We start from the raw sequence: 72,089 nt of genomic DNA, 5'->3' as shown, positions 1-72,089 counted from the left end.
TCACTATTTTATGTAATTGGCTAATCCTTTAACAAAACGTACTTTACTTGTAATTGGGTAGATCTAGGATGTGTTTGATACTTCAAGAAACCTTATTTCAAGTTCAAGTGTTAAAGCCATGCAAGTCTGTCCAAGAATCAAGTGCGAAAAGTTCTGTTCATTAAAACTCGACAGCTAGTATCTATCGAGACTTAGAGTTGTCTAAATCTCATGGCTCGACAGCTGCTCGACAGATAGGGTATCTATCGAGGTTTAAGAAGTTCAGTATTTCAGGACTGTTTTTCATCCAATCTGTGATTATGTGTTTGAGCTTTTTTTTTCCTCACAACTCTAAACATATATAAGGATTATTTTAAGGGCTGTCAAAGGTGACACAATTGACACAAGAGAAAATTTCACAACTGTGAAGAAGAGTGTTATCGAAGACCTAGTTTGCCCTAGTTCTTCAAGAAGCTGTTGTGTTTGTACACCGTAGGATTTTGTGACCAAGTAACTTCATGATCTTCATCGTCTGTATGAACTGAAGAACTTTGCAGCCAACATCCTTCTTAAGTTGGTGATCAAGTCACGTACTGGGATTCGTGCAATTGGTTAGTCACGTACTGGGAGCCGTACATTGAAAATGAGAGATTGTCACTACAGAACAAGTCCAATTGGGTATTAGGGTAAGGGTACTGGGATTCCTTTAATTGTAACCGCTTGTTGTGATAATAGTGGATTCTCAAGAGTGGTGAGCTTAAAATCACCCAGTGGGGTTTTTGCCGTGTAGGTTTTCTCCATTCATAAACAAATCACTGTGCCAATTTATTCTCCACTACATACTTTAGTTAATTGATGATTTGTTTGTGCTACCTCGTGTTTTGTATATTAATTTGATTAATTAATAAACTTGGCTTATTAATCAATTAATTCATCAGAAATTGTCAATACATTTTTGGCCTATCAAAAACATTTCTATTTATGAAGATTTAATTGCCTTTATTTGGTTTCCACATCAAATAAAATTTGAAATAGAAAAATAACACGAAAAAAACTCTAAAATCATCTTTGGCTTTTGTTTTTATTGTCATAGCTCATATTGATATTATACTAAATAACAGTAAAAAACTACAAAGAAACCTAAAAATTATGAGTTCTAAAACATCATAAAAAACAACTAATCTCATCAATGATCAATAAAAATGTTTCTTTTTATTTTTCTTTAGTTCTAAGACAAAATACAACTATGACTTTCCCACGCCAAACACCTAAAGTCATCGTTATCACTCAATAAAAAAAGCAGGTGTTAGGACATATATGGAACTTGTTATGAACATATGTCATATAGAATTAGCTAATCCTTTGACAAAATGCACTTTGTTTGTAATTGGGTAGATCTAGGATGGGTTTAGTACTTCAAAAAACATGTTCAAGCCAAGTATTAAAGCCATGAAGATTGGATGAAGAAACAAGTGAAGAAAAGTTGTTCATTAAAGCTGGACAGATTCCCGACAGATAGCTTAACGGATATATCTATCGAGGTCTCGACAGCTATATCTATCAATAATTACGAAATCAGAATTTTCAGATCTAATTTTCAGTCCATGTTGACATGTATGTGTAGGGTTTCCTTTCTTACAACCCTAGACATATATAAGGCTTATTTTAAAGGCCGTCACATAAGAGAATACAAGGAGAACATATGCAAAAAGTGACTGTGTGCCTTATTCCCTCTAAAAGAAGCTACTGCGTCTTTGCGCCTTAGGGTTTTGTAACCAAGTGCTTCTTGATCTTCATTGTTGATGAAGTGAAGAACTTTGTAGCCAACAACATCTTCATCAAGTTGGTGAGTCGTGCATCTTTGGTTAGTCACGTATTGGGATCTATGCAAAAAGGTGGCGTTTATATATTGAAGAGTTCAAAGGTTCTGAAGCGGTAGAAGATTTCTACTGTAAGTTCATCTACGGGGATTGTAGAGTCTAGGGACAAAGGTTTTGTACTAGATCTGAAACTTCTCTTTATTATAGTGGATTGCTTTTCGGGAAGGTTTCCCCCTAGGTTTTTTTACTGTGAAACTGGTTTATTTCATTGGTTTTCCTGGGTCATCATATTTTATCTTACTTACTATTCCGTTGTGCATGATATTGACATGATATTGATGTTTGTTTGTTTTAACAAAGTTTATTCATAATAAATTTAATTAATAACTTGGGTTTAAAACTTGTTAATTCTATCAATCGGGGTCTAAGTTTCCCAACTGCAGGCTCTCTTCCCTAGTTATAACCAACTCAAACGTGTTAAGATTAGATGGGATGACAAAGTTGGAGCTACGTAGGTGTCATTGAAAGGTTCAAGATATATGACATCATTCTTGGTTGATATGTATTTGAGGTGAGATGGCATGAAGGGTTGTGGGCATATATATATATATATATATATATATTGTTAGGTTGAATTTAATCAACCATCTTGTTGGCTTTATTCCATGCCAAATTTGCTTGTATTTCAGCATTTAGAAATCTTGTATTTAGGTGAGAATCATGTAAAGGTAGTGTATGAGAGAGTATGAATAAAAGCTCAAGATTGTGCACTTAGCAAGGGACTCGTGACTAGATCTCACGACTTGCTCGTGGCTTGCAAGTCGCCAAAGGATGCACACAAGTGAAGCGTGCAGAAGAGCTAAATAGTCACGCCAGCTGGAGCACTACAAGACAAAAAGCCCAGTCTGGCCATTCAGTTAGCTCGCGGCTTGGACTCACGACTCAGTCAAGTCGTGAGGCCAAGTCGCCAGTCCACTCTGTTTGGGAAAAACTGACTCTTTGCATTCCATACACACACTAGTATAAATACCCCCTTATACCCATGAAATGTAGAGAGCTTCTAAAGAGAATTTTGAGAGAGAAACCCTAGAGAAAAACAAGATTGACTCATCCACAATCTTTACATAGTGACTCTTCAAATTCCTCAACTCTCACCCTCTCCATTGTTACATCCTTGAGAGGTACATTAGCCAAAATCTTTTCTCACCATACCCATATCTGTGAGGAGGCTATTTGGTGCTTGGGAAGCAGTTAGGAAGAGAGCAATTGATATTGGCTGATGCTATGGGTTATAGCGGAATCTGATAAGCTAAAGAAGATAAAGGTTCGATGTAACCTCGTTGGAGCAAGAAGCTTGGAGGGCTTAGGTACACTGGGTAGAATAGGCTTGGAGGGTCTTCTGCTAGATTATTAACCGCTTGGAGGGCGGCGGAGGAGAGGTTTTATGCCATAGACTTCGGTTTCCTCTTTGATAACACATCGTTGTATTGTCCTTATGTTTGCATCTCTCTTCCCTTAATCTTTGCCATTTAATTTCTGCTATTGTTGTGATTTTATTCGGTTTAGATTGTTTTATCAATTCTGTTTTAGCTTATGTTCATGTTCCGCACATATATTGTTTGATAATAAGATTGAATTGGTAATTTGTGAATTGGAGGTCTAAACATTCAAGGTGTTTTATTCGCTTTTTGAACTTTCAATTGGTATTAGAGCGGGTGCATTCATTGTGGTTTAAATACCTTAGTTCGATCCTTGACCCCTCTTTGAGATGGATCAGTCTCAATCTTTAAATGCACCACCATATTTTGATGGTAGCAATTATGCCTTTTGGAAAGTCCGAATGAGGGAATTTTTATGTTCAATAGATGAAACTGTTTGGGATGCCATTGATATTGGATGGACTAGGTCGGAGGCTGTCAAATCCACGTGGGATAAGGCATCTCTCGTGGTGTCTAATGCGAATTGTAAAGCACTAAATGCTATTTTTTGTGATGTGTCTCCAGATGAGTTCCACAGGATATCTCACATCACTGTTGCCAAGGAGGCATGGAAGATATTGGAGACCACTTATGAAGGAATGAAGAAAGTGAAAGACACTAAGTTGCAGATGCTGACCACCCAATTTGAGGAGTTAAAAATGAGTGAGGACGAGTCTTTTGACTCCTTCTATAGTAAGCTGAATGAAGTGGTCATTGGCAAGTTTAATTTGGGCAAGAAAACGGAGGATTCCAAGATAGTGAGGAAGATCCTTCGGTCATTGCAAGAAAGCTTCCGTGCCAAGGTTACAGCGATTGAAGAGAGTAAGGACCTTGATGATATCAAAGTCCAAGAGCTGATTGGCTCGCTTCAGACTTATGAGCTATCATTGCCCACACAAAGGAAGAGCAAATCTCTTGCTCTTAAGACTATTAATGAAAAGGTAGAGACTCACGACTCATCGGATGAGGATGTTGTCGAAAAAGATGTCGCTTACCTTGTGAAAAATTTCTGGAAATTCTTGAAATTCAAGAACAATGGAAAATTTGGTGATAAAGGGAAATTCCAAAGTGCCGGAAAGGAGAAAAAGGAATTCAAAAGGAAAGATGGAAAGGAGTCCTAATCTACTCAAGGAGTCACCTGTTTCGAGTGCAATGGACATGGCTACTTCAAGAAGGAATGTCCTAGTTATTTGAGAATGAAGGGCAAGTTTATGCCACCACTCTTAGTGACTCAAACTCTTCCAATTCTGATTCGGAGGAAAGCTGTGACGGAGAAGGGAATTACTCCACTTTTATGACTATAGATCATGTTGAGTCTTCGGAGGACTTGAGTTTGCTTGTAGAAGAGCTTGGGGAGCATAGTGATGAGGAATCAATGGGAGTTGTAGAAGAATCGGATGTTGAAGAAGATGAAAGTATTGCGGGTCTTCAAGAAAACTACAATTCCCTCCTTGAGAAGTCAGGAGAATATGCAAGGGTGGCCAAGGTAGTCATGAAAAAGATGGAAAAGGCAGAGGAGGACTATAGAAGTCTTCTAGTACGTTATAAGGAAGCCAAGTGTGAAATAGAGACGCTGAATGGTGAGCTAATCGAAGCTTACACAAAGGTGAAATTCCTTGAGCTTGAGGTGGTTCAAGTAAATGCCAAAATAGAGAAGGTCCCCACTAAGAAGCTTGATGAAGTTCTTTCTCATCAAAAACCCTTCTCCGACAGAACCGGATTGTGATATACTGGAGAAAGTAGTTCAGCTGTCAATATCACCAAGGAAGTGAAGTTTGTGAAGGCCAAAGAGCCGGTAGTAGCTGCCACTACTCCTGAGAAAGTAAAGCTGGAGAAGAACAAAAATGTGGCTAACCAACGGGTGTTGAATAAGCCTCATAACCAATCAGTGGTCAGGTCTGAAGCCAAAGGGAAATCACTTCCAAAATCACAAAGAGGTCCTAGAACAAAACATTTCTGCCATCATTGTGGACTTCAAGGACACACTAGATCAAATTTTCATAAGCTTAGAGCATTGAAGAATGCAAGTGATCAGAGGTCAAGAGGACCAAGAAATGACAAAAGGAATTGGGCTGTTGAGCAATCAAGAGGCCGAGATGGTGATTCTGGAGTGATAGATGTGATGAAGATGATTGATGCATTCACCACTTGTTTGGCAAGCTTCAACCGAAGGTTTGAAAGCCACAACTCTCGTACCCAATCCTATAAGGATATCACCCCAAACGCACGTGACATGTGGGTGAAGACAGGTACTCATGCATAAGTATTACAACATGTCCATGCATTAATACTTCCTATGCTTTGTGACTTTGATTGGTTGTGTGCTTTATGTTGAGATGCTAGCTTGGTTTGAAATATTGTGTTTGTTTTGTTTGCATTTTTTTTAAAAAAAAAAATTTACATTGATGTTTTTGATCAATCTTTTCTTGCTTTTGTGTCAAAAATCCAAAAACACATAAAAAGTAGAAATTCCAAAAATTTTGATCGACATTGTTGTGTTTTGTCACAAGCATGTTTTGCCTTGTACCTTTGTGCTAATGGCTTTGTGCATCTACGAGCGTAGCTTGTTCTCTATGCACTCATATCATTGTGGGAAAACTCTTGAAATCTATGTGACTGTTGTAAATAGATCTTCAAACTTGTCATGAATGATTAGTTAATGATTTTGTTGATCTTGAGACATGCATAGACTTGTGCCTATATATCTTCCCACTCTTTATTTTAATGTTTTTGCTTAAAGAGCTCAACAAATGTAAATCTCCAAATGAAAAAAGATAATGAGTTGCAAAAGCCGTCACACATTATTTGACTAGGAAAAAGGGAAAGTAACTTGAAATAAAATGTATGATGCCCAAAAAGCCAAAGGCTAACTCATCGAATTGAGATATCAAAAATTTTAGGCATCAATCTCACAATGAGATGTAATGATTCAAAAAGATCAAATGATATGATGTATATGGAGCCAAATGAAAAGCTTCAAATTTATGTTATCAAGTTTATGTGGGAGGTCATATATGCATATTTCTATAATTGAAATGGGTCACTCTATCTAGTGATAATTGTGTATGCCTTGGTTGAATTAATTATTGAAGCTTCACATTAGACTAAGGACTATCTCATTTTTGATACCCACACACATCACACATGTCTATGTTCAATGAATGCTTTATTCATTTGTGTGATTGTACTTGATTAAATGTGTTTCACATACTAAATTTTTGTTGATCAAACACAAAAAGATTTTTGAGTGTTTTTAATTGTTTTTGGAAAGTATTTTTTTTGGTAAAAATATCAAAAATTTCAAAAAATAGTGTTGCCCTGCTCTGGCGAGTCAATGTCCCAGTCACGAAAGATTCTTAGAAAATTTTCAAAATCTAGGTTTTTAGGTTTCTCGCGACTTGATGTGGCGACTTGTTCGCGAGTGGAAGGTACAGTCGCTAGAGTCATACCGAAAGCTTCACGGCTCAATTCACGACTCTCTTGCGGGTGGAACTTCCAGTCGCGAAAAACACTTAGAAAAATTTTTCAAAATTTTTGCCTCTAAGGTGTTTGGCGACTTGTCCGCAACTTAACTCAGTTGCAAAAAATGCGTGTTTTGCGTTTTAAGGTCAGTTTTTTAACTTTTTTAGTATTCCCTCGAACATTTTCAACTATTCATTGTCTTGTCCTTTCAACTCTCTTTCAATCTCACAGTGTCACTTTCAAAAACCTTCATTTTTCTTTAACATCTTGTTGAGGTCTAAAAAGGATCATAGTAAGGGAGGCCCAAAAGAGTGAGTCAGGCCCAAAAGAAAAAGAACAAGCTAAGTCCAAAGAAGCAGGTGCAAGGGGACCACGAAGGAATAAAAAAGGCCCAGGAGGCTTAAAGCCCAGACGAAGAAGCATCTAGAAGAAAAAAGAAAACCACGGCAAGAGAATAAGAAGTCAGGATCCTCAGCAACCATCAAGAGGCGCGGATCCTTCCAGGCACACAGTCAAAAGAAGACTAGGACAGCTCGAAAGAAAAAGATAGAAAAAGAAAATAAGAAACAAAGAACACAACCAAAAAAAAACCCAGCGACCTTTCATGGCACAAGCAGAAAGAATCTCGGGGAACCAGAACAGAGAAACACGAAAAAGAGAATGGTAGCAGGCGGCTTTCAAGTTGGCAGAATAGGATTCCGCCCAGATGGGAAAGAAAAGGGAAAAGTGGAATTGCCAAACGGGGAGGCCGAGAAGGGCATACCTCAGCACATCCCAAAGAAGGTAGCCAACCAAGGACTTTCAAAAGAATCAAAACTGAAAGAAGGAAAGAATGAGAAAAACGAGAAATAAGACTTACCGAGTGATAGGCACGGAACAGGCTCTGTTCACAAGAAGCCAAAACAGGGGAACCAATGGTTCCCCGAGAAGACCAGAACTTCATTATAAAAGGAAAGGGTAGGTTGCGAAGAAAGGGGCAGCGAAAAAGAGAGAAAAAGAAGAGATTTTCTAGAGAAAAGAACTATCAGTAAAATTGTGGTGAAGAGAAAGAAAACACTAAGGGAAAAATGAATATTGCTTCCCGGTATCCTGTAAAAGCCACTATTGAACATACTCGGATTCAAAGAGAATCAAACTTTGCAAGTTTTGAAGGCTGAAATAGCCATTCAAGACTGTAATTTTTGAGCTTGATTGAACCTTGTATCATGTCCTAGTGAGCTTTCTGTAATTTAACAAAGAACATATTAATGAAATATGTCTCAGTAATTCCAGGATCCCTTTAACATTATTTTGTACCTCTTTGTTGCTCCTGTTTTTCTTTTCCAAATTTATCTTGTTGTTTTGGCATGCCTCTCCATACGAATATCCTTGCTTTTCATTTTACTTGTATTGTAGGAAGCATCCCCTGTGCATCACTTGATTCTTAAACAGCTTGTTAGCTGCGGTGAGTCAAGGCCCGGTTCACCAAACCTCTTATTTAGGTCTAGGATCCTTGGGCCTGAGTGTCACAAAAAAGGCACTCTCACACATCTCAACTTCAATCTTCAAGAAAAGGTATGGGTTTTCTTATTTTCTCAAAGTATTTCATGTCTATAACCTTGTTTTGTTGGATTTTTTTGTTGATTGTTGGGTTTTAAGTTATGTGTTGTTTTAGATATAGGTTAGGTCTACTGTATTGAGTTTGATTATATGGGTTTTGTTAGAGTTGTTAATCTGATGCCTGATTTGCTTATTTTCATGGTTGATTCCCATTGTTGGGTTGTGTATCTTGCCTGTGTTGTGTTGTGCATGCCATGTTCATAGTAGATGGTCACGATGACAGTTACTTGTAACTCTATGGTGTTCATAGATTATACTATTCTCTGTTATGCCTGCACATTCATCATATTTTGTCACTAGTTATACACAATGCAATAGTGTTTCTCATGTTTACATGTTGCTAACCTGGTTCATGCTATTTGGTTGAGTGATATATCTCTCTAAATATCAATGTGTCTTCATTTCTTTGACTAACTTGAATCTAATCAAGTTGATGTTTGTGTCTTGTGTCTTTGTTCTTGGTTCTCTATTGTGTTTCTCTTCTTTTGCAGATGTCATGCCATTCCTCTAAAGGAAAAGAGATTATAATTGATGTTCCATCCCCTGTTGCTAAGCGGACTCGATGCTTATCTTAGTTGTCTCAAGACTCAAACAGTGAGTGATTCAGGACTCCTTTTAATTCACAAACTTATTCAAGCATTTTTGTAGATGCCCCTACTATTTTGGAACATGTGGTACAATTTGATACCTTAGGAACAACATTTATCCCTAGGATTTCTGAAGCAAGAGATTGAGCTAATCTGTTTGAGAATTTCGAAGACCTGGTTGATGAATTGGTTAAAGAATTCTACTTTAATGCCAAATACACCAGAGTAGAGTTGAAATGTTGGGTAAGAGGAACAAAATTCTCCATTAATCTAGAATACATTGCAAAGGTTCTTCGCATCACCAGACCAGCAAATGTGGACCTCACTTCGTATGATGATAGACTACTTCAGGTACAAGACATTTTTCAAGTTCTTGGGCCTGATCATTAGGTTAGAAGCGAAGGATCATCTATAGGCACTACACACATACTTTTGGATAGCCTAACTTTTGGCTAGTTTATTTATTTATTTATTTTTATTGTTATTTTTTTTCAATATAGTTATCTGCTTATAGTTTATATATACTCTTGGTCATGGTTACAGTGCTTTTGTGATTATGTTTTAAAAGCTGTTGGCACATTGGTTTATATATATAAGTTTATATTCAGTTTAAATTTACTGTGTTTTGTACCCATGCTTTGTAGCATAGTACTTGTTGATTAATGTTATGCATTTTCTTTAAGTACATCACTCTTGTGCTCTTTGTTGGATTTTATATCCTTAATGCAATTACCTTGAGTTGTTGCATTGGTCAAGTGTTGGACATGCAAATGATACTTTTATTTGAGCTTATTAGCTTGCATGTCCGGATGTTCATTCCTTGTGTGAATGGGCATTGTGGTCACTATTTATAGTGATTGTTCAGTTTTGGTCAAGTCATGGTTTATTCCTTAATTCCATTTTGCTTGATCGCTTTGTGCTTGTTCCATATGCATTACAAGTTTTCTGCATACAATGATCATATTGTATTGTTGTTTTTCAGGAGAGACTTGTTCTTATGGTTCAAGAGCTACACAAGTTCTAGAGTTAGGTGTGAGTGAGTTTTGTTCAACTGTTCCCAACTCACATATTAAGTCTAGAGTTTGGTTTAGGGTTTTGTCACGGAATAGTCAAATGGGGAGATTGTAAGGTTGAATTTAATCAACCATCTTGTTGGCTTTATTCCGTGCCAAATTTGCTTGTATTTTAGCATTTAGAAACCCTATATTTAGGTGGGAATCATGTAAGGGTAGTGTGTGAGAGAATGTGAAGAAAAGCTCAAAATTGTGCACTCAACAAAGGACTCGCAACTGGATCTCGCGGCTTGCAAGTTGCCAAAGGATGCACACGAGTGAAGCATGCAGAGGAGTGGAACAGTCACACCAGCTGGAGCACTACAAGACAAAAAGTCCAGTTTGGCCATTCAATTAGCTTGTGGCTTGGACTCATGACTCAGTCAAGTCGCAAGGCCAAGTTGCCTGTTCGCTCTTTTTGGGAAAAACTGACTCTTAGCATTCCATACACACACTAGTATAAATATCCCTTATACCCATGAAATGTAAAGAGCCTCTGAAGAGAATTTTGAGAGAGAAACCCTAGAGAAAAACAAGATTGACTCATCCACAATCTTTATATAGTGACTCTTCAAATTCCTCAACTCTCACCCTCTCCATTGTTACATCTTTGAGAGGTACATTAGCCAAAACCTTTTCTCACCAGACCCATATCTGTGAGGAGGCTATTTGGTGCTTGGGAAGCAGTTAGGAAGGGAAAAATTGATATTGGTTGATGCTATGGGTTATAGCGGAATCCGGTAAGCTAAAGAAAACAAAGGTTCGGCGTAACCTCGTTGGAGCAAGAAGCTTGAAGGGCTTAGGTACACTGGGTAGATTAGGCTTGGAGGGTCTTTTACTATTCATGTATCCCAACTTCATTCTTTAGTGGATTATTGACTGCTTGGAGGGCGGCAAAGAGGTTTTACGTCGAGGACTTCAGTTTCCTCTTCGATAACACATCGTTGTGTTGTCCTTGTGTTTGCATCTCTCTTCCCTTAATCTTTGCCATTTAATTTCTGCAGTGGTTGTGATTTTATTTGGTTTATATTGTTTCATCAATTCTGTTTTAGCTTATGTTCATGTTCCGCACATATATTGTTTGATAATAAGATTGAATTGGTAATTTTTGAATTGGGGGTCTAAACGTTCAAGGTGTTTTATACGCTTTTTGAACTTTCATATATATATATATAAAGGAGCAGAAGTGCAAGAGCTTTTTAGCTTGAAACATTAAACCAAAGAAAACAAAGAGTCTTACAAAGAATCCTTCTTCTTTAATATAAAAGTCTTGAAGCATTGAACTGAAACAAAAAAAAAAAAAAAAATCTCTATTTTTTTGTTCTTATCTTGTGGCTTTAAAAATTATTTCAATTATCTTTTTAAATAGAGCACCACATGGCAGAATCTCAAACTCTAGAGGTCTCTGTTTATATATATATATATATATATATATATATACACACACACACACACACTAGCCTCTATGCATGTGCTCATGCGCGTACTCAGAGACTTTTCTATTTATTTGGGTAAAAGTTAATAATTTGCATAAATTATAATTTGGGATTAATATATTTTCCAATCACAAAAAAAGGGGGTCTAATGAGTGTTAAGCGTTTGTGGTGAAATAATTTTATGTGATATGAGTAATTGCTCAGAGTCTAGTGTTTTTTATTTTATTTTTTGTAATGTGAGTAGTTTTTTTTTTTTTTTGGTATTTTTTTTTTTTTTAGGAGTCATGGTTGGGGCCTTTCTTTCTTATTTTTTGTTAGAAACATGGGGCAGTAGGTCTAGGAAGTGGGAAGTCTGAAGGTAGTGGGGAAATTTTAGTTGATTTACCATCTTAACCTTATTTCACTTTTTAAGGAATAAGAATAGATTAATTAAATTAGGGGTTTTGATAGCAAAAAAGGCAATAACTAACTTTCTAAATCCTCTTAATATATAGTGTTTTTTTAATTTTATGTGTGCCATGTGGCAATCTCTTTTGCGAGGGCTTTATTTTGCCATCACAAATAAGATTTTTGAGAGGGCTTTCTGGGTCCGTAAAAAATTCTTGGTCGCTAATGGACATTTTTCTTGTAGTGTAAGAATACTAATATCTTGAGTTGGGAAGCAAGGCTTAATATTGCAACGGATGTAGCACAAGGTTAACAATGAGCAATGAGTTAATTTGATTAACTTTTTTTTTTATAATAAATTTTCATTTTTTCTGAGAAAAGTGATGAAAAGTGACTGAGAAAATTTTCATTTGGCTTGTAGGTTCTCCCTTTCATATAGGTTGACTGAGAAAAGTGATGTTTATAGTTTTGGAGTTGTTCTTTTGGAGATAATTACAAGTCGACCTGTGATAGAAAGATCCGATGAAAACATTCACATAAGCCAATGGGTGAGAATCATGCTTGATAAAGGGGATATTCAAAATATAGTTGATCCAAGGATGTGTGGAGATTTCAACATTAACTCTGCTTGGAAAACTATTGAAATAGCAATGGCTTGTGTGTCTTCTACCTCCACCGAAAGGCCATCCATGAGTGAGGTGGTGATGAAACTAAAGGAGTGTTTGAAATCTAAATTAGCTCAAAGGGCAGGCGAATCAAATTATTTAGTTGAAATGGTCAGTATGAATATGATTACGGAACTCATTCCTTTAGCAAGGTAACTTGTCCAAAAATGAGATTGGAATATTGGATCTCAAACTGTTTTTGAATTGGGGTAAAAATTAGATACAGTTCCTGATATTCTCTACATTACATTCCCTAATTAGATTCAAATACATAATTGCATCGATGAATGAAGGATTAATAATGTCATCTTTTTCAATGAAAATTAAATCTAATATTGTTGGCGATGGAAATATGCATATATGCAGTGGAAAATTAACGGATCTACTTCATTCAAAATTGATAACATGTGCTATGTAAGTTTCAGAATATAAGAACAAGAGAGCGTAACTTGGTGTGGTGAAATTCAAAACCAAAGATCGAAAGTTCTTGAGAACACCTTTAATCTTCACTCCAATTCCACTAACGCCCAAGAAGTGTGGTCTCTTAATCAGTTTCTATGAGTTTGTTCAAAAAATCTGTATGTTTCTCCTCTTACAACTGATTATCTAATTGGGCTGGCCTTGTGGGTCTTTCCAATTGGGTTTTAGTATGTGGCTTAGAGTGGGACCAAAAGGGAACAAATAAGACACTAGCTCCAATGAGCCTTGGGTTTTTCTGTCAACTCTTGACAAGTCCAAAGTTACCATTAATTATATTTAATACCACTATATAAATATAATTGCACTTTAGACTTTATTAATAAATTATATCCCAAGACTTTATTGTACATGCAACCCCTTCATAAAATATTCGTAGTAATACAAAGTCATAAATGAAGACTGCCACTTTGTAGTTTACTACATCTTAATTCTTGATCATTTTAAGTTATTCATCATATATTTATTAAATCCAATTCCATAAATATATACTTTAGTAATTTCTTACTAAAGTGGTTAGGCCTAACACTCTGAATAACAATACCCATTAAACTTATCTCTGTTCAGAGACTATGAATTTCATCTTGAGAATATATGTTCCATCAACACTAAATGTGGTTGCCCAACATACTGAGGTTTTGACCGTTACCTTAGATCTCACTCCTGATATATCAAAGCAACCTACACTTCATGATCAAGTCCATTATTCTCTCAAGATTAAGAGTTTATGTAAATAGAAGTCGTGAGATTTATTATTCAATTGACAATCATTAGGAGAATAATGAATCTCATAGCGGTCCAGTTCAATATGTCTTAACTCTTAAAACATATCAACATATCAACTAGAAGTCTCCACTTCCATGATCAAGACAAATCATCTTAGTTGATATGTTATAGTCTTCATAGATGAAATGCCCAATTTCATCACCGACTACGAACTATAATTCTGAGTTTACAAAGAACTTGTGATTTATATCTTCTGTAACTTTTCACATAAATCACATACTACACATCTCATGGACTATATGATAATGTCTAAATATTCATGTTACCATTATTTTAGATAATAACAAAACAAATTTATTAATCACAATATTAAGTTATACATAATGTCATACTTAATATCATACATAGCATCATATAATATGATTTAAGAGCACTAATCCTAATAGTTGGGTGTTTGATATTAATTGGAAAACTTAATGAAATGTACCTAAGTTTTATTATTTGCTTTTATTGTAATCTCCTGTTAATTCATATTGGACTTCAATTGAACACATGATGAGTGTTAAAAGTTGTACCTATGGATTGTCATAAGAGCATTCTTATCAAAGGTGTTAAAAATGCTAAATGCTATTTTTTTAGCACTTTTAGCATCTCAAATGATAAAAGCACACCTACATCAAATATGATAAATCTTAAAATTTTTAGCATTGAGTTACAGTGCAATCTCATCTTTGATATCCTATTGTAGTTGGATTGTAAAAAAAAAAAAAAAAGGTTTTTTATTCACCCCCAACGGCTCTTTCTCATTTCTTTCTCTTTCCTCTCTTACTTCTTTCTTCTCTGTTCTCTCTTTGTGGTTTGGCGATTGTGGTCCACTAATGATTGTGGTCTAGATTATGGGCCATCGTGGGTTGTGGTCCGATGGTCATAGATCGTGGGTCCGATGATTGTGGTTTTGATTTTGGGTTGTGGGTCGTGGTTTGATGGTCCAATGGTCATGGGTGGTGGCGACGATGGTCCAATGGTTGTGGGTGATGGTGGCGGCGATGGTCCAATGACTGTGATTTTGGTTCACTGATCTATTGGGTTCTTGTGGGTTTTGGTCACCGATCTATTGGGTTTTGGTTCGGCGTGATGGGTTCCTGTGGCTTTTGTGGAGGTTTTCTGTGGTGGCTTTGATGTTGTGGGTTGAATTCGGATTGAAGGGTTGTTGTGGTGGGTTGAGCAATAGATCGACGGTGGAGGGTTACCGTGGTGGGTTTGCTGTTGTTGCCAGGGATTTTCATTGTAGGTCAGATTCATGGTGGCAGTGGAGGGTTGCCATGGTGGTAGGGGTGGGTGATTGATGGTGGTGGTTGGTTGGCTATTATGGTTGTGGTTTTGGAGTTTTGTGGGTTTCTTGTGTGTGTGTGTTTTTTTCTTAGTGGTTTGATTGGCAATGGTGGATTGGGATGTGGGTTTGCTCTGTGTGTGTTTTTTGCTTAGTGGGTTTGCTGGTGGCGGCAATGGGTTGAGAAAGAGAGAAATAGGGAGAGAGAGGAAGAATAAAAAATAATAAAGAAAGAATATTTAAATGAAGTGTTAAAAAAAAAAATGGAAGTTTTGATAGAGCAATTTCATTAGCTTGTGGAAAGATTTGCAAAATAGAAAAAGGTACTCCTTTTACACATTTTGGCCCCAAAAAAAACCCACATCAGTGGGTGTAAAATTGTGCATTTATGCATAACCGTGCATATATGGACGATTACTGTAGCACTTGCATAAATATTTTAGTAATTTTTTTCTCTCTCTCTTTGTCTCTGTTGCTCTCACCTCACTCTCCCTCTCGCCTCCCTCTTCATGATCAACATCACACCATTGCTGCACAAAGAACTCGCTTGATCAACATCACACCACTGCCACCGATCAACATCAAACCACACGCCGCTTGATCAAATCGCCGCCGATCACTCTCTCATCACTCTCCGTTTTTCTCATTTGATCAAGATCAAACCATTGCCACCCATCAACTCGCTGATCAAGATCAAACCATTGCCGTCGATCGACATCAAATCATTGCCACACGAAGCCTGATCAAATTGCTGCCAGTCAACTCACTGATTTCTCGTTGTTTGATCAGTGGGTTTCAGGTTGGGTGGGTGATGATTTGGCTTTTGGATTGAGTGGGTTTTGGCCTAAATGGGTTTCTGATCTTGGGTTGGTTTGGTCTTGAATGGTTTTTTGATCTTGGGTTGGTTTGATCTTGAGTGGTTCACTGTTTGGGTAATGATGATGATGGCGGTTGGGTCTGAGAGGGAGAGAGAGGCACTAAAGAAAATAATAAAAAATGGTAAAAAAATTAATATTTTATTTGAATAAAGGTGTATAACAAACAAACTTTTTTTTTTTTGAGCAGAAACGATAGTAGACTTTATTGATGTATATCACTTTGTACAATGGGGAAGAGAAAAGAGGGGCATTCTTCTAACCAAACAATGACCTCCTCTTTCTCTTTTGCAGCATTAGCTAAAGCTAGTGCAGCTCAATTACATCTCAAAGGGATACTAGAAAAAGAAATAAAATTAAAACTATCCTTAATAATGGCAATATCTTCCAAAATCCACGCCACCTCTAGAGAGCATATTCGATCAGAGTTCAGAAAGTCCACCAATTCTGCAAAATTACACTCCACCTGCACATTGGAAAAGCTTGTACTTTGACAGAACAGTAAAGCTTTCCTCACCACACAAGCGGCAGTACACAGTGGGTTCAATTCCTTCACACCTTTATCACAAGCAGCCGCTAACACTTCTCCAATATTATTTCGGATAATGAGCCCAATACCCACTGAAGATGACTGTTTTGATTGGGAAAAAGCCACATTAAGTTTATAAATACCATCTGACTGAGGGGGAATCCACCTTGCTGCCTTCAAACTGCTGTCCTGCATGTTTTTCTGCTGTACTTCTACATACTCCATTCTGTACAGGTTAGCCCGATTCCATAGCCCATGATAACAAGGAGCCTTGTTGTTAAAAACAACTCTATTCCTGCATGTCCAAATCATCCAACAAGCTATACACAATGTATCAAAGACAGCAGCAGATAATTTCTGAATGGCAGCATTCATTGCATCCACGAATTTCATCTTTGGATAGAGCCTATACTCATTCAATAGAGGAGATTGCAGCCAAACGGCTTGAGCAAATGAACACTCCAAAAAAAGATGATCTCAAGTTTCAGCTTCTTCATAACAAAGCACACAAGAGAAAGAATGCAGCACCTTCCTGTCAAATAGCTTCGTACGAGTCGGTAAACTGTCATTACATGCTCTCCAGATGAATGGTTTGATCTTCGGAGGAACCTGAGCAGACCAAATGCCATTCCAGAATGAGTGAAGCCGAGCTGGGTTGGATGATGAAGCTTCATTACCAGAGGACTTTCTTTCAATCTCAATTTGTAAAAAGTATGCACTTCTGACAGAGAACGCCCCAGATCTGTTTCTAGTCCAAACTAGAGAATCCTCGGGTCTTCGCGGGCTAAGAGGAATGGCTTTTATGAGTAGGGCTTCAAAAGGATAAAATATAGTATCAATGAGCATGGTTCTCCATCTAGGTTGGAATGATGAAAATTCCATAAGATCTGCAACTCTTGCTTTAGGTGGTAAAATAGTCCGAGGAGAAAGGACTTTTTGATTGGTATCAGATGGCAGCCACCTGTCAGCCCAGATGTTGATCAACAAACCATTACCAACCCTCCAACGACTTCCTTGTTTGATAAGTTCTCGCCCATGAGTAATGCTTCTCCAAGCATAGGAGGGGTGACTCGGAACAGTATCTTCAAGAAAGGAGATATTAGGAAAATACTTGGCTTTGTAAATCTTGTAGAGCAAAGAATCTTGATTGTGAAGGAGCCGCCAGCATTGTTTAGCTAGTAAAGCTAAATTAAAACATTTAAGATCCTGAAACCCCAAACCTTCATCCTTCTTTGCTAGACACGTGCTTCCAACTCAGCCAGTGTATTTTTGTTTCCTCATTTTTCTGCCCCCACCAAAACTTCCCCATCATGGAATTGATGTCATCACACAGCCCCAGTGGAAGGAGGAAGCAGTTCATAGCATAAATTGGGATGGCTTGTGCCACTGATTTTATAAGAATCTCCCTGCTGGCCTGTGACAATAGTTTACCCTTCCAACCCTCAAGTTTGGATTGAACTTTACTCTTGATGTCATTAAAAGCTTGCTTCTTACCTCTGCCAATTATAGGAGGTAAACCAAGATAATTTTCCAAAGGCACATTGGAACTAGCATTGAAGAAAAGCTTGATCTCTTCCTATAATGAATGAGGAGTATTATCACTGAAGAAAATAGAGCTTTTATCACTGTTTATCTTCTGCCTAGATGCAGTTTCATAAGCCTGAAGAATTTCCATGATAATATGACACTCCGATAAAGAAGCCTGGCAGAAAAGCAAACTGTCGTCTGCAAAGAGGAGATGGGTGATCGAAGGTCCATTCTGAGAACAACTAACTCCATGTAAATCCCCATGATGGGCTGCATACCTTAATAATGCCGAGAATCCTTCAGTCCATAATAGAAACAAGTACGGGGACAAAGGGTCTCCTTGACGAATGCCTTTAGAGGGTTTGATAAATCCAGAAGGTGCCCCATTTACCAACACCGAGTAAGAAACAGATGAAATCCCAGCCATGATCAAATCCACCCATTTTTTATGAAACCCCATCTTCAACATCAATGCTTTTAGATAGTCCCATTCAACACTGTCATACGCTTTGCTCATGTCAAGCTTTAACACCATATGTGTAGTCTTTCCATGGCGTTTAGACTTCATGTAATGCAAAGTCTTCAAGGAGATAAGAATATTATCTGTGATTATTCTATTTGCTACAAAAGCACTTTGACATTCAGATATGATGCTCCCCAGAATCAGCTTAAGCCTATTAGCTAGGACTTTAGAAACAATCTTGAAAATAACATTGCATAGACTGATTGGCCGGAAATGAGACATACTTTCTGGATTTTTTCTCTTTGGAATCAGAGTTTTATGAGAGAAATTGATACTATGCAAGATATTACCAGAATTAATACAATCAAGAACAGCATTAGAAACATCAGTACCTACAATATTCCAATATTTCTGGAAAAATAAAGGATTCATACCGTCAGGCCCCGGTGCTTTTGTAGGATGCATATGGAATAGAGCTCTTTTTACCTCCACATGAGTGAACTCAGCTAATAACATGTCTTTCATATCCGGGGTAACCACTTCACGAACGTGATTAATTACATGCTAGACAGAACTAGTAGAAGCACTAGTGAACATTGACTGGAAGTAGTCAGTTGCCACCCTCTCTAGATCAGACTGTTGGGAAAACCATCTACCATCCGAGTCTTGTAGTTTTTGAATCTCATTCCTCCTTTTTCTTTGGGAAGCCACCGCATGCAAAAATTTTGAATTCTGGTCTCCATCTTTCATCCATGAGATCTTGGATCGTTGATGCCAATAAGTATTTTCCTGAGCCACTAATTCATTAAGCTCCAATCTGATGGCATTTCTTGCATGAGATAATTGCTGATTTGCGGGATCTGAGTGACATTCTAACTCCAGATTGGCAAGTAATTCCTGCTTTGTGGTAATAGAATGTATAAGTCCCCGTGCACTACCACCTCCCCACTAAAGAAGAGCCCCCCTTACTGCCTTAATCTTCTGTATGACCCGAAACATAGGAGTACCCCATTGCAAAGAATCCCAGCTGGATCTGATAATATCTTCACAATTAGGATCACGCATCCAAAATGCTTCAAAGCGAAACATCCTATGTTTTCTGATGGGGGGGGGGGGGGGGGTTTGCAGCAACTGTTTGGAGTTTCACCAACAATGCCATATGGTTAGAGAAACCAAATGGGACATGAGACAACTTAGATTGAGGAAACAGTTGTATCCATTCCAAATTATGTAAACCCCTATCCAATCTTGCATAAACCAGATTCCCCTTAAATCTCCTGTTGCACCAAGTGAATTTCGGACCACTATAGCCCAAATCCATTAATGAACAATCATCTACTACTCTGGTAAATTCTGCTATCTAGTTGAAAGGTCGAGAACCACTACCCCAGTATTCATCACAATGAAGAATTTCATTGAAATCTCCAATCAAGAACCAAGGAAGAGAAAGTGATGCATGTAACTAACGCATTAACTCCCAAGACTCCCCTCTTCTTGAGGTTTCAGGATGTCCATAAAACCCAGTGAAATGCCAAACGACGCCATTCTGTTTATCAAAGCATCAATGTGGTGTGGAGAAGATGATAGAACATCAATATCCACATTATCACGCCACAAAAGAGCTAAACCACCTCCTAATCCAACCCGAGTTACTTCAAAACCTTACTGAAAATCAATTTTCCTTTTTAGTCTCCTAAAACCATCACTGTCTAGTTTAGTTTCAGAGAGGAAAAGAAGTTTGGGATCTTCCGCGCTTATCAAGCAACAGAGCTCCTGTACTGCCTCTGGGATCCCAAGCCCACGACAGTTGAGGCTTAGTATTTTCATGGAGGTTGACATGGGGGGAGAGTATCCTCAACAAGCCTTTCAATTGCTAGTTTTTTGGGTCTCGGGTATTCAATTGAGGAAGAGTTTGAATTAGTCCGTTTAATGTGGGTTGGAAACATAGGCTTCTTACTATCAACAGGGAGTGGGTTGGGATTTGAATTCCTCATTAACTGTTTCCAGGATCGGAGACTGGTTTTGATGTGGCCCAAAGATTCCTCACTACAATCTGGGGATAATTCCATTTCAGTATCCTCAACTAAACACTCCCCATCCAAATTTTCAAGTTCTGTCTCCTTAGAATTCTCTGAGCTGTCATCGGGTACAGGAAGGATTACTACACCGCCTAAATTATGTGGGTTTGGGTTCACTTGAATTGATGGATTTTTGTGTAAATTGTTTTACATGGGATTAGGGATAAGGATTTTTGAATTGGGTGTCGAGATGGATGGGAAACTCTCCAAACTTTTCGATTTTGGTATTTCTATCCTATTAGAGTTTAAAGATGAAGGGGAAGTGGATTTTCCGGGGTTAGGTAAGTGGGTATTGTTTTCAATGGGATTGGGGATAGAATTTTTTGAAATTGTATCCGAGATAGATGGGGGATTCTCTGTTCGGTTGGAGTTTGGGGATGACAGGGAAGTGGGTTTTTCGGGATTTGGTAAATGGGAATGAAATCTATCATTTAATTTCAAATTAGGATTTTGAGATCGTGATGTTACCTGGCAACCCGTATTTTCAGCAGCATCATCTATCGAAATAGCTGGCATGATTTCGCCGGACGTTTTACTGATCGGCGATGGCTTTTGCTGCTGGCCAGGACTATGAGAAAGGTACCCATCCCCTGTTTCCTCATCAGAATCCAGATCCAAGTCAGTATTGACCTCTCCCTGTTTTGTTTTGCTGAAAGAATTCCTTCCCCGGTTGAGTTTAGGACCCACAACACGTAACCAAGGCCCAAATTGAAAATCTCCTTCCTCTACAGTAAAGCAACCCTTCTTGGCTTTTTGACATTCTCTCTCTTGATGTCCCAGAATTCCACACCGATAACAATAAATTGGAAGTCTTTCATATTTAAAATGAACCCACCCTTTCTCCATTCCTTCTATCTGTATCATCTTTCCCCTCATTAATGGCTTTGTAATATCTATATCCACCCTTATACGAAGAAAGGGACCCCATGCTAGGCCACTTTTAGGAGCATCAACTAAAAGAGGAACGCCAACTTCATTGGCAATATAATTACCAACTGTTGCATTCATACTTTTAATTGGGATGTTAAAAACCCGAATCCAAAAAGGAGATTGTTGAAATGTGACATTTTCAGGGCTAACATCATTAGTGAACTGCTTCAACATAACCAACCTCTTATCAAAAGACCACGGACTCCTGTCTAAAATATCATTCATATGATCCTCCGTATCAAAGATTGCCAAAAATAGATTGTCCCCCACTTCTTTGATAGATACACGTTGAGAGCCTCTCCACAACTGTTGGATGGTGGATTTGAAAGCCTCCTTATTAAAATCCCTGTTGGTTTGTAGCTTGAATAAAAGGCTGAACTGAGCTTGTTCTTTTGATTGAGCGACATCCTGAGCATTAACTGACAAAACACCTTGTTCCTCCTCTGAAAGAGTGAACTTCTTCCAAAGTTCCTCCAATGTCGCATCCATATCTTGGTGGTAGATGATTATAAGTGGAAAATATGGAAGAAAAGATGGTGGAAAGAAAGAAAAATCCCTTACTACAATCAAAGATAAATTGATTCGAGGGGTTTGGATCTTACGTATGAAGAACGTAAGTTGGGAGCTTCCACTTTCCAAAGACTATTGAGAGCCTAGGAGAGAGAAGTTGAAATATAACAAAAAAACTGATGTGAGTGTTTTGTGAAAATGAAAGTGTAAAATAGAAAAAGTAGGTTTTAGAGGTGTAAAATGGAAAAAATTTTGCTTCAACTGATGCAATTGCTCTAAGGGATATTGTAAAGTGATGTGTTATATATTATAAAGTTGGTTTCTGAGATGTTAAATGCTAAATTTTTTAGAACCTTTGATGGGAATGCTTTAATAGGCTATATGTTTGTAATATTGTGCTAGATTTATCATATTGGTCGATTCATCTTTTTATTAAGATAAATTACTGTTTTTTTTTTTTTTTTTTGGTAATATTATAATAAACATAACCAATGTTTTAAATGATCTCATTCTCAAAAAAAAAAAAAAAAAAAAAAAAAAAAAAAAAAAACAGTTTCAAATTATCACTACAAATATTCAAAAATTGATCACTTCAATTTTCAGGACAAAGGTGCAAAGCTCACCGCTGCCATGCTTAAAGTTAAACCTTCAAATTGGCTGCACTGATCACTTGTTTGGCTCCATCCATGTTACTGTTAGTGATTCAATCTTTACCAGCCGCTGATAAGTACTGTTATTGGAGCCGCGTTGAAACCTTTCTGTTGGATCTCCGATCCTTTGGCCTTCACGAAGGCTTTGGTAGCAAGATTTATAATTATAACATTATCCACTCAATCAGCAGCGCAGAGGGAGAGTATTCTTAAAAAATATGAAAAAAAAAAAAAAAAGCAAGACGAAACAAAACAAAACAAAGTTTGCCTTTAACTAGTTTGTAGGCAATGACTATAAAGTCTCCTATATAATATTTTTATTAGATGCATATTATGACAATCCACTATTAAATTTCATTTTCTTATTTCATTATTCATGCTTGCAAAATTTTAAGAATATCAAAAATCAATAATTTTTTCATCAATTAAATGTTTAAATTTTTGTAGTCTTAAACTATGCATAAAAATAAGTTTATGCATTGAATAGTATATAATATCCAATTTGAACAAAATTTGACATATATGTTAAGAACATAAAAAACATGCAATCCAATAGTCAAAATTTTAAAATATGTAGATGTTTTAATTTTTTATTGGGAGTTTGTAGTAATAGCCTAAAAACTAGTTTGTAAGCAAACTTTTTCCTCATATCTATGACCAAGTTGACCTTCCATTCATTTGGTTAAAAGTTTGTAGTTAAAATACTTTAACATCTTTTTGAGATAACCAATTGTGATTTATACTGCATTAATTTCACACAGAGTCTCCACTCTCCACTAACATCACTGTTACTATATACAAATCACAAACTACTATTTCAGCAATTATGAATGTAATTTTGTGAAACTGGTTGTAGATTCCCATGCCATTGATTCATTATTGTCTAATAAATAAAAAAAGTAAAAATACAAATTATTCCTTTTGTCATTTTAGTTTTTTAAGTTTCATTTTTGTCATTTTGATCTATTAAGTTTACATATAAACAAAGTTTGCCTACAAACTAATATGAGAAAACAAGTATCAAAATGTGACAGTTTTGCATAGATTGTTGGAGAAGTTTCAAATTAAAATTGGGAAAAATAAATAAAGGATTAATAACTGGGTCATTTAAGACCTAAGATGACTTCACACGAGGGTGGTAGGTGAGAATTAAACTCTCCCCTCTGTTATCAGACCATCTGGTCCACCAATTTCTCTAATCTATTCCTTATTTTCATCTTAAAACATGCTCATTCCTTTGCCTCGACACAATCCCAAATACACAGCAATCAACCTTTAATTATGTAGCTGCAAAAAGAAAGATTAAAAAGAGAAATTTTAGGGGGGACATTTATCACAACAAATTTATAAAGATGTGTTATGTTAACCTTTTTATACTTTTATAAAAACAGAGGTAAGGATGTGTCTTAATACATATGAAATAGCAATCAAATTCCTAATTTTGTGTCTTACTCTTCCTTCAACTTTTGTGAACATTAATATGAGTTCAAAGCTTTGGTTTGCGAGTGCACATAACCATAGCTTGTCGTTGAATCCTAGAGGGTGATCGCTGGAGCCATTTCTACACCAAGGATAAATTGCTTCCAGTGGGGCAAAATCACTTCTTATGACAGTGGATTGAGTTCCAAGCCTCGACTCTCTCTATCATCGATAAGTTTCCTCTAATCTCTTGATTTTACTCTATTGGTTTTGTTAATTAGTCTCATATATTTCCAACAATCACCTCAGGTTGTAAAAATGTTTTAGAAAAAATTGGTAGTAAAAGCTTGAAAATGTGTGAAAACACAGGAGCTGTTTAGACCCCCAAATTAAAAATTACGGCTCGATTGATATTATTCTAACTTAAACGAAGTGCAGAATAGATTAAATGCGAGTGGATAAACAATATAACTACTCTAAGCCATATTCATCAAATCACAGCAGTAAAATGAAAGTTAAAAGAGTAGGGAAGAAGGATGCAAACACAAGATAACACGCCAATGTGTTATCGAAGAGGAAACCGAAGTACTCGGTGAAAAACCTCTCCGCCGCCCTCCAAGTGGTAAATCGATCCACTAGAGAATAATTTGGAGTACACGAATAACAAAAGACCCTCCAAGCCTAGTCTATCCCATGTACTCAAGCCCTCCAAGCTCCTGCTACCAACTGACTTTGCTAAACCTTGTCTTCTCAAACTCTCTGGATCACGCAATTCAGCCTGATTGCATCCACCAAACAAATGGCTTCTTCCAATGCTTCCTAGCAGCACCAAAACCTCAGTTTACACTCAAGATGGGTGTGGTAAGTGTTTAGGATATCAACCTCTCAAGGATTTGGAAATGGAGAGGTAGGAGTTAAGGAAAACCACAATAAATTGTGTAAAGGATTGTGGGTATAATAATCTCTAACTCTCAAGGGTTGTGGCTAAAGTTTTCTCCTTAAAAGCACTCCTCAACATATGTGGGGTAATGTGAGTAATGTGGGTATATATAGTGTGGGTAGGGATAGAGTGTATCAGATATGACAAATTGGCAAAACAGAATGTTTCGCTAGTATCTCCTAGAAAGGCCTTACCAGCGAGACACTCGCGAAAACCAGCTGTCACCATTTGTCATGACTCTTTGCATTCCAGTCATGTGCTGAGCACACGCTTCATTTCGCAGGAAGGCTACTCGCGAGCTACCCATGAAAACTTCTTTGGTCTTCAATTGCCTTAAGTCTTCACACTCTCTCACACACAACCCTTACAATAAAATCTCACATAAAATACAGGGTACAAAAGATTGAACATAAGTGCAATCAAATTTGGCACGAAATTAAAGCCAACACAAAATAGTTGTAAATCACAACTTTACAGGTAGTAACTCTAGTATTTTCCAATTCATTTTTAAAATCATACAGGATATACTTGGCTTTATGTATTGCATCGAAGGATGATAGACTTTTCCAACTGACATCTATTTCTTGCGGGCACTAATTGGATAGAGATCATTTTGATGGAATGAAAGTATTTCCTTTTGTGATAGAAGCTATTGCTCAAAGAGAAGTCACAATCTTAAAACTCTGCAAATTGAATGAATTAAGCCTAATTATTGTCCATAACTAGCAGATCCACTATACAAGTACACTATGTTTGTTTTGAAAATTTTAGTAAGAAATTATTTTTATAGTTTATGACTTTATATATTACCCATTATGTGTATTAATGTTTAAGATTAATTTTGAATTATGTTACGCATCATCAACTATATATTATATTTCACAAAATGAGTTAAAAAAAAATCTAAATTGACATCAAATATTATATATTTTTTTATTCTCCATATTTGCAAAATATTAAGATGATTAGAGATTAATAACTATTTTAATTGAAAATATCTAATCAAATAGTGAATAAGATTAGATTACCACGAAATTGGCATACATGTTCATGACAATGAAAATGTGTGATCCAACAATGCAATTTTGAATATATTAAACTAATAAAAATTTTAATTTTTTGGTAATTGAATAATTGGGGGTGGACGGATTTGAACCATGAATACTTTTGTTAGACACACAAAAAAGTGTCAACCAATTAAGTTATAAGCTATTGGAAATAGTAAAAAATATTGAATGTTATAACATCAACAAAAATTTATACATGCACTTAATCCTGTCCCATACATATATATGCACCACATATAGTAGTCTAAGGTTCTACCAAGTGGCATTGTAAGCGCAAAAAAAAAAAAAAAAAAAAAACTAAAAAACTAAAAATTTAAAAATATATTAATTCCATTTTTATATTAATTAGTGCATAGTTGATAGAAAATTAATACTTAGAAACTAGAATTGAATGCATGTACCTCATTAAAAATCTAAAAATAAATTAATATTTCTTCATTAAAAAGCACTATCATTTTTTCTTGAATAGAAAAGAAATACTATAAATAATTAGAAATATAATTAAATGTTTTGCGTACATATAGAGTATTTTATTTGCTTCATTAGAAATGAAATAAAAATTTGACATAAATACAATGGTTTGATGATGTTGAGGGTTAAATGAAGAGAATTACCAAGGAATTGGCCATTTGGCAAACATTTAACTACTTTCGCCCTTGCATTTCACAGTTTTAGTTATAAACTTTTTAAACATGTAGTTCTATATACTACAACAAAGTTGGTTTTTTTCAAGGGTTTTGACCCTTGAAAAAAGTATTTAAAGCCCTCAAAAATTATTATTTTGTGGGTTTAACTCACCCTTGATGACCTTTGAAACAAATTCCCTCAAAACGGAAATTTCTACAACCTTCGTAACCCTTGAAAATGAAATTTCAACAGCCTACATGACCCTCGAAATAAATGTTTTATCTTTATCAAGGATTGGCAACCTTTGAAAAACTTAAAATGGATAAAAGAACAATAACCTTCTTTTGAGGGTTATTAAAAAATCTATATATTACCAAAACACAAATATCAAAACAAAATTCAATTAGCTTTTCAAGTTACTAAATTCTTCATTCTTGAAGTTTATGTTGACATTTTCATATTAACATAAAGGAACTTGGCATTTTAACTAGATAAAGGAGAAAAAAAAAAAAAAAAAAAGGAAAGAAATGAATCAGTAAAAAAAGGGTTTAGAGAAATGAACTTAGTTTAGAGAAATGCCGACTTGTGTGACAGTAATATACCAGTTGTCTAATTTAGGTCAAGCACTATATTTGACAGCTACAATGACTCAATATTCATTTCTTTAAACATATTAAACTAACCAACAAAATGATCTCCTTTTGGTCCACGAAATAGTTATTATAAAAAATTTAATTATTATAAAAAATTTATTTTTCTGAACTTTACTAACCTTTTTCTTTAATTTGCCACATGTTAAATATCTAATTTGACATATAGGTTTGAAGAGTTTGTCAAAAAAAAAAAAAAAAAATTGAAGAGTTTGTGAAGACAATGATATTTTGCTAGTATCATTAAAACATAAATATAATTGCCTGCGTTATGATGTCTAAATACATATATTTAGGATCTGTTTGGAATCCACTTATTTTGTTGAAATTGAAAACTTTTTGTTGAAAATACTGTAGATAAAGTTAAAAATTAACTGAAATAATACAGTGAGATCTATAAATAGTACCAAAAAGTGCAACATTACCTATAAATAGTAGCAAAAATAAAATGAATAGTAAAATAAATTTGCAAAAATAATCTTTACCCAACGAACACTTAAGATCCGTTTAGATAGAACTTATTTTGCTGAAACTGAAAACTGAAAACTGAAAACACTGTAGCAAAATAATTTTTAAATGTGTGAATAGTACCGTGGGACCCATTTTTAATGAAAAACTTGTTGAAAAGTGAGATTTATGAGTCCCGTGAATAGTGCATGAGACCCACTAATATGCTGAAAAGTCAATTATTACGGCTACTGTTCATGAACAGTAACCGTAACAGTGTTATTTGCTCCTGAAACGCATGCCAAAAAGGAAAAAAAAAATAAAAGGAGTAAAATGCACAAACGTCCAAACATGAACGCAGAAACGTGTATCCAAATGGATACTTAAATATATTCCAACTGTAAGAATTACTTATTCATGTATGTCTTTACAGCTATTGATGTAAGGATCATAATGGTCACTTCAATACTAAATAACCACGATTATTTTTTATTATAAAGGTACTAATGTATTTTGTAGAATCCGTTGTTTCAAAAATTGGACTGATCAACAAGTTCAATTGGTTGAATTGGGAATTGGACATGGAACCGATTCGATAAAATTGGAAAAACCAGCCAAAAAATAAAAATAAAAACCAGTGAAAATTGGTTGAGAATCGGAAAAAAGCTGGAACTGGTCCCTTTTTCTTTCTTTAACCGTTCCTATTTTTTTAAACCATTGTAGAATCCAATTCACTTGTAAAGATAATATTTTTGATATTAACATACTTATGCTAAATTAATCATCTATTTGTATCGCCTTCACAAGTGTTGTTACATAAAATCTAATGATGTACTTGTGTTTCACTATCTGTAGGCATTAATCTTGTTCAATATAATTCTGAAGTGATTATTTTTATTGAATTAATAAGAATTGTTAGGTTCTAAGGAATTAGAAACTAATGTATTAGAACTTCATTATGTATATGTTGGCAAACTATGATCAAAACATTTAGTCTAGATTTAGGCTGCTCAAAGTGTGTTTACGTGTAAAGTTGGAATCGAGTGTACTGTAGGATTTAATGTGTAAATCTGCAAAGCTCAATTGATCAGAAATTAGACTCGATTGATCGAAGCTCATGCAGATTGTTTTTCTACAAAATTTTCCAACTCAAACCCAAGCCCATATGACGTGTAGGGTTTTATGTTTTGCTTCTAGTATAAAAAGAAAAACCCTAACCACGTTTTAAAGGTTGTTGATATGCTGTGTGTATGAATCTCTTGTGAGATCTAGAGGTGTTTGCCTTCATACATACTTAGGGTTATCAAGATCTAGATTGATGTCTAGAGCTTGGTGATCACTTCAATTGCTGCATAAAGAGCTTAAAGAAAACACAAGTGGGAGTGCTTGTGGTTGCTATGAATCCAAGAAAGAAGTAGTCTGTGGACTTGGAGCTGTCACGTGGTCGTGGTAGTAAGTTTTCTACTTGAGGTAGCAATAGGATGTTAGTGGTCTAAGTCGCTATTGTAAAACTTCAATTCTTTCATAGTGGATCTGTTTTACCTTGAGGATAGCTAGGTTAAATCCTCCCCAGGTTTTTTACTGGTTTGGTTTTCCTAGGTTATCATATCGTTGTGTTCTTTATTTTCCGCATTATTTACTAGATATGATTTACTTGTGTTAACCTAGACTTGAATAATTTATCTAAGTAATCACTTGGCTAAATAACTAGGTTAATCAACTTGTGTTTTAAGGGGTCTAAAAACGAACAAGAACTATTTTTTTTTCTTAGAACAATAAGACCTAAAAAAGTGAATATCAATTTTAGAACCAAAAAATAAAAATAAAATAAAACCACACAATTGAAACCAATATCATTAAAGCATTAGATTTAGGAACCTTACATTAGAAATAACAGTTTTAGTACTCACAACAATGGTGTTTCTAACTTCACAGAAAAGAAAATGCATTTTGTAGAGTCCATATTTTTGTAGTTGGTAAATGCGATAAATGTAATCAATTTATAGTGTTTTGAGTGTGTCTTAGGTGGGTTAGAGATGTATTTTATAGTCCAAGACAAAGACCCAAGTTCAGATCAAGAAAGAATCAAGTTTAGAGCAAGAAAACAAAGTTTCCATCAGTTTGACTGCTGGCTCAATTCCTGGCTAGACCAAATAAGATTTTCAATTTCAAACTCAACATCTAGTTCGATCGATCGAGATGGTGATATTATCAAAAATCCAAAACGTGAAAAATACTATAACTTTCTGGTTTCAAGCTCGATTCATGATTAGTTTGTTGTGCAATTTAAAGGACATCATATATAAACTATCTTGTTAGGGTTTTAGACCCAAGTAGAATCAGATTCAATCAGATTTCTAGCCAATTAATTAAAGTGTTTAATTATGAAATTAGATCTGAATTCAACAAACATTAGACAAACACAATCCACATAAACATCAAAAATGATAACCCAAGAAAACTTTTGAAATTGTGGTTTCAAAGTAAACAGTCTGGGGAGGATTTAATGTACAATCCTCAAGGCAACATTTCACTAATATAATGGAAATTTATACAATAGACTTAACCCTAAATCTACTGCTACCTAATGTACTAGTTAGTCACCTAACCACACGCAGCTCCGAATCTACAAACTCTTCTATTGTGAAACTGTTGCACAAAAACACTCCTATTTGTAACTTTGAGACTCCACTTTAAGGTTTAGACCATCAACTGTGGTTGATTTGATTGTAGTAACTTTCCTCTAAAGCCAAATCTATTGTTTACACAAGGTCTCCAACTATAGCTTCAAAAGTGTTTGGAAAACTCTAGATCTGTATACAAAACACTCCCTCTTGAATATATAAAAATAAACACTCCTGTTGTAACTTTGAGACTCCACACAAAGATTTAGATCATCAATTGTGGTTGATTTGATTACAGCAAATTTCCTCTAAAGCCAAATCTTTGTTAACTCAAGGTCTCCAACTGTAGCTTTAAAAGTGTTTGGAAAACTCCAGACCTGTGTACAAAACATTCCCTCTTGAATATATAAAAACGTGCTCTACGGTTTGTATTTAAATATCGTTAAGATCCATCCAAATCCTAGATCTAATGGTTGAGAAATAAAGTGAGAATTCAGATCTGCACGAATCTCGATCGGTCGAGATGTGCATCTCAATCAATCGAGATAAGTGAGATTATTTTTGCACTTATCTTTTCCTACTTTCTTGAGTCTTCGGTTGTGCAGAACGTCATTTGTCTTGTTTTTGAATATTTCTAAACTAAAATCTAGACATAAATTAAGTTATAAAGGCTACAATTCATTCATGGTTGCCAACCTAAAAATATGGACTTTACATATCCCTATAAAGACTTTTCAGAGAGAGAAATCACCGTTTGTGCGGCTAGGGTTTGTATAACCAATTTACTCTTAATCTCACTATACTAGAGACTTTCAAAATTAATCTAAGCCTCTATCTATTCAACCTGTGAGATTTCAAGAGCACATAGAGAAAGATCAACGTGGTGTTATTTCTGCCATATATAGTGCAGATATGAAGCCATAAAGAAATCCAGTCTACAATAGTTGCTGGTCAAAACTTTCAAGTGGATTTCTTGGAGTCACAAATAGAGAAGTTTATGTGAAATTAGTTAACCATAATTGTTGATCTAAAACTTTTGAGTGGAGATCTCAAAGTCACAAACAAGAGACTTTGTGTGCAACAGTCCAAAATAGAAGAGTCTGAGGATCGATTTGGACCTATGTGTGGTCACACCAGCATGTATTACATGAGAGGTAGCAGTAGATTTATAGTCAAGTCTATTGTATAAACTTTGATTCTATTTAATGGAAATATTGCCTTGAGCATTGTTTAGGTCAAATCCTCCTAGGTTTTTTACTTTGAAATTACAATTTCAAATAATTATTGGATCATCATTCTAATCAAGATCAAAATTAATCTAATTAATTATTTTCTTAAAATTTATTAAATCTACAAAAACTGGGGTCTAGAACCCTAACATATTAAATTAAGAAAAGTGTACGTTTTTAGACCCCTTAAAACACAACCAGATTAACTTAGTTAATTAGTCAAGTTATTACTTAGTCAAATTATCAAATCTAGGTTAACAAAAATATCATATTATTGTAAATTGCGGAAAATAAAGAAAACAACAATATGATAACCCAGGAAAACCAAATCAGTAAAAACCTGGGGAGGATTTAACCTAACTATCCTCAAAGTAAAACTGAATCCACTATGAAATAATTGAAGTTTACAAAATAGCGACTTAGACCACTAATATCCTGTTGCTACCTCGAGTAGAAAACTTACTACCACGACTAGGAGACAGCTCTAAGTCCACAGACTACTTCTTTCTTGGATTCCCAGCAAGTACAAGCACTCCCGCTTGTGTATCTTTAAGCTCTTGAAACAGCAACTGAATTGATCACCAATTTCTTGACATAGTCTTGAATCTTGGAAACCCTAAGTGTATGTGAAGGCAACCACCTCTAGATCTCATAGAAGATTCACACACACAGCATAAAGAGCATCCTAAAACGTGGCTAGGGTTTTCCCTTTTATACCTAAGGCAAAACATAAAACCCTACACATCAAACGGGCTTGGGCTGAGTTGGGAATTCTGCAGAAAAAACAATCTGCACGACTTTCGATCGGTCGAGTCTAATTCTCGATCGATCGAGCCAGGTAGATATACACAGTAAATCCTGCAGCAACTCGATTCCAACTTTACATAAAAATCATATACTTTGAGCAAGTCAAAACAAGACTAAAACGTTTTGATCATGGTTTGCCAACATTACAAAATAGAGTTCTAATACATTAATTCCTAATTCCTTAGAACCTAACAAAAAGAATAATAAATATACTTGAAAATTTGATGTCATTTGAAGTAGATTTCCTACTAAATTATAAAGGTTTACTTTAATCATTGGATTACATTTAAAATACCAATCTCCAAGTATTTCACAATTTTTGATGCCCTATTTATTTCTACTTTATGCCCCTGGCAATTGCCATAATATATATACTTGAAAAAGTTGTGAGTTCTAGTTAGGCCAACTAGTAAAGTCTCTTATAATTGAATAAGAGCTCTGGGGTTCAATCTCCACCTATACCAAAAACTAATTGGTGTCTTGATTTGATGAGAAAGAGCTATTATTAGGAGTTGATGCTATAAGTTGAAACTATCTTAAATAAGTGTGTGTGTGTGCGCGTGTGCTCAAAAAAGCCAAAATTCACAAATTATAAGTGATGGGTAATTTATGAAAGTATGATTTGTCTATAAGGGCTGTCCAGGGAATACCACATCCAAGATGGTCATCAAAACAAAAAGAGGAGAACAGCATTCAACGCCAAGAAAGTAAGACGTCTAAAGAAGATCAGTCATCTATACAACAAAAAGATATAGACGACGACCAGCAAACACTTAGTAGATTTTAAGGTATTTTCTGTAAATAAAGAGCAATTGCACGACGACTCACTATTCCAAGATGTGGAGTGAATTATATAATTTTATATATATTTAAAATCACCGTATTATATTAGAATAAGAGTTGAAAGTGATAATCACCCTCATGAACCCTCAAACCAACCCCACCATCCAAAATAGCAAAAGAGTAAAATTTTGCAAAAATATTAATGCACCCACATAACCTCAACATTTTAATGTTAATGCAAAAAAAATTATGCAAACCAACCCCAATTACTTATTTTATATCTATATATTAAGTATAAAGATGCCAGTTTCAACTCACGATTTGCTTCTTGATTGTTTTTCCATCTACCTCCACAGCTTAGAATTTGTTAAACATCCACCTAAAATTTTAAGTACTTCCTTATAAACAATATATAAACACACACATACATGCATAAAACTCCGTCATAATGTTTTAGAAGTCATAATCATTCATTGTTAAATAAGTGGTTTCGAGATACAAGGAATCCATTATCATGAATTCCTAGGTATTTGATTTTCGTCCAACACGCTAGAGATGACACTTGGGAGATGATTTTTATGGTAGCTTGTTGCATGTGGTTCAATAGGAATGCAGTCCGAAATGGGAGTGTTCATCAATCAGCAACAATAGTGGGGCAGAAAGCTCGGACTTTGCTTGCTGAATTTCAGGGAGCAAACCACGTTATTGCTTCACCAAGGATGGAGATGAATGATTCATGGACATCACTAACCGCCCCAAATTACAAGGTAAACGTGGATGGTGTAGTTTTTAGTCATATTCGTGAGTCTGGGGCTGTGATGGTGATCCGTGATCACGAAGGAAGGGTTGCAGCAGCAATGAACAAGAAACTTCTTCAACCTTTGGGTCCACTAGAGATTGAGGCAAAAATTATGGAAATTGGAGTGTCATTTGCATAGGATACTAGTATAAGGGATGTGATGGTTGAAAGTGATTCTAAGATTGTAGCTGACACTCTCCTGGGATTATGTACTCCTCCTATGGTTGTCTCCAATGTTCTGACTAGTATTGCATACAAATTTTAGGATTTTAGATCAGTTCAAGTATCTCATGTGAAGTGTCAAGCCAAAAAACCTGCACATCTTCTGGCAAAGTTTGTCAAAGAAATAGATAATATTGAGAATTATGTAACATAGATAGAGGAAAATCCATCGTTAATTGAGTCAGCTATTACTCATGATGTATTGAATTTATCTTTTTCTTAATAAAGTTACAAGTTTCTCATTAAAAAAAAAGTGGTTTGGTCCACTGCACACCTTTGACCTGATGATTACTCAACAAGTTTTTTATTAGGTGTGAGGGGTAAGGCCAAGGTTCAAATCTGTAGAAACAAACTTCAAACACATATATACTTAGATTGGACTAAAGAGAGATTTTTATTTCTGATTAAAAAAAAAAAAGTGGTTTGAATTTTACAGCTCATCAGCATTTAACTAAACACTAATTTGATATGTATTTAAGGTAATGATGATGTGGAAAATTTTAAAGCACTCCTTAAATAATAAATAATTTAAATTTTAAGATTGTAAAACTATAGAACATCTTCAAAACCCATATACATGCATGCTTATATACACACATTGTTTATGTCTTTAATGGTTATCTCTTTATTTACTTTTAATTATTTATTTATAAAAGGTAAAGATGTCCCTTTTCTTTTCTTTTTTTTTTTGGAGAAAGAAAGATGTTCTAAATTGATATTGATGGAAGGCAGATAAATTTGCATAGCAAAAAAAAAAAAAAAAAACCTTAAAGATATGTGATATAGATATCTAAGTTGTATCGATTATCCATGTTTTCTTTATTGAGAATTATATTAATTATAATTAATTAGCTGCATGATTTATTTAAAAAAAAAAATGTCACAGGATAAAAGTTTTGTTTTTTTTGTTTTTTTTAGAAACGTTTCGACTCACAGGATAAAAGCTAATTATATGATGTGTAGCATAAACGATAGTTCTACTTGATGCAATGGCAATTTTATTGTATAGTAAATGATATTAATAAGGAAATATTTTAAGTGTTTTAGCATACTATGTAAGAATCCCAAAAAAAAAAAAAAAAATACTATGTAAGAAACGTGTATTCTTTCTTATAAATATTAAAATGCTTTTTAGCGTTAGTGGCCAAGCTGCATTTAATAATTGTTTTCAGAATTCATTATTCAAATTCCACGCGGTTACTTTGACTTGTTGGAATTTTACTTGTTCTTAAAGAGAGGGAAAAACTTCCATACACTCTTAGCGGTGTATGAGTATAAATTTCCAGACTAACCTAAGGTGAAACTTCAGAGTAATACAGATATTTTTGCAGGTAGTTTTGCAAATGAATTAACCAATTTGATGAACTTTCAATTTGCAAAGAGAGGTCCCTCTTGTGACAAGAACAACTTAGTTACTTAGTAAGCTATTAAACTATTCTGCAGTAAAAAGGATAAGATGGTGTGAGAAATTTTCTGCAGCATTGTCCCAATAAGAGAGAAGAAAGTTTGATGTTTATGATGGGGAGCTTCAAAAATTTCATCCATGCTTTTCTTGGTGGGTTTGTTCTTATACATCTAGTTAATGCCCAAGATCAAGCAGTATGGTAGCCTTCTTCTTTTTTCCCTTCTTTTATCTATCGAATTAACAGTGAGTTCCAATTAAGTCAACTACTAAAATTATTGTTGTCAATTAAAAGATCTAAAGTTCAATCTCTATCAACATCAAAAAATTAATTGATATCTTAATCTGATTATAAAAAGCTATTATCATAAACGGATGTCATAAGCATATCTTGCTGTTTCCAAATGAATTATCTAGAGTTCAAATCTTCTCCTTGCTCAGCTAACCATTTAACTAAGGTATTATTATATATTCTGTTTATCTGTCTCAGGCTCCATAAGCATATCTTGCGGGTCACCAGAAAATCCAAGCTATTCGGAGGCAACAACAGGCATAAATTACATTTCGGATGCCGCATTCATAAACACTGGTATAAGTCAGAAGATTTCAACAGTATATATAACTGGTCTTCAACAACAAGCATGGGATCTCAGAAGCTTTCCTCAAGGAATCCGGGACTGTTACAACATAAATATTATGCAAGGCACTAAGTATTTGATCCGAGGAACTTTCTTCAATGGAAATTATGATGGACTAAGTAAGTTACCACAGTTTGATCTTCATCTAGGTGTAAATAAGTGGGACACTGTCAAAATAGAGGATGTATCTGTTGGTGTCATCAAGGAGCTCATACATGTTCCATCGCAAAATTATTTACAAGTCTGTCTTGTAAACACGGGCCTCGGAATGCCATTTATATCAGCAATAGAGCTAAGGCCATTGAACAATAAGACTTATGTAACAATTTCTGGATCATTGGCACTCTTCAGTGGCTACGATCTTGGTTCACTAAGCCGTACAGTATACAGGTGAGTCACTTAATTTAAGATTAACTCCCTTGCACCTTCGCATTGCTACCAACAAAAAGAACATGTGGGCACATTTTTTGCTTAAGGGAAACTCATGTCGATGTGGGACAGCAAAAATGCCAGGAAGTACATGAGTTTCCCTGAAACAAAAAATGCGCCCATAGGACACATGCAGTAATGGTTTGGAATTTCACAACGTATAGAGAGTCATGACATTTTTAAATTTTAAATAACATGATTCTCAATACATGTTTAGATTTGTAATTTAATTTGAACATAGAATTAAATCCATTACAAATGGCAATGATTACATAAACGTTTTTTTATAAATAAATAATAAAATTGATAGGTTAATTATCAATTTGACTATAAATAAATAATAATAAAATTGTTACAAACATGGGGTGGTAATGATTTTTAATTATTTATTTATTTTTTTGATTGAAGGGGTGGTAAGGAATTTGATTGGTCATATATGGTTTTTGCAAATATAGTAAGTTCAATAAGGGCTAGATGTAAAAGCCCTATTTGCACCTTCCAATAATGTTGTGTTAGATTTTTTTTTTTTTTTTAGGAAACAAGAATACTTATTAGAACACATGAACATGAAAGCAATATTTAAAATTTTTTAAATACACTTATAATATATTACATAACCAAAGTATCACTATCTAAGGGGCTGACCTTTGTAGTGATAGCCTGAGTTATAAGGACTAAAATTTTAACACACGACAAATATGGGATAAACATCCCTACTTTTCTTTTTCTTTTTTGAGAAAAAAATAATATTTATTAGAACACATGAACACAAAAATAGTATAAAAAGTTTTTTTTTATGTTGTGCTAGATAAATACACACAATTATACTCTCATCTATAATCTATAATAAATATGAAGCCAAATACATTTAACTTTTGGTTGGCCTTGTAATAGTGTGCCACATAATCTTTTGACACCTTACTGTTATACACATTATTATTATAGTATATTTTTTAAATTTAATTTCAATTTTATTCTACATTTAAGCCATTTATTATAATCTTATCCCAGTATGTTTTCTTAAATGGTAGAATATATACTTCCATATACAACAAAATCATAGAAAATAGCTAATGCTAGATTATATAAACATAATCACAGTAAATGTCTATTAATAAATCATTATCAAATTTCATCTTAGACAAAATAAATAAATAAATAAGAGAGAAATCAAAATTCACATTATATTTTTCAATACATTTGATTTTTGCAAATAAGACCATAAACTGATATACACACGGGATCTCATTAGAACATTGTTACCATATATATTCACTCTTTTTTTTTTTTTTTTTGGAAATAATAAAAGTGAAATGTTAAGGAATATTCTAAGGCCTAGAGTATTTGTTAGTTAACTATTTTAGAAAAGTTTTTATAAGGGAAAAAAAAATGTTTTGGCAACTTTTTCATTTTTTTTATAAAAGTGTGTTGAGGTCTAAAAAGATCATAATAAGGGAGGCCCAAAAGAGTGAGTCAGGCCCAAAAGGAAAAGAACAAGCTAAGTCCAAAGAAGCAGGTGCAAGGGGACCACGAAGGAATAAAAAAGGCCCAGGAGGCTTGAAGCCCAAACGAAGAAGCATCCAAAAGAAAAAGAAAACCACGGCAAGAGGATAAGAAGTCAGGATCCTCAGCAACCATCAAGAGGCGCGGATCCTTTCAGGCACACAGTTAAAAGAAGACTAGGATAGCTCGAAAGAAAAAGACAGAAAAAGAAATTAAGAAACAAAGAACACAAGCGCCAAAAAAACCCAGTGACCTCTTATGGCAAAAGCAGAAAAAATCTCGGGGAACCAGAACAGAGAAACACGAGAAAGAGAATGGTAACAGGCGGCTTTCAAGTTGGCAGAATAGGATTCCACCCAGATGGGAAAGAAAAGGGATGAAATGCTATTTTAAGGAAAACATGGCTCACCTGTTTGTTTGGATAAAGTAGTGTCTCCCAAAGTCCCTTTATCTGACAATGTTTAAGGAAACACAGTTCTAATGGGACTAGGAGTGCGCTCAAGATGGGGACTTTGAGATGCAGGGATCTTAAAGGCTTCGGGATCCTGAGAATCCTGGGAACCCTGCATCAGTTGCTTAGTCTCCTCAGCCAGGCCACCACTAGGGGGCTCCTCCCCCACAATAGGAAATGCAACGGAAAGGGTAGTAATAGCTTCTTCCGAAATTTTGCCGGTCATAGGAGGAGACACCTCCACCTGAAAAAAAAAAAGAGAGGGAGAAGCAATGCTAAGTGAAAACAATGGGGTAATGCTAACAACACAGTGCGAGAGCAAAAGGGAGAAAACATGAACAAAGAAAAACACATACCACGTCATCACCAGAAGATTGGCTTTTGCCCTTCTTGTAATCAGACTTGCGTTTGGACTGCAAAGGAAACAACCACTCGTCAGCAAAGAGGAGATAATTGCAATAATATGAACAAGCGAAAAAAGAGAGAAGAAGGAAAGAAGTCTTGCCCTTCTCTCTCTCTCTACAGATTCTCTGGAAGTCTTTTGTTTACTACGAGTACGCCCAGAGGGTCCTAAAGGGGGCTGGGATACAAAACCAGAGGAGCCTAAAGAACCATGGACTGAAGTAGTCACAGGAACCTGGGAAAAAGAAGACTCTACCCTGGTCTTCTTCCGGGTCCTTGAAGCCAAAGGTTGCCCGACATCCTTGCCTTCCTTGGATACCAAAGGTGTTTGAGATTTCCCAGTTTTTCTTCTTTTCATCTCGGGACCAACCTTCATGCCCTCTGTACTTTCCTCAACATCAACTGTTTTCATTTTTCCTGGCTTGACATCCTTGCCTTTGCCCAAAGCGGTAGCAGCACCTATTGTCTCCACTGCACCTTTCTTAATAGGTACTCTAGAGGAAGTGCCAATAATGAGACTGCAACCCAACCAAGTCTCAGGAAAATCTTGCGCATAAGTCACCCAACCTCCCCTGGAGGCATGCCACTCTGCGAACCCAACCTTGCTGCTTACGGCAGCAAAAACAATTCCAGCTGTAGGAAGGGATAAACGCCTATTGAATGTCGGAGCAGAAGCAATACCAAGATTCAGGGTTGCCCGAACTAAACCAGAGCCAACATAGTCAATGAAAGACTTCTGTATTCTTCTCCAATAACTAGTATAGCCACTAGAAGCAAAAACTCATCTCTGGGAGTTAGGCACTGCAAATTGTGGGCTCCTCCATGACCAATAAGAAAAGGCCTGCAGCCTCAAGAAAGGATCCAAAGAAGGAAGGGATGGCACCACGTCCTTAAAAACTGGAGGAATGTCTTGGTCAAAACCAAACTGCCAGAGCACCCGGTATGCTAAATAATGGGTATATTTTGGGCCACTCAAATAGGGTACAGGAAGCCAAGAGGGGCTAGTGCAGGCAAGATAAGCCAGACTGCCCTCATCACCACGGCGCAAGTCAAAGGTATTACCTGTAGAAGATAAAAAAGAAGACAACACAGAATCACACGCAAAGCCAGGGCCAAACTCACGAGGAGATCTCCAATGTAAGTTCCCTGCTTGATCAAATAACTCCACAAGATTGAGGCCACCACCTTTTAAGCTAATCCAACGAAAAATAATGGGAAAAGCATCAGTCAAATTGCCACAAAGACCCTTCACTATGTCAGGGGATCCTTGGAATTTATCCTTCACAAATTTCAAATTCCTGCACTTGGCTAAAGTAGTTGCAGAACGGTCCCACATAAAAATCCGAAGGATAGCACAATGAAGAGACGAGGTAATCACATAACAAGAATCACCCTCGGTCTCATCTCCATGAAGCTGATCCAATTGAGAATACACATGACCCAAAAACAGAGGGGCTAAAGGATATTGGGTACCTCAAGCCAACTTGATCGCTAGTGGAAAAAAGGAAGACTTAACCCCGTACCCAGGAAACTCGCTGAACAAGAACTTGCTAAGCCAAAATGCCAGAAAACCAGCCCACCTCACTTCCTTATTCTTCTCACAAGAAAGGGTCATCACCCATCTCCCCATCCTAGCCAGCTTACCACCAGGAGAGGCGGCACGACCACCAAAATGGCCAAACAGTTTATCTTCCATCATGAGATCCTCTTCAGAAAGGTTGATATAAAAGGGACTCTCATCACCAAACACCGGGAGAAGGAAGTTGTTAACCACGTCCTCTAGGGTAATCGTCAATTCACCAACAGAAAAGAAAAAAGTATGAAGGGAAGGGCCTCAACGACGTACCAGATGCCTGAGCCCTTTGGCGTCTCTGAAACCCTCAAGATTTCTGGAAATAGCCACTGCCTTTAGGATACTGGCGCGCTCCAGGCGACCCACAAACTCCGCATCAGATAGCTCCTTGTCTACCCAGATGGGCCAGCCTTGGATTTTTCTCGGGACAAAATCAAAGAAGATAGGCACCACCTCTCGAATTCCTTGTCTAATCTGAAGGTCAAAAATCTCTCTAGGGTCTGGAACCTGGGCGGAACCGGTAAAACCCGCTTATGAAATGTCGCTGCCCAATCAACGGAAGAATAAATCTCTTACTCTTAAGACCATTAATGAGAAGGTGGAAATCCATGACTCATCGGAAGAAGATGTGGTTGACAAAGATGTTGCATACCTTGTTAAAAATTTCCAAAAATTCTTGAAATTCAAGAATAATGGAAAATTTGGTGATAAAGGAAAATTCCAAAGTTCAGGAAGGGAAAAAAGAGAATTCAAAAAGAAAGATGGAAAAGAATCACAATTTACACAAAGTGTCACTTGTTTTGAATGCAACGGGCATGGACACTTTAAGACAGAATGTCCGAATTATTTAAAATCGAAAGGCAAGGTGTATGCCACGACATTGAGTGACTCGGATTCATCTGACTCAGATTATGAGGAAAGCAGTGACGGAGAAGGGAATTATTCAGCTTTTATGACTATTGCCCATGTTGAGTCTTCAGACGAGTTGAATCTGCTTGTACAAGAACTTGGAGTACATAGTGATGAAGAATCATTTGGAGTTGTTAAGGAATCAGATGCTGAAGAAGATGAAAGCACAGCCAATCCCCAAGAGAATTATAACTCACTCCTGGAGAAGTCGGGTGAGTACACAAGGGTGGCAAAGACAGCTGTGAGAAAGATGAAGAAGGCAGAGAAGGACTATAAAAGTCTCCTAATTCGCTATAAGGAGGCCAAGTGTGAGATAGAAACACTGAATGGTGAATTGTCGGAAGCCTACACAAAAGTGAGATTTCTTGAGCAAGAGGTTGTGCAAGTAAATACCAAGATAGATAGGGTCACCACCAAGAACCTTGAAGATGTTATTTCATCACAAAAGTACTTTTTAGACAAATCCGGGTTGGGATATACTGGAGGGAGTAGCTCATCTGGCAATGTCACAAAAGAAGTGAAGTTTATAAAGTCCAAAGAGTCAGTTGAAGTTGACCTTACTGCTGAGAAGCTCAAGATAGAGGAGAAGAGGAATGTGGAGAACAAACGGTTGTTGAATCCCCATAATCAATCCGTGGGCAGGTCTGAATCACGAGCCAAGTCTCGTCCACGACCACAAAGGGGTCCTAGATCAAACTATGTGTGTCATCACTGCGGACTTTAAGGGCATACTCAACCAAATTGTCAAAAGCTGAGAGCAATGAATAGTACAACTTCTCAAAGGTCACGAAAACCTAGAAATGATAGGAGAAATTGGGCTGGTGAACCATCAAGAGATCAAAACGGTGATCCCGGAATGATGAACGTAATGAAGATGATTGGTGCATTCACCAACTGCTTGGAAAGCTTCACACGAAGGTTTGAAAGCCCTAACTCCCGTACCCAATCCTATAAGGAAATCACCCCAAACGCAAGTGACGTGTGGGTGAAAAAGGGTACTCATGCATAAGCATTACAACATGTCCATGCATCAATTCTTCCTATGCTTTGTGATGGTGTTTGATTGTTTGCTTATTGATTATGTTGGTGGTTGGTTATTTGTCTGTTTGTGCATACTTTAGTTCATTTTTGTTTTGATCAATCTTTTTCTTCTTATGTGTCAAAAATCCAAAAATCACATAAAAAATAGAAAATCAGAAAGTTTGATTGACATTGTTAAGTTTTGTCTCAAAACTTGTTTTGCCTTGTACCTTTGTGCTAATGGCTTTGTGCAATTATGAGCGTGACTTGTTCTTTTGCACTTTTATCACTGTGGGAGAAATCTTGAAATCTATGTGATTGTTATAAATAGATCTTCAAACTTGTCATGAATGATTAGTGAATGGTTTTGTTGATCTTGAGACATGCATAGACTTGTGACTATATATTTTCCCACTCTTTATTTTTGTTTTTGCTAAAAAGAGCTCACCAAATGTAAATCTCCAAATGAAAAGAGATATTGAGCTGCAAAAGCCTATCGCACATACTAGTATTCGACTAGGAAAAAGGGAAAGCGACCAAAAATTAAAGTGAATGTTTATTCAAAAAGCCAAAAGCTATCTCATCAAAGTGAAATATCAAATATCACTCTCACAATGAGAGGTGATTGTCTCAAAAAGATCAAAAAGATCAAATGGTATGATTGAAAGTGGAGTCAAATGTAAAGCTCCAAATTATGTTATCAAGTCTTGTGGGAGGTCATATATACATACTTCTATAATTGAGATGGGTCACATGATCTAGTGCTAATTGTGTATGTCTTGGTTGAATTGATCATTGAAGCTTCACATTAGACTAAGGACTATCTCATTGTTGATATCCACACACAACACACAAGTTTATGTTCAATAAATGCCATATTCATTTGTGTGATTGTACTTGATAAAATGTGTTTTCACATGCTCAATCTTTGTTGATTCAAGCACAAAAAGATTTTTGAGTGTTTTAGGTGTTTTTGGAATGTATTTTGTTCTTCAAAATCTGAAAATTTCAAAAAGCATTTTTGCCCTGTTTTGGCGACTCAGTCGCGGGTAAGTCAAGTCGCATGCCACATTCGCGAGCTCGCGAGTCAATTTTGGCGACTTGTACGCGAGTGGAAGGTCCAGTCGCGAGGGTTACACAGAGGTTTTTGTGGCTCAGCTCGCAACTCCCTCACGGGTAGACCTTCCAGTCGCGAAAAACACTTAGAAAATTTTTCACAATTTTGTCTTTGAGTGTTTTGGCGGCTAGTCCTGGCGTCTTGTTGGCAACTCACTTCAGTCGCAAAAAACGCATGTTTGGCAAAAACAGGGGTAGTTTTTAAAATCTTTTTCAGTTTTTCCTCAAACATGTTGTGACTATTCATCTTCTCTCTTAACTGTCTCCTTCCCAAACGCTCTGTGTAACCCATTTCAAACTCCATTATTGCTTCATTTTTTCTCAAAATCATCAAGAAAAGGTATGGGTCTTCTCTTCCTCATTTCATATGTTATGTTTTGTGTGTTACTTTCTTGCTGTTTGGGTAGTTATTTTTGTCATATTGTGTTCAATCGTTTTACTCTTTGTGTACTGGGTATGGTGGATTGTGTTTGATGCTAATTTCATCTGGTGTCATTTTGTTGGTCACAATGTTCTTATCTTTGTTCTGTGCTTTGGCATTTGTTGGTGTTTATACTCTTTTGGGAAATGAGTTTGGTGTTTTTCTGGTTTTTACTCCATTTGTGTGTATGAAAGTTTACTTGTGTTTGTGGTTTTGGATTACCTATCTTGTATCACTGTGTTTTTGTTGTCATTTCATGTGTGTGCTTCTGTCTTGAGTGTATTACTTTAATACATTCAATTTTCTGTCTAATTTGACCCGCTGCCATTTTTTTTGGTTGTATGTGGTTTTCATTATGCATTTCAGACTCATGGTAGATTGTCTTATTGACAGTTATCTTTTAGTTTGTCTTACTCTGTGCTCTATTGCACTTTCACCATTGTGTTGCACCTGCCTCATTCTATATTGTCATGACTTATGCTTGAAATTGCGTGTGATTTCTATGGTCTACATTCATTTCTGAATCTAATCAAGTTGATATCTGTCTTTTGTGGTGCTGTTTTTGGTTCTTTGCTGTGTGACTATTCTCTTGCAGATGTCTCGTCGATCCTCTAAGGGCAAAGACATTGTTGCTGATGATCCATCAACCCCAGTTGCTAAAAGGACTCGACTCTCATCTCAGTCATCTCAAGACTCCAATTTGGAGAGGTTCAGAACCCCGCTTACCTCACACATCTACTCAAACATTTTTGACAAGGCATCTCCTATAGTGGAATGGGTGGTTGAGTTTGACACCTTAGGGACCACTTTTATCTCTCGAATCTTTGAGCCACGAGATTGGGCAAACTTATTTGGGAATTTTGTCGATCCAATGGATGAACTGGTTAAGGAATGCTACTCTAATACAAGTGATCTTGGAGTTGAACTAATTTGCTGGGTCAGAGGAAAGGAGTTTGGCATCTCCCCGAACTCCATAGCCGATATTCTCCACATCACTAGACCTTAGAATGTGGATCTAACTCCGTACGATGATCGAACTCCAGAGACTCTAGACATTCTACAAGTTCTAGGATCTGATCATGAAGTATCCAGTACAGGCACATCCATAAGCACCGCAAAGTTTGCTCCAGAGCTGACCACACTAAAGTTGATCATGTTCTCTAATCTCTACCCATTGTCCAACACTACCTTCATAAATCTTGGAAGGGCTCAATTCCTTTGTGATCTTATTACAAGAGCCCCCATTGATATCTGTGCTCACATCTTTCAAACCATGAGGAAGACCGCGGCTCGATCTACAGCTCGAGGATGTATTCCATTTTGTAGTCTCATCATGAAGTTCATTCTTCGTGAAGGCATTGTTCCTCCCTTAGACGGAAAAATGTTGACCCGTCAGCGTCCAATTTCCATGTTCACTCTTCAAGCTAGCAGAAGTCATTCCTCTAAAACACAAAAGAGTGCACATATCTCTCTGGTTACTCCATCTGCTCCTGAGTCAGAGACACATGTACATACCACACCTACTTCACGTGTCATCCTTGAAGTTCCATAAACTAGCATTCCGCACGCACAGTCTGATCATCAAACTGATAGAGTGGGTAGTTTGCTTGAAAATATTCAGAAACGCATTGATGAGATGGTGACACTTCTCTACTCCACCAACAACCATATTCAAATGCGACTCGAGTCCATGGAGAATTAGTTAGAAGCTATTCAACAAAAGTTAGACGACAGCCTTTAGCTATTCGTTCCAAAAAGAGGGAAAGCATTCAGTAAGGGGGAGAAAGCTCAAAGGGAAGTGTGCATAGTAATAGGGGGAGTACACACATACTTTTGTTTTAAGACTTATCCTTTAAATTTATAGGTTTATGTTTTTGGATATTTATTGTTACTATAGGTTTGGTACACTGTGGTTTTGGTGTATTTTTGTTTTTAACACATGGATGGTTTTGAAACTTGGTTTACTCTTTATATATATATTGTTGATGTTATTCAGTATATATTGTGTTTGTACCCATGTTGCTTATGTCAGCTTTTAGGGTTATGTTTTATGCATATCTGTAGGCTTTATGGTCTGTACCATGCTTTATGCAGCCTTTTTATGCTTTGTTTAAATCAGTACTTCTATCTAAATGTCATGCATTTTCTTTTAAGTACTGTCACTCTTGTGCCCTTGTAGGATTGTTCCTAGATGCATATACTTAGTGTATTATGCATTAGTTGAGTGTTGGGCATACAAGTAACTTGCATTGTTCTTGCTTTGCTTGTATGTTCAAGTGTTCATTCCAAGTGTGAATGAGCACTGTGATCACTACCTTGTAGTGATTACTTGTTTGATCAAGCCATGATTTGGTTCTTAACTTCATCTTTGCTTGATCACTTTATGCCTGTTTCATATGCATTTCATATTTTCTGCATACAATGATCATGGTGTATTGTTGTGTTTCAGGAGTTTCATGTTCATATGATTCAAGTGCTTCACAGTGTCTAGAATTAGGTGTGAGTGAGTTTTGCTCAACTGTTCCCAACTCACATGTTAAGTCTAAAGTCTGTTTTAGGGTTTTGTCACGGAATAGCCAAAGGGGGAGATTGTAAGGTTGAATTTAATCAACCATTTTGTTGGCTTTATTCCGTGCCAAATTTGCTTGTATTTCAGCATTTAGTAACCCTGTATTTAGGTGGGTTTGTTGTAAGGGTAGTGAGTGAGATAGAGTGTTGAATGCTCAAGAGTGTGCAAGAAAACAGAGACTCGCGGCTGGATCTCGCGGGTGACTCGCGGCTGCAAGCTGCTAGATGCAGCACACGTGCCAAGCATGCCAGAAGTTGAACCGTCATGCTAGCTGGAGCACTACAGAACAAAATAGGACAACTGGCTATTCGGTTATCTCGCGACTGGATCTCGCGACTCAGTCAAGTCGCGAGGCCAAGCCGCGAGCCAGCCCTGTTTTGAAAAACCTGACGTTTCATATTCCTCTCTCACCCTAGTATAAATACCCCTTATACCCACAAAAGAATGAGAGCTTCCAGAGAGAATTTTGAGAGAGAAACCCTAGAGAAAAAAAATATTGATTCATCCACAATCTTTACATAAGAGTCTCTTCATATTCCTCAACTCTCTTCCTCTCCATTGTCAAATCTTTGAGAGGCATTTTTACCAAAACCTTTTTCTCACCATATCCATTACTGTGAGAGAGCTGTTTGGTGTTCTGGGAAGCAGTTAGGAAGGAACCAATTTACATTGGTTGATGCTATGGTCAAGTAGCAGAATCCGGGAAGCTAGAAAAGAAATAGGTTTGGCGCAACCTCGTTGGAGCAAGAAGCTTGGAGGGCTTAAGTGCACTGGGTAGATTAGGCTTGGAGGGTCTATTGCTGTCCATGTATCCTAACTACGTTTTCTAGTGGATTGTTTACTGCTTGGAGGGCGGCGGAGAGGTTTTACGCCGAGGGCTTCGGTTTCCTCTTCGATAACACATCGCGTGTTGTCCTTATGTTTGCATCTTCCTTCACTTTTATCTTTGCCTTTTATTATCTGCTGTAGGTTGTGATTTTAATTTGGCTTAGATTGTTTACCAATTCTGTTTTATAGTTTTTGTTCATTTTTTGCACACTAGTTGTTTGACATAAAGCTTGAATTGGTTAATTTGTAAATTGGGGGTCTAAACGTTCAAGGGTGTTTTTACACTATTTTAACTTTCAGCTCCTTTGGACATGTATTGGGATTCAGAGAGTGCAACTTCCGAATACTATATCTATATGCACTTTGCTGAAGTTGAACAGCTCAAACTTAATCAATCCAGATCAATAAACATTACTCTAAATGGGAACTACTGGTGGAGTATATCTTCTTCATTATACTTGTACACAACCACGGTGTGCAGCCAATCGGCCTTGGAGATTGCCCAAACATATAACTTTGAACTGTTCAAAGCAGAAGGCTCAACACTGCCACCCATCATCAATGCTGCAATTGAGATATATTCAGTGAGAAATCTCTCGCAACCAGGAACAAACAAACAAGATGGTATGTTTTCTTCCACACATGTCAATATTGTGCCTTCCTTTTCTTTTTCTTTTTTTTACTTACTTATTTGGATGCATATGAAAATGTTATAGTTGATGCCATCACAAATATCATGTCAACATACGAACTAAAATGAAATTGGGAAGGTGATCCGTGTCTCCCACAAGCATACTCATGGGCTGGTTTACATTGTAGCTATGATAGTATTAACCCCCCTAGAATAACATCCTTGTAAGTTTATTCGTTCGGATATGTGCTTCATGAATTGGGACTTTTTGTTTTGGAGTATCTCTTAATTAATATTTTGTGAAATGTAAATTGAATCAGGAACTTGTCTGCTAGTGGATTGACTGGAGTGATATCTGCTGATATATCAAATCTCATGATGTTACGATATTTGTAAGTACTTGCAATTCACATAACAAAAATGTAAAAATCTGATAATGAATACCAAATTTGGTTACAATTTTTATGACAACCAATGTGAAATGTAAGTAATTTGCCAATTTCAGGGATCTATCGGACAATAGCCTAACTGGATCAATACCAAAATTTCTTTCTCAATTGCAATACTTGAGGGTCCTGTAAGTTGAATTTTAAGATTGTTACTGCAAATTTATTTGTTAGAAAAGATATTAATTATATTCACTTTATCTTTGCAGAAACTTAGAAAGAAATCAGCTTACTGGTTCTGTTCCAGCTGACCTCATAGAAAGATCAAACAATGGTACACTATTATTGCGGTATGATTTTTGTTGAAAATAGTACACTTCATTTTCATAATTTTCCTTCATATTACACGAACTCTTCTAGAAAAGATTGAAGAGAGAGAGAGAGAGAGAGAGATATTTCAATGTGTTAATTAAAATTTCATAGACATCCTTTTTATTAATCTAGTGTGGATGAAAATTCAAATCTTTGTGGATCTGGATCATGCGAAAAGAAGAACAATATTGTTATTCCAATATTAGTCATTCTCTTATTCATTGTTGCGGCTGTCATGTGGGGGCTTTGGAGATATCAGAAATATAATAATAAAGGTTAAAAATTTTAAATAAAAAGATGCATATTCATTTTAAACTAAGAATAAAAATCTCCTCACTTATGTGCTTATAATGCTAATGATGTTTGCAATTACGATAGTAGAAACAAAATCCAACATCCAGACCAAGTCATTAGAGTCAATAGATTCAATGCAACGACAATTTACATACACTGATCTGGTAAGAATTACCAACAATTTTGAGACAATTCTTGTTAAGGGTGGATCTGGACAAGTTTACCAAGGCTGCATTGATGACACTCAAGTAGCAATGAAAGTGCTTTCCCTATCATCAGTTCAAGGGTATCAACAATTTCAAGCAGAGGCAAGCAACTATGTCTCAATTTATTTTGAGCATACATAGAGATTTTAATATTAAATTAACGGACATTACGCTTCTTAAATTGCAGTTAAAACTTCTTATGAGAGTTCATCATAGAAACCTAACCACCCTCGTCGGGTATTGCTATGAAGGAACAAGCATGGGGCTTGTCTATGAGTACATGGCCAACGGAGACTTAGAAGCACATCTTTCAGGTTGGTCATAATAAAAGTATCTACCGAAGATTCCACTTTTTCAGTATATTTTTTAGGAATTAAGAGTATATTATTGAAATTAAAAAAAAAAAAAAATTGAGGGAATATACATAGAGAAATTCTATAGACACAAAATATATATATATATATATATATATATATATGATATTGTTGATGTGGAAGATTGTAAGTGGTAAGTGAAAAAAAATAAAAAATAAAAAATTGTCAACTCAACTGTTGTGAATTTTTTGTTTATATAGTATTGCTCATATATATAGGCATGTCCTACTAATAGTAGTACCAGTACAATATAACATATGACCCAACCTAGCTTGGGCCTAGGGGAGACATAATCTAACATTAGCAACATACTTTAATCGTCACATGATCAAAGTTAGTTTAATTGAATTACACAACAAGAAAATCTAACACATTTTATTTATTGATGCAGGTAAGAATACTAATATCTTGGGTTGGGAAGCAAGGCTTAATATAGCAATGGAAGCAGCACAAGGTCAGTGATGAGCCAATGAGTTTATGTGCTGATCATTTTTTAATAGTGCTTCATCTTTTCTAAAAATTATTTTTTACTGTGAAATGTAGGATTAGAATATTTACACAATGGTTGTAAACCACCTATAATCCATAGAGATGTGAAGACTACAAACATCTTGTTGAATGAAAATTTTAATGCCAAGCTAGCCGATTTTGGTCTATCCAAAATTTTCCCAACTGATGGCACTCATGTCTCAATGCTTAGTGTTGCTGGCACCCTTGGATACCTTGACCCCGAGTAAGAGTTTTTTTTTTTTTTTTCCTTAACTTATTTAAATCCACAAGCATGTGACCATTTCTAAATGGAAAGGGATACAAGCCCTTTTCCGGTTAAAATGAATGAGAATGACTTAAAAATTGAACTTGTTAAAACAAAAGATGAAAAAAAAAAAAAAAAAAAAAATAGAGTATGACATGCATTTGCTTGTAGGCACTCCATTTTATATAGGCTGACTGAGAAAAGCGATGTTTATGGCTTTGGGGTTCTTTTGGAGATAATCACAAGTCGGCATGCGATTGAAAGATCCTATGAAAACACTCACATAAGCCAATGGGTGAGAATGATGCTTGATAGAGGAGATATTCAAAATATTGTTGATCCAAGGTTGGGTGGAGATTTCAACGTTAACTCTGCTTGGAAAGCTGTTGAAATAGCAATGGCTTGTGTGTCCACCACCTACAGTAATAGGCCACCAATGAGTGAGGTGGTAGTGAGACTAAAGGAATGTTAGACATCTGAAATAATTAAAAGGGAGAATTTCGAGGGTGAATCAAACTATTCAGTTGATATGGTCAATATGAATATGATTAAGGAATCCAACCCTTTAGCCAGGTAAGTTGTCCAAAAATGAGAATCACGTATTTGATCTTTAACTGTTTTAGAAAAATTTTGGGTACAATCGTTTAAGTGGTTTACATTACATTCTCCAATTAATCAATGAATTATAAAAACTATATTTTTCCTTTTTAAGGGGAAATTTTTTAATGTAGATATATATTTGATATTAATTCAAAAACTTAATTAATTCTACACTTTAGGAATTATTGCTAAGCTGTATTGTTTGCTTTATTTTCAAAGAAGTATTACGTTAACAACATTTTTACAACACTTTTTTTACAAATTTTAGGGGTAAGTTGTTATTAGTTCTAATTTGAACACATTACTATTTTTTTTTTTTCCTACTAATAACAACCTACCACTTAAGATTTGTTATAAAAGTTTTGTGAAAATGTTGTGGACATTACATTTCTTTTATTTTAACATCCTATCAATGCATATCAGAAACAATGCTAAGACCACATCTCTTTGCACAATTTGAAAGTGCTACGTGAACAACATTTTTACACCAATTCATACGTGATAACTTATTATTAGTTCTAATATGAACCAACTAATAAAATTACTTTTTTACCCACCAATAATAGCTAGTAATAACATGTCATTTAGAATTTGTTGTGAAAATGTTGTGGACATAGCATTTCTCTTAGTTAAATGAATTTTCAAAATTGTAAAAATTACATGTCTTTATTCAAACTCTTAACTTCTACATTAACTAGAATTAAAATTAGAGTGTTCTTAACAATTGCCCTTAAGGTATTTGTTAATAGATCATTTTAATAAAATTTTAATACTACTTTTATGAGAAATGTAAAAGTTGTCAAAAAAATCTGTAATTTTTTTTTTCCTATGAAATGTTTCAAAAAATATTTTCTAAATCAATGCTCTTATTGCATTTGTTAACATACCCTTAAAATCAATAGGGTAAATTAGCTATTTGATCTCTAATCTTTAGTTTGTCTATTAATTTGGTCCTTAACATTTTAAATGTGTTAGTTTAGTCCTTAACCTTTTATTGTGTCAAACTAGTCACTATCACTAAATGATGGATAAAAAATATTGACATGGCTAACGGTAATATTATTATATTATATATTCCGCAACATAAGCTACCACATGTCCAAAAATTGAGAAAAAAAAAATTGAACTTAACTTGTTTTGATCTTCATTACCAAAAACTAAAGATTTGAAAATTTATTTTCCCTACTTTTCTTTTCCTTTGCTTTAATGGGAACCAAACATGGAATAAATACCAAGAAATCTGTAAAATTGAATTTATTCAACTATGTGTTGGTTTTATTCTGTGCCAAATTTGCTTATAATTCAGCATTTAGAAACCTTGTATTTAGGTGGGAATAATGTAAGGGTTGTGTGTGAGAGATTGTAAAGAATTGATCAAGTGTGTGCATCAAGAGGCAACTCACAACTGGATCTCGTAACTATCTCGCGAGTGGTGACTCACCAGAATGTGGCACACGTATGGAGCATGCAGGAAGTTGAAGGGTCAAGACAGCTGGATCACTATGGGACAAAAAGTACAGTTTGGCCATTCTGTTATCTGGCGACTGAAACTCGTGACTCATCCCAGTCGCGAGTGACTTGTCAGTGCACCCGATTTTGCTGAAAAATAGATTTCAAATTCCATCTCATACCCTACTATAAATACCCTTATGCCCACGAAATGTAGATAGCTTCCAAAGGGAATTTTGAGAGAAAAACCCTAGAAAACAACAAGATTGATTCATCTACAATCTTATACATTTGATTCTCTAAATTCCTCTACTTTCACCCCTCCATTGTCATACCCATAAGAGGATCTTAAGCCAAATCCTTACCTTACCAAATTCATAGCAGTGAGAAGGTTCATGGTGTTTGGGAAGCAATTCAAGTGAGAACCAATTCATATTAGTTGATGCAATGGGCTAATTGCGGGATCCAATAAGCCAGAGAAGACACGGTTAGGTGTAACCTTGTTGGACTAAGAAGCTTGGAGGGCTTAGGTGCATCAGGTAGATTAGGCTTGGAGGGTCTATTGCTATTCATGTATCCCAACTAATTTTCTAGTGGATCATTTTACCGCTTGGAGGGTGGCGGAGAGGTTTTCACTGAGTTCTTCGGTTTCCTCTTCAATAGCACATGCCGGTGTTATCTTGTGTTTGCTTCTCTCTATCCCTTAATCTTTGCTTTTAATTACTGTTGAGGTGTGATTAAAATATGGCTCAGAGTAGTTTGCATATTTGGGTATTGCTTATATTTATCATTCCACACATCAATTGTTTGAATATATGCTTTGTATTGGAAAATTTGTTTTTGGGGTCTAAACGTTCACAAGTATTTTATACACTAAGTGAGTTTTCAATTGGTATCAGAGCAGGTACACTTTGATGGATTTCTATATCCTTAGTGTGATCCTAGACCCCTTGTAGCTATGGTTGAAGCTACGGAAAAGGTCATGTTGAATTGTGGTGCAAATGTTTGTGATAATGACTCTATGAGTATTTTTAAAGATTGTCCTAACAATGAACTTCTAGAGTTATTAAAAACAAAGAAACATGGTAGAATGTTTGTTCATATGCTAAAGCATCTTGAACACAAGAACCATGTCTTACACAATAGTTTATGTGAGTCAAATTCATTGATTGAGAAGTATAAAAGAAGAAATAAAATATTGTGTGACAAGGCTGATCACCTTAAAAAGTGAATTCAATCTAGTAAGAGAATAGAAAATGAAGATGATTTTCTTTTTAAGGTCAAGAGTGCTTATCTCATGTTTGCTTATTTGTGCACACCTCTTTGAAAGTATTCAATTCTTGTTTATGGTATCTTGATAGTGGATGCTCTCGTCATATGACAGGAGATAAATCACTGTTTAAATCTCTCAAAGAGAAGGTTGGTGAATATGTAACATTTGGGGATGGAAGCCATGCTTAAGTTCTTGGCAAAGGGACTACTAAGATACCGAGCTACCTTTATTGAAAGATGTTCTATATATCAAAGGGTTTAAGGTGAATCTCTTGAGCATCACTCAAATATATGATGAGGACTTTCTTGTTCAATTCTCAAAGAAGGGGTGTGTGATCATAAATGAAGTAGGGATTCAAATCTTGGAGGAATGTAGGAGTACTGACAATTGCTATGGAGTAGTTCCTACACCAAATATTTCTTGTAAGAGTGCCCGAGTCAATATGTTGGAACTTTGGCATCAAAGATTCGGCCATGCAAACTTCAAACAAGTGGCGAAAGTGTCCAAACTTAAAGCCGTTGTAAGGCTCCCAAAATTCGGAAAGGTGGAGAAGACCATTTGTGGCACTTGTCAAATGGCAAAACAAACAAAGGCAAATCATCAAAAGGTGAATGTGATCTCTACATCACGTTGCTTAGAGCTTCTCCATGTTGATTTAATGGGGTCCACAAGAACAGAAAGCTTAGGAGGGAAACGGTATATTATGGTCATTGTCGATGATTTCTCAAGATACACATGGGTGGAATTTCTTAGAGAGAAATTGGAAGCATGTGAGAAGATGGAAAGTCTTTGTAAAAGTCTTCAAAGCAAGAAAGGTGTACCAATTGTCAAGATAAGAAGTGATTATGGCAAGGAGTTTGAAAATGCAAGATTTGAGTCCTTTTGTGAGAAGAATGGGATCAAGAAAGGGTTTTCAGCTCCTAAAACTCCTCAACAAAATGGGGTGGTTGAAAGGAAGAACCGGGTGATGAAAGAAATGGAAAGAGTTATGCTACTCAACAAGCAAATTCCTCAAAAGTTTTGGGGGGAAGCCGTGAACACCTTATGTCACATTGTTAATAGAATATTCTTCAAAGCGGGAACAAAGAAGACCACATATGAAATTTGGAATGGGAAGAAGCCAAAAGTGAATTAATTCCGAGTCATTGGGAGTAAGTGTTACATTCTAAATGATCGGGAGAACCTTGGAAAATTTGATGCAAAAATTGGTGAAGGTATCTTTCTTGGGTACTCAACCACTAGTCGGGCATATAGAGTCTTCAACAAGAGAACAAAAACGGTGATGGAGTCCATGAATGTGGTCATTGATGATGCCATAACAAAAGTAGCAAATGATGATAGTGGAGAAGGAACAAGCTCCAAAGAAGCTATTGTTGAGATTGAAGCCCAATATGTTGAAGTGGAAGAACATTCACCAGAAAGAGAATCTACTTTAGTGAATTCTAGAATGGAGACAAGATCATTGTCTAGATCCTCAAGCCCTCTCACCCCTCCGAAAGTTCATCCTCCTATCTCCCAGAATGATGAAGTGTCCACCTCAAAGAAGCCATCATCTAGAGTAGTTAAAAATCATCCGAAAAGTAACATTATCGATTCTCTAGATGAAGGTCTACATCTTAGAAAAGGGGAGCACACTTATTGCAAACCATGTGACTTATCATTGCTACCTTGCTCAATTTGAGCCAAAAAGGGTAGAAGAAGCTCTTCAAGATGAGAATTGGGTGGAGCCAATGCATGAAGAACTGAATCAATTTGTGAGGAATAATGTATGGGAGCTTGTCCTAAGGCCCAAAGATGCTCATGTCATCGGCACCAAATGGATTTTCAGAAATAAGACCGATGAGGATGGTGAGATAATAAGAAATAAGTCTCGGTTGGTGGCTCAAGGTGTAAGGTTGAATTTATTCAACCATCTAATTGGCTTTATTCCGTGCCAAATTTGCTTGTAATTCAGCATTTAGTAACCCTGTATTTAGGTGGGATTGTTGTAAGGGTAGTGAGTGAGATAGAGTGAAGTTTGCTCAAGAGTGTACAAGAAAACAGAGACCCGCGGCTGGGACTCGCGGGTGGACTCGCGGCTGCAAGCCGCCAGAAGCTGCACACGTGCAAAGCATGCTGGAAGATGAACAGTCATGCTAGCTGGAGCACTACAGGACAAAACAGGACAACTGGCCATACAGTTATCTCACGACTGGATCTCGCGACTTAGTCAAGCCGCGAGCCACCCCTGTTTTGTAAAACCTGACGTTTCGCATTCCTCTCCCACTCCAGTATAAATACCCCTTTTACCCACGATTGAAAGAGAGCTTCCAGAGAGAATTTTGAGAGAGAAACCCTAAAGAAAAACAAGATTGTTTCACACACAATCCCTACCTTAGAGTCTCTTCAAATTCCTCAACTCTCTTCCTCTCCATTGTCAAATCCTTGAGAGGCATTATACCAAACCTGGTTCTCACCATCATCATCACTGTGAGACAGTTGTTTGGAGTTCTGGGAAGCAGTTAGGAAGGAACCAATCTTCATTGGTTGATGCTACGGTCTAGTAGCGGAATCCGGGAAGCTAGAAAAGAAAAAGGTTCCGCGCAACCTCGTTGGAGCAAGAAGCTTGGAGGGCTTAGGTGCACTGGGTAGATTAGGCTTGGAGGGTCTATTGCTGTCCTTGTATCCCAACTGTATTTTCTAGTGGATTGATTACCACTTGGAGGGCGGCGGAGAGGTTTTTCGCCGAGGACTTCGGTTTCCTCTTCGATAACACATCGCGTGTTGTCTTTGTGTTTGCATCTTCCTTCCTCTCTATCTTTGCATTTTTATTATCTGCTGTGGTTTTATTTTGTTATGGCTTAGATAGTATTTAACCAATTTCGTATTATAGCATGTGTTAAGTTTCCGCACACTAGTTGTTTGACATATTGCTTGTATTGGTTAAGTTGTATTTTTGGGGGTCTAAACGTTCAAAGGTGTTTTGTACACGTTTTTGAACTTTCAATTGGTATCAGAGCGGGTACACTGCTATTGGTTTCATTACCATTGTGTGATCCTTGACTCCCTTTTGAGATGGATAGGTCTCAATCCCTAAATGCACCTCCATATTTTGATGGTAGTAATTATGCTTTTTGGAAGGTTCGCATGAGAGCTTTTCTGTGTTCTATTGATGAATCCGTTTGGGATGCTGTTGAGATTGGTTGGACCAAACCTGAGGCAGCCAAATCCACATGGGATAAGGCAGCACTTGCTGCATCTAATGCTAACAGTAAAGCACTCAATGCTATTTTCTGTGGTGTGTCTCCAGATGAATTTTACAGGATTTCTCACATTACCATTGCCAAAGAAGCATGGGAGATTCTGGAAACCACTTATGAAGGCACGAAGAAAGTGAAAGACACCAAGTTACAAATGCTGACCACTCGGTTTGAGGAGCTCAAAATGAGTGAGGATGAGTCTTTTGACTCTTTCTATGGAAAGCTAAATGAGGTGGTTGTCAGTAAGTTCAACTTGGGGGAGAAAACAGAGGACTCAAAGATTGTAAGGAAGATCCTTCGATCATTGCCGGAAAGTTTTCGTGCTAAAGTGACAGCAATTGAAGAGAGCAAGGATCTTGATGACATCAAAGTACAGGAGCTGGTTGGTTCTCTGCAGACTTATGAGATGTCGCTGCCCAATCAACGGAAGAGTAAATCCCTTGCTCTAAAGACCATTAATGAGAAGGTGGAAGATCAAGACTCATCGGGAGAAGATGTGGTTGACAAAGATGTAGCCTACCTTGTCAAAAATTTCAGAAAGTTCTTGAAATTCAAAAATAATGGCAAATTTGATGATAAAAGAAAATTTCAAAGTTCTGGAAGGGAGAAGAAGGATTTCAAAAAGAAAGATGGAAAAGAATCTCAACCCACACAAGGTGTCACTTGTTTCGAATGTAACGGGCATGGACACTTTAAGAAGGAATGTCCGAATTATTGAAATCGAAAGGTAAAGTGTATGCCACGACCTTGAGTGACTCGGATTCGTCTGACTCAGAATCTGAAGAGAGCTGTGATGGAGAGGGGAACTATTCAGCTTTTATGACTATTGCCCATGTTGAGTCTTCGGATGAGTTAAATCTGCTTGTACGAGACCTTGGAGAACATAGTGATGATGAATCACTAGGAATTGTTGAAGAATCGAATGCTGAAGAAGATGAAAGCACAGCAAATCTTCAAGAGAATTATAACTCACTCTTAGAGAAGTCGGGTGAGTATACAAGGGTGGCCAAGGCTGCTGTGAGAAAAATGAAGAAGGCTGAGGAGGACTACAAAAATCTCCTAATCCGATATAGGGAGGCCAAATGTGAGATAGAAACACTGAATGGTAAGTTGTCCGAAGCTTACACAAAAGTGAGATTTCTTGAGAATGAGGTTGTGCAAGCAAATGCTAAAATAGAGAGGGTCACCACCAAGAAGCTAGATGATGTTATCTCATCCCAAAAGAGCTTTTCAGACAAATCCGGATTGGGATATACCGGAGGAAGTAGTTCATCTGGAAATATCACTAAAGAAGTGAAGTTTGTAAAGGCCAAAGATCCAGTTGTAGCTGACCTTACTAATGAGAAGCTCGAGGTGGAGGAGAAGAAGAATGTGGTGAACCAACGGATGCTGAATCCCCGTAATCAATCTGTGGGCAGGTCTGAATCTCGTGCCAAGTCACGTCCACGACCACAAAGAGGTCCTAGAGGAACTTATGTGTGCCATTATTGCGGACTTCAAGGGCATACTCGACCAAATTGCCAAAAGCTGAGAGCAAAGAACAGTGCAACTCCTCAAAGGTCAGGAGGACCCAGAAATGACAGGAGAATTTGGGCAGGTGATCAATCTAGAGATCAAAATGGAGATCCCGGAATGATGAACGTGATGAAGATGATTGGTGCATTCACCAACTGCTTGGAAAGCTTCTCACGAAGATTTCAAAGCCCTAACTCCCGTACCCAATCCTATAAGGAAATCACCCCAAACGCAAGTGACGTGTGGGTGAAAAAGGGTACTCATGCATAAGCATTACAACATGTCCATGCATTAATACTTCCTATGCTTTGTGACAATGTTTGTTTGGTTTGCTTGCTGTTTTTGATATTGGTTGTTTGCTTGTCTACTTGTGAATATTTTTTTTGTTTTATCAATCTTTTTGTTTCTTGTGTCAAAAATCCAAAAATCACATAAAAATTAGAAAATCAAAAAACTTGATTGACTTTGTTGAGTTTTGTCTCAAAACTTGTTTTGCCTTGTACCTTTGTACTAATGGCTTTGTGCATTTTCGAGCATTGCTTGTTTTCATGCACTTATATCACTGTGGGAAAAAAAAAATCTTGAAATCTATGTGATTGTTGTAAATAGATCTTCAAACTTGTCATGAATGATTAGTGAATGGTTATGTTGATCTTGAGACATGCATAGACTTGTGTCTATATATCTTCCCACTCTTTATTTTTGTTTTGCTAAAAAAGAGCTCACCAAATGTAAATCTCCAAATGAAAAGAGATATTGAGCTGCAAAAGCCTGTCGCACATTCTAGTATTTGACTAGGAAAAAGGGTAAGCGACCTTATATTAAAGTGAATGTTTATTCAAAAAGCCAAAGGCTTGTTCATTAAGATGAAATGTCAAATATCACTCTCACAATGAGAGGTGATTGCCTCAAAAGATCAAAATGATCAAATGTTATGATTGATAGTGGAGTAAAATGTTATCAAGTTTTATGGGAGGTCATATATACATATTTCTATAATTGAGATGGGTCGCATGATCTAGTGCTAATTGTGTATGCCTTGGTTGAATTGATCATTGAAGCTTCACATTAGACGAAGGACTATCTCATTGTTGATATCCACACACAACACACAAGTTTATGTTCAATAAACGCCATATTCATTTGTGTGATTGTACTTGATGAAATGTGTTTTCACATGCTCAATCTTTGTTTATACAAGCACAAAAAGATTTTTGAGTGTTTTAGGTGTTTTTGGAAAGTATTTTGTTTGAAAAATCTGAAAATTTCAAAAATCCAGTTTTGCCCTGTTTTGGCAGCTCAGTCGCGGGTATGTCAAGTCGCGAGCCTCAGTCGCATCTTCGCTGGTCATTTTTGGCGACTTGTTCGCGAGTGGAAGGTCCAGTCGCGAGGTTCACTCAGAGATTTTCGCGGCTCAGCTCGCGACTCACTCGCGAGTAGACCTTCCAGTAGCGAAAAACACTTAGAAAAATTTTTCAAATTTTTGCTCTTGAGTGTTTTGGCGGCTTGAGCTGGCGACTGTGTGGCGACTTAATCAAGTCGCGAAAAACGCGTGTTTTGCAGAAACAGGAGCAGTTTTTAAACCTCTTTTCAGTTTTCCCTCGAACTTTTGTGACTGTTCATCTTCTCTCTAAACTTTCCTCCTCCCTAACACTCCGCGCTCCCATTTCCAATCTCCATTGTTGCATTCTTGTAGCTCAAAATCTTCAAGTCACAGGTATGGGTTTTCAGTTTTGCACTCTTTTCTACTTGATTTTGTGCTTTTCCCTTTGATTTTTCGCATATGATTGTGATTTAGAAATGGGTTTGTGTTTCGGATTTAGCTCCTTGTTCATGCTTAGCTTGCGCATGCTGCTGCTAGAATTTGTTTTGATCTTAGTTGTTTCCTTATTGCTCTTCATCCTGTGCTTAGCTAAGTGTTTCTTTTCTTTTATCTGAACTTTGAGCTGTTGAGTGTTTCAAATTGTTCCTTTTGAGGCTGTGAGTTTTACTGTGCTAAATATGCATGTTCTATTGTGTTAATCTGTTGGGAGCTTCTGTTAGTCTCTGAATACTGATTGTGTGTCATATCCATTTTTCCACTATATGTCTCAATGACATATATCTGCCTTTATGATAGTTTCTCCATGTTGTTCATGTGTTTCCTATCTTAGGCTTGGTTTATCCATGTGATTGATCTAAGTAGCTTATTGTTTAAGTGTTCAAAGTTCATTTGTATGGATGATATCTCTTTGTTAATCATGATACTGACTGGTTCTGCATATATATTGTTTTATGCTGTTGTGGTCTTTACTTATACTCTTGGTTTAAACTTTAATATATTTTGATGATGTTATTCAGGATGTGTTTGTTGTTTGTACCCATGTGCTTTTGTAAGCTTTTAGGGTTAATGTTTTATGCATAGTTTGTAGGCTTGATGGTATGTACCTTGCTTATTGCAGCATTTATGCTATGTTGAAATCAGTACTTTAATCTAAATGTTCTGCATTTTGGTTTATGTACTGTCACTCTTGTGCCCTTGTAGGATTGTTCCTAGATGCATATGCCTTGTGTGTTATGCATTGGTTGAGTGTTGAGCATACAAGTGTCTTGCCTTGTGCTTGTCAACTTGTATGTCTTTGTGTTCATTCCAAGTGTGAATGAGCACTGTGATCACTACCTTGTGGTGTTCACTTGGTTGATCAAGCCATGGTTTGTTTATTAACTCCATCTATGCTTGATCACATATTGCCTGTTTCATATGCATTTATAATTTTCTGCTTACAATGATCATGGTGTATTGTTGTGTTTCAGGAGTATTATGTTCATATGATTCAAGTGCTTCACAGCTTCTAGAGTTAGGTGTGAGTGAGTTTTGTTCAACTGTTCCCAACTCACATGTTAAGTCTAGAGTCTGTTTTAGGGTTTTGTCACGGAATAGCCAAAGGGGGAGATTGTAAGGTTGAATTTATTCAACCATCTAATTGGCTTTATTCCGTGCCAAATTTGCTTGTAATTCATCATTTAGTAACCCTGTATTTAGGTGGGATTGTTGTAAGGGTAGTGAGTGAGATAGAGTGAAGTTTGCTCAAGAGTGTGCAAGAAATCAGAGACTCGCGGCTGGGACTCGCGGGTGGACTCGCGGCTGCAAGCCGCCAGAAGCTGCACACGTGCCAAGCATACTGGAAGATGAATAGTCATGCTAGCTGGAGTACTACAGGACAAAACAGGACAACTGGCCATACGGTTATCTCGCGACTGGATCTCGCGACTTAGTCAAGCCGCGAGGTCAAGCCGCGAGCCACCCCTGTTTTGTAAAACCTGACGTTTCGCATTCCTCTCCCATTCCAGTATAAATACCCCTTTTACCCACGATTGAAAGAGAGCTTTCAGAGAGAATTTTGAGAGAGAAACCCTAAAGAAAAACAAGATTGTTTCACACACAATCCCTACCTTAGAGTCTCTTCAAATTCCTCAACTCTCTTCCTCTCCATTGTCAAATCCTTGAGAGGCATTATACCAAACCTGGTTCTCACCATCATCATCACTGTGAGACAGTTGTTTGGAGTTCTGGGAAGCAGTTAGGAAGGAACCAATCTTCATTGGTTGATGCTACGGTCTAGTAACGGAATCCGGGAAGCTAGAAAAGAAAAAGGTTCGGCGCAACCTCGTTGGAGCAAGAAGCTTGGAGGGCTTAGGTGCACTGGGTAGATTAGGCTTGGAGGGTCTATTGCTGTCCTTGTATCCCAACTGTATTTTCTAGTGGATTGATTACCACTTGGAGGGCGGCGGAGAGGTTTTTTGCCGAGGATTTCGGTTTCCTCTTCGATAACACATCGCGTGTTGTCTTTGTGTTTGCATCTTCCTTCCTCTCTATCTTTGCCTTTTTATTATCTGCTGTGGTTTTATTTTGTTATGGCTTAGATAGTATTTAACCAATTTCGTATTATAGCATGTGTTAAGTTTCCGCACACTAGTTGTTTGACATATTGCTTGTATTGGTTAAGTTGTATTTTTAGGGGTCTAAACGTTCAAAGGTGTTTTGTACACGTTTTTGAACTTTCACAAGGTTACACTCAAGTGGGAGTAGATTTTGATGATTCCTTTGCTCCCGTAGATAGACCTGAGTCTATTCGCATCCTTTTGTCCATTGTATGTATTATGGATTTCAAACTCTACCAAATGGATGTGAAATGTTCCTTTCTCAATAGGTTCCTTAATGAAGAAGTCTTTATTGAACAACCCAAAGGTTTCCAAGACCTCACTTCCCAAATCATGTTTTGAGATTGAAGAAGGCACTCTATGGATTGAAACAAGCACTTAGAGCATGGTATGATAGGCTTACAAATTATCTCTTGGATAGAGGATTTAAAAGAGGGTACATCGACTAGACCTTGTTTGTGAAGAAAGATGAGAACTATCTTCTTGTAGCTCAAGTGTATGCTGATGACATAGTGTTTGGAGCCACCATAGATGCCCGTGCTATAGAGTTTTCTAAAGAAATGAAGAAGGAATTTGAAATGAGTATGGTGGGGGAACTTACATTTTTCTTGGGTCTTCAAATTAAACAAAGGAAGGATGGTATATTTTCAAGAAAAATATGCTAGAAATCTTGTCAAGAAGTTTGGACTAGATTCCAAAAAGCATGCCTCCACTCCCATGAATTCAACTACCAAGCTTAGTCTTGATTCTTCCGAGGTAGAAATAAGTCCAACTTTGTATAGGAGCATCATTGGAAGTCTCCTATATCTCACTGCAAGCAGGCCGGACATTGTGTTTAATGAAGGAGTATGTGCTCATTATCAAGCAGCTCCGAATGAGTCTCACTTAATGGTTATGAAGAGAATCATATGCTATATTAATGGCACTCCCGAGTATGGTCTATGGTACTCAAAAGACTCTAATGATTGTCTAACGGGTTACTTAGATGCAGTTTAGGTAGGAAGTGTTGATGACCGAAAGAGCACTTCGGGTGGATGTTTCTATCTCGGAAACAACCTTGTATCATGGATGAGTAAGAAGCAAAACTCGGTATCTCTATCTACAATTGAAGCCAAGTATATAACTGTCGGGAGTTGTTGTACTCAACTTCTTTGGATGAAGAAACTTCTTCAAGACTATGGGATTCCTCAAGAAACAATGAGTGTGTTCTGTGACAACACTAGTGCCATAAATTTCCAAGAATCCTGTTCAGCACTCAAAGTCCAAGCACATAGAGATTCACTATCAGTTCATCCGTGATTTGGTGGAAAATAAAATCGTATGTCTTGAATTCATCCACACGGACAACCAAAAGGTGGGCATCTTCACCATACCTCTATGGTCCATGGTTCGAATTGCTTCGTAAGACCATCGGTGTCGGTATCATTCCTTGAATCTCATGCGTATTGTGTGTTTTACATATCTATCTTGAATTGGTCTTAATTAGTAAAGCACACATTACTTTGTTGGAACCATGTTTTTATTGTTTTTGTTGTATAAAAGCTTTGGTCGTTTATTGTTTTTTATCATTCTTTATTTGCTTTGTGTCAAAAATCCAAAAACACATAAAAAGTATAAAATCCAAAAAGTTTGATCGGCAGTGTTATGTATTGTCACATGCATGTTTAGCCTTGTACCTCTGTACTAATGACTTTGTGGATTAATGAGCTTAGCTTGTTCTCTATGCACTTGTATCTTTGTGAGAAACATCTTGATATCTATTTGATTGTTGTAAATAGATCTTCAAACTTGTCATGAATAATTAGTCAATAGTTTTGTTAATCTTGAGGCATGTGTAGACTTGTGCCTATATCTCTTCCCACTCTTTTTTTTTTTTTTTTTTTTTTTTGCTTAAAGAGCTCAACCAATGTCAAATCTCGAAAAGAGATAATAAGCTGAAAAAATCATCGCATAAACTAGTATTTGACTAGGAAAAAGGGAAAGCGGCTTATACTTAAAATGTATGGTGCCAAAAATCCAAAAGCTTACTCATCAAATTAAAATATCAAAAATTTCAGGCATTGATCTCAAAAAGAGATGTAAAGTTCAAAATGATCATAGGAAAAAAAGCCAAATGAAAAGCTTCTATCTCAATGTAATCAAGTTTTTGTGGGAGGTCATATATGTTCATTTCTATAATTGAGATAGGTCACTCTACTTAGTGCTAATTGTGTATGTCTTGGTTGAATTGATCATTGAACCTTCACGTTAGATTAAGGACTATCTCACATTTGATACCCACCCACATCACACATGTCTATGTTCAATAAATGCCTTATTCATTTGTGTGATTGCACTTGATTAAATGTGATGTACATACTCAAGCATCTATTGATCAAAACCAAAAATATTTTTGAGTATTTTAGTTGTTTTAGGAAAGTATTTTGTTTTGAAAATTTTCACAAAGATTCAAAATTTTTTAGCTTTGCCTTTTGGTGACTAAGTCGTGAGTCGCGAGCTTACCCAGAATGTTCTGTGAGTCATTGGCAAGTAAAAGTTGAAATCGCGAAAAAGACTTAGAAATTTTTTCAAAATCTAGGTTTTAGATTTGTTGGCAACTCATTCACGAGTCGCGAGTTCATTAAGAGGCATTTGCGACTCACTGGCGAGTGCAAGTCCCAGTTGCGAAAAAGGTTTAGAGAAATTTTTCAAAATCTAGGTTTAAGGGATTTTGGCGACTCACTCTCGAGTCAGTTAAGTCATGAAAAACGCGTGTTTTGCAGAAGTAGGGTTAAAAATCAAACAGTTTTTCAAAACTTTTCAATTTCCCTCACATGACATGCGTGTCTCTTTGTCTTCTCCGCCTCTCTCTCTCTCTCTCAAAACCACCATTTTCACTCCAAAAGCCTCCATTTTTTTCTTCAACCTTCACTCCAAATCCAAGAAAATATATGGGTTTTCTCCTTTTTACTTTATTTCAAGTTTAAAGCATTATATTTCATGGATTTGTTGTTTTTGTTGAGATATTGAAATATGGTTGAAGAACATGGGTTTTTGTTGTTTGGGATGAAATTGATGTGTGGGTCTTGTTGTGAATGATGGTATAATGCTCGTTTTACATGTTGTTATTACATGCTCTTACATTATACTATGTTTTGTGTTGTGGTGTGCATAGCATCTTGTTGATAAAATGTCTATTAAGATGTTTTTGTGTGTATTTTTTGACTCCGTTGAGTACAAAATTTAGGGATAATCATGTTTCCATGTTTGGAACAACTAATGATTATATGTTTCACACTTTGCCCCTTAGATGATTTCATGCCTTGTATATGCACACTTTTTCATATGATGCACTCATACACAATCTTTGACATGTTGAGTGACTAATGCCATGATTATATCATGCTTTGATGTTTAGCATCTTCACATGTCATTTTTTTAAATTTCTCCTTAAATTTCAGTTTTTAGGGTTTAATTCGTAGTTTATGTTTTGGTACTAACTTATTGCTAATCAAGTTTGTTACCATTCTCTGTGCTCTGTTTTTGTGGTATTTGTTGCTATGTTTTGTAGATGGCTCCACAAAAAACTGTTTGTTTCGCTCCCCTTAACACTTTGAGAGATATTCCCATCAATTCGAAACAACTCCAATCATTCATGAGAGACATGTGAATCTTGCTGATCTTAAGGATTCCTTTATTCCTAGTCGTTTTGAGGGACGAGGCTAGGATAAACTCCTTGGTGAACTCCCCAGAGTTTGTGAACCTTTGATTAGAGAGTTCTATGAAAATGCATCACTCAAAGAGGATCACATAGAATGTTGGGTTAGAGGTCATGTATTCACTCCTGACATGGGGGACATTGGTGCTATACTTGGACTTGAAGAACAAGATCATGAAGGGTTCATTCCGTTCAAGGACAGAATGGTCTCTCTAGAATCTGTGCAATTCCGCATTGGTGGCTATAGGGAAGGAAGATGCCTTAACACAACCTCCTTTCCTCCAGATTTGAGATGCCTCGCCTATATCATGATGTTCAACTTGTATCCGGTAAGGAAGTTGTCAACCATCAACAATGCTAGAGCCATATTCCTCATGGAGCTTCGTGAGAAAATCTACATTGACATTGGTGCACAATTGTACAACATCATTGCCGAAGCCACAAAGACAACCTCAAGGTCAAAGCTTGCTCTCCCAAGTCTTATAATGAGGATTCTTCATGAAAATGGTATGGAGACTCCACAACACATAAGCCTAATGACTTCATCTCCTTCCATCATGAATGTTCAAATAGTGTATAAAAAACCTTGAATGTTTAGACCCCCAAATTACAAATTATCAATTCAAGCTTATTATCAAACAATGTATGTGCGGAATATGAAAATAAGCTAAACCAGAATTGATAAAACAATCTAAACCAAATAAAATCACAACCACAGCAGAAATTAAATGGCAACGATTAAAGGAAGAGAGATGCAAATTCAAAGACAACACAACGATGTGTTATCGAAGAGGAAATCGAAGTCCTCGGCGTAAAACCGTACCGCCACCCTCCAAGCGGTCAATAATCCACCAGAGAATGAAGTTGGGATACATGAACAACAGAAGACCCTCCAAGCCTAATCTACCCAGTGTACCTAAGTCCTCCAAGCTTCTTGCTCCAATGAGGTTATGCCAAACCTTTGTCTTCTCTAGCTTACCGGATTCTGCTATAGCCCATAGTATCAACCAATATCAATTGGTCCTTTCCTAAGTGCTTCCCAAGCACCAAATAGCCTCCACATAGATATGTGAGAAAAGGTTTTGGCTAATGTACCTCTCAAGGATGTAACAATGGAGAGGGTGAGAGTAAAGGAATTTAGAGAATCAAAGGATGAAGATTGTGGATGAGTCAATCTTGTTTTTCTCTAGGGTTTCTCTCTCAAAATTCTCTCTAAAAGCTCTCTACAATACGTAGGTATAAGGGGTATTTATACTAGTGTGTGTTTGAAATGTGAAAGGTTAGTTTTTCCCAAACAGAGTGGTTTGGCGACTTGGCCTCGCGACTTGACTGAGTTGCAAGTCCCAATTGCAAGCTAATGGCCTAGCCAGCCTAGGACTTTTGTCCTGTAGTGCAACAACTGATGTGACTCTTCAGCTCCTCTGTGTGCTTCACACGTGTGCCTCTTTCGGTGACATACCAGCCGCGAGCCACTCATGAGATCCAGTCACGAGTCCTTACAGAATGCACACTTCTGAGCTTTTCTTCACACTCTCTCGCACACTACCCTTACATGATTCCCACCTAAATACAAGGTTTCTAAATGCTGAATTACAAACAAGTTTAGCACAGAATAAAGCCAACAGAATGGTTGATTAAATTCAACCTTACAATCTCCCCCTTCGGCTATTCCATGACAAAACCCTAAAACAAACTCTAGACTTAACATATGAGTTAGGAACAGTTGAACAAAACTCACTTACACCTAACTCTAGAATCTGTGTAGCTCTTGAACCATAAGAACAAGTATCTCCTGAAAAACAACAACACGATGTGATCATTGTATGTAGAAAACTTGTAATGCATATGAAGCAAGCACAATGCAATCAAGCAATATAGATTAAAGCAATAAAGCATGGCTTGACCAAAAACGAACAGTCACTATAAATAGTGACCACAATGCTCATTCACACAAGGAATGAACATCCAGACTTGCAAGCTAATAAGCTCAATGCAAAGTATCATTTGCATGTCAAACACTCAACCAATACAACAACACAAGGTAATTGTATTAAAGATATGAAATCCAACAAGGGCACAAGAGTGATGTACTTAAAGAAAATGCATAACATTTAACAACAAGTACTAGGCTATAAAGTATGGGTACAAACTACAAAATACTGAAAATATCATCTTATATATAAACCAAAGATCCAAAAGCTTTAAACAAAAGTACTATAAATAACCATGAGTTTAAACCAATATAAAAACTATCATAAATAACTGTAAACTAGACAAGCCAAACATAGGTTAGTCTATCCAAAAGTATGTATGTGCGTATGTATCAGCTTCCTCCTTTTGAGCAAACAACTCCCCCTGTCACTATACACAGTTCCTTTCTTGTGTTGCTCTCCCCCTTTTTGGCACGAATAGCTAAAGGTTGTCCTCTAGTTTTTGCTGAATAGCATCTAGTTGTGCCTCGATGGTCGTGAGACGCATTTGGACTTGATTTTTGGTGGAGTAGAGAACCTTTTCAAATCCGGCAATACGTAGATGCAGACTCTCAAACAAGATACCCAACCTGTCATCTTGATGGCTAGATTGTTCAAGCTGAGTACTAGTCGTTTCTAGCTCAGGAGTAATGGGAGAAGCAGTCTCGGTATGTACAGGTGTAGCTGAGCCATGACCGAATTGAATGGCATGAGGGAAAAATTCACTCTTAGGTGCTTTAGAAGAGTGACTCTTACTGGCTTGAAGAGATATCATGGATAATGGTCGAAGACGTGGCCGAATTTTTTCATCTGTTGAGGGACGAACACCTTCAAGAACCATGATCTTCATGAGTAGACTACAAAAAGGAAGACATGTTCGGGCCACCGTTCGAGCTACTGTTTTCCCAATGGTCTAAAAAATGTGAGCCCAAATGTCATTCGAAACTTCGGTGATGAGATCACATAGAAATTGCGCTTTTCCAAGGTTGATGAATGTAGTGCTCGAGAGTGGGTAGAGGTTGAAGATCATGATCAATTTGAGAGTCATCAGATCAGGTGCAAATTTTGTAGTCCCTATGGATGTGCCTTTGCTTGAAACCTCATGATTAGGCCCAAGAACTTGAAGAATGTCTTGTACTTGAGGCTGTCTATCATCATATGGAGTGAGGTCTACATTTGTCGATCTAGTGATGTGGAGCATCTTTGAAATGTAGTCTGGATTGATGGAGAACTCTTTTCCTCGTACCCAACACTTCAACTCAACTCTGGTATACCTAGCATTTGAATAGAATTCCTTGACCAATACATCAATCGGGTCCTCGAAGTTCCTAAACAGATCAGCCCAATCTTTTGCTTCAAATATCCTAGGGATAAATGTTGTTCCCAAGGTATCAAATTTGACCACTCGTTCCACCACAGTAGGAGCATCTTCAAAGATGCTTGAGTAAGTCTGTGAATCAAGAGGAGTCTTGAATCTCTCACTGTTTGAAGCTTGAGACAAACATCGAGTCTGTTTTGAAACAAGGGATGATGGAACATCAATTGTAGGCTTTTTTCCTCCAGAGGAACGGCAAGACATCTGCAAAATAGCATACACACAGCAGAGAACCAAGTGCAAAACCACAAGACACAAACATAAACTTGATTAGTTCCAGGTTAGTCCATGAAATAAATACACATTGATTTTAAGAAAAAGATATCACTCAACCATAGTGCAGGAACTAAATCTACAGCATATTAGCATGAGCAACTCTTGTGAATGTGGTGTGCAAATATGATAAATGTGCAGGGACAACGAAGTACAATGTAATCTATGAACACTACAGAGTCACATGTAACTGTGATTGTGACAATCTACTACGAGCATGAAATGCCTAGCATAGCACATGCCAAATATACAACTAAAAAATGAGAAACAAGTATGAAAGCATGTGAAAGAAGCAACATAACCAACAAAACCCATTCAATCAAACCCAACAAAATGAACCCAACCCATATCTGAATCAACATATATCTCAAATCTCCTAAAAAACTCAAAATCCAAGAAAACAAAGACAATAAACATGAAATATTTAGAGAATGATAGAAAACTCATACCTTTTCTTGAAGATTGAAGTTAAGATGATGAAGAAAAATGGAGGTTTTTGATAGAGAAACGAGGTGAGTTTGAGAGGGAGATGAACAGACAAGACAATGAACAATCAAAATGTTCGAGGGAAAACTTAAAAGTTTTAAAAACTGTCCTTGAAGAGCAAAACATGCGTTTTTTGCAATTGAAACAAGTCGCGTGCAAGTCACCAGGACAAGTCGCCAAACACCTTAGAGATGAAATTTTGAAAAAAATTTCTAAGTGTTTTTCGCGATTGGAAGTTTCACCCGCAAGCAAGCCGCAACGGGAGTCGCCAAACTTTCTAAGTACCCCTCGTGACTGAAGCTTCCACTTGCAAACAAGTCACCAAACCAAGTCGCGAGAATTCTAAAAACCCAAAATTTTGAAAAATTTTCTAAGTCCATTTCGTGTCTAGGACATTGACCCACCAGTGAGTCGCGAGAACCTTATGTGTAAGCTCGTAACTAGGGCATGCGACTGGCTTGACTCGCGACCAAGTCGCCAGAACAAGGCAACACAGTTTTTGAAATTTTTGATATTTTTGCAAAAAAAAAAAAACAAAACAAAACAAAGGACTTTCCAAAAACAATTAAAACACTCAAAAATCTTTTTGTGATTGATTAACAAAAATTGAGTATATGAAACACATTTAATCAAGTACAATCACACAAATGAATATGGCATTCATTGAACATAAACATGTGTGATGTGTGTGGGTACCAAATATGAGATAGTCCTTAATCTAATGTGAAGCTTCAATGATCAATTCAACCAAGACATACACAATTAGCACGAGAAAAAGTGACCAATCTCAATTATAGAAATATGCATATTTGACCTCCCACAAAAACTTGATTACATAATTTTGAAGCTTTTCATTTAGCTCCATATACATCATAACATTTGATCTTTTTGAATCAATACATCTCTTTTCGATATTGATGCCTGAAATTTTTGATATTTCAATTTGATGAGTAAGCCTTTGGCTTTTTGGGCATCATACATTTTCATAAAATTTGCTTTTCCTTTTTCCTAGTCAAATACTAGTATGTGCAAAGACTTTTGCAACTCATTCTCTCTTTTCATTTTGAGATTTACATTTGTTGAGCTCTTTTACGCAAAAACAATAAATAAAAAAGTGGGAAGATATATAGACACAAGTCTATACAAGTTTCAAGATCAATAAAACCATTGACAAATCATTCATGACAAGTTTGAAGATCTATTTACAATGGCCACATAGATGTCAAGATTTTTCCCACAATGATATGAGTGCATTAAGTGCAAGCTACGCTCGTAAATGCACAAAGCCATTTGTACGAAAGTACAAGGCAAAATATGCTTGTGGCAAAACACAATAATGTCGATCAAACTTTTTGGATTTTCCACTTTTTATGTGTTTTTGGATTTTTGACACAAAAATAAGTAAAGATTGATTAAAAGTAACAATGTAAAAACATTTAAAACAAATGTAAACAAACAAATACAAAATTTTTTAAAATCAAGTTAGCATCACAACAAAAAGTATACAACTAAGCAAAGTCACTAAACATAAGAAGTATTAATTCATGGACATGTTGTAATGCTTATGCATGAGTACCCTTCTTCACCCACACATCACATGCGTTTGGGGTGATATCCTTATAGGATTGGGTACGAGTGTTATGGCTTTCAAACCTTTTGTTGAAACTTGCCAAATAGGTGGTGAATGCTTCAATCATCTTCGTCACATCCATCACTTCGGAATCACCATCTCAACCTCTTAACTGCTTAACAGCCCAATTCCTTTTGTCATTTCTTGGTCCTCTTGACCTCTAATCACTTGCATTCTTCAATGCCCTCAACTTATGACAATTTGGTCTA

At 36.5% G+C, this 72,089-nt stretch overlaps 1 pseudogene; it reads left to right on the top strand.

Annotated features, from left to right (window-relative positions):
* Positions 1-34,112: 34,112 nt before the first annotated feature.
* LOC126727877 (probable LRR receptor-like serine/threonine-protein kinase At1g51880) lies at positions 34,113-50,924 on the top strand (annotated as a pseudogene).
* Positions 50,925-72,089: the final 21,165 nt, after the last annotated feature.

Source organism: Quercus robur, chromosome 5 (genome assembly GCF_932294415.1).
Source record: "Quercus robur chromosome 5, dhQueRobu3.1, whole genome shotgun sequence".
In the NCBI taxonomy this organism is placed as follows: Eukaryota; Viridiplantae; Streptophyta; class Magnoliopsida; order Fagales; family Fagaceae; genus Quercus; species Quercus robur.
Note: the sequence above shows the minus strand (reverse complement) of the source record. Positions and strands in the feature narration are given on the sequence as shown.